At 39.4% G+C, this 64,032-nt stretch overlaps 2 protein-coding genes across 2 annotated transcripts; both read left to right on the top strand.

Moving 5' to 3' along the window:
- Positions 1-4,821: 4,821 nt before the first annotated feature.
- ARFGEF2 (ADP ribosylation factor guanine nucleotide exchange factor 2) lies at positions 4,822-34,962 on the top strand. Its single transcript, XM_026042019.1, has 39 exons — positions 4,822-4,960; positions 12,120-12,129; positions 12,393-12,516; positions 12,881-13,027; positions 13,720-13,899; positions 14,333-14,552; positions 15,011-15,082; positions 15,380-15,528; positions 15,905-16,035; positions 16,382-16,616; positions 16,902-17,001; positions 17,205-17,344; positions 17,645-17,753; positions 18,250-18,451; positions 18,892-19,003; positions 19,615-19,820; positions 20,825-20,909; positions 21,012-21,183; positions 22,251-22,402; positions 22,576-22,704; positions 23,067-23,225; positions 24,006-24,153; positions 24,592-24,691; positions 25,436-25,476; positions 25,559-25,728; positions 26,382-26,533; positions 26,660-26,832; positions 27,104-27,264; positions 27,867-27,997; positions 28,095-28,224; positions 28,726-28,861; positions 29,632-29,770; positions 29,853-29,907; positions 30,149-30,263; positions 30,522-30,652; positions 31,265-31,433; positions 31,832-31,970; positions 32,312-32,429; positions 33,341-34,962. The coding sequence occupies exons 1-39, from the start codon at positions 4,822-4,824 to the stop codon at positions 33,515-33,517; spliced, it is 5,358 nt and encodes a 1,785-aa protein (XP_025897804.1). The 3' UTR covers positions 33,518-34,962.
- A 4,568-nt stretch (positions 34,963-39,530) lies between these two features.
- CSE1L (chromosome segregation 1 like) lies at positions 39,531-60,361 on the top strand. Its single transcript, XM_026041917.1, has 25 exons — positions 39,531-39,541; positions 39,924-40,019; positions 40,553-40,695; positions 42,311-42,412; positions 42,817-42,962; positions 43,281-43,371; positions 43,652-43,759; positions 44,630-44,722; positions 45,233-45,400; positions 45,494-45,623; positions 46,344-46,409; positions 47,654-47,856; positions 48,644-48,728; positions 49,478-49,539; positions 50,292-50,428; positions 50,586-50,689; positions 51,298-51,395; positions 51,918-52,068; positions 52,633-52,841; positions 53,488-53,585; positions 53,785-53,870; positions 54,989-55,070; positions 55,553-55,699; positions 56,488-56,719; positions 57,293-60,361. Exons 1-25 carry the CDS (start codon positions 39,535-39,537, stop codon positions 57,380-57,382), a joined length of 2,934 nt encoding a protein of 977 aa, XP_025897702.1. The 5' UTR covers positions 39,531-39,534; the 3' UTR covers positions 57,383-60,361.
- The last annotated feature ends 3,671 nt before the right edge of the window (positions 60,362-64,032 follow it).

The following is a 64,032-nucleotide window of genomic DNA, read 5'->3' on the forward strand; positions in this document are numbered from 1 at the left end:
CACGGAGCTGCCGGGTATCTCCTGGCCCAAGGCTGACAGCAGCCTCTTCCCYGCTCTAGCAGACAACATCTTGTGTTGCACGGTGATGCGTGCGACTAAAAGCCATTATTTGCACTTTAGTGATCAGGCGATGTGATTCCTTTCTTGTGCTGCACCTCCAAGCAGCACTTCTTGCAAAGGCAGGAGGTGCATCTGCCTTTTGGAGCTAGGCTTTTGGCGCCCTCGAGTGGAAATATGTTTAAACAAGAGCTATTTGTAGCTGTTGTTTAGCTATTTGTACAGACTAGACAAATGAGCACATCCAAAATGAAATCAATATAACACACCTTCAACAATATCAATGTAACACTTTACTCAACAAGTTTGAGTAAAACTGTGCATGGACGGGAAAGTCTGATTGGGCTACAGCCCTGTGCATTTGCCCTGAGTGTAAATGAGACAAAAATGAAAAAAAAAGGTCTTTAGGAAGTGCCATGAGAATGAGCTTGCACTGGTGCATTTCTCAGCTGTGAATTTTCATAAAAATCAGTCTTAGGCAATGGAGCATCCCATCAGTTGTCAGGCAGTTAACTATTTTTCTGGGGAAAAAAAAAAAAGTTGGATATATTGCTATCAAATGTATAACATCATAGGACAGGCAGTTCCAATATGACTAAAAGTTTTCTTTACATTTGATAATTATAGCTGATTGTTTCAGTCAAGAGAAATCAATTGGTGTGATATGCTAAACCCCACTGCAGAAATTTGAACTCCAAGATATCAATTTAATGCTGCTGGCCTGGAAATAAACTGTCCTGACGTTCACTGCTTCTCACATTAACCTTTCCCTCCTTGCGTGAAGTCATGGCTGTCAGCACCATTTACTGCCAATTGATAGTCAAGAAATGGTATCTTTACACTTGGAGTGAGCTCAACATGCGGCAGCACCTCTGGTTATTGTAATCAAAGTATATTTTGAGTTTCTGATAAAAGCCTCTGACTAGTGGCATTAAACAGAGATGCTCTGAGCAAGTCCTCAAGCTCAGAGGACCAACCTACAAGCTAAAAGCTACCTGGCACAAGCCTTTCTTTAAGTTTTTATGGGCTTCTATACACATATTTTCCTTTATCATTCCCAAGGCCCCTCTGCATCTTAGAGTGACTCACAGAAAACATTGTAGTAGATTTTATTTTTCTAGTTTTTGGTGCTATGYTATAACACTATGTTTTGTTTTCTTTTGTGTTGATTTCCCCCAGGTATTACTTCCCGTGCCATCCTCTAAAATTTCTTGATTTGGGAATATTGGGATGTTGCTGAGTGGGCTGCACATGTGAGGAAGATCATGACTCTCTTCCAGCTCCTGCCTTGTGTAATAGGACGGATGCCATCAGCAAGGCATTCCACCCTCTTTTCCCCCTGGATTTGTATGTTGACTGGTGTCATCGCTGCCTGCTAACCTTACCTGGGCTCTAACCTGCCTCTCATCCTGACCAAAAGCTGCAGCACACAGTAAAATACACCACAAGAATGCACAAAGGTAAAGACCACCAGCATTTTGAGAGGGGAAACAAAGATTTGCTCTGTATTCCAGATCTCCTGGTAGTGGGGGCATAGATAATAGCAAGGAGACAGGTTAGCTTAACTGAATAGCTAAATATCTGTTTATAGCCTGGTTATACTGAAACCAACAGCAGGTGTTAAGCGTAATCAAGAGGAAAAAGTACATTTTTGTAAAAAGGAGCTAGCAATTAGAATCATCTGCCTCTGCATGGGACTCTCTGTTGATGAGGGAAGAGAGGAGGCTCTTCCATGGACAACTTCTTCAGGAGCTGGTGTTAGATCAGGGATGTGCCCACACTGCCCTGACACTGCATCTCGCATAATGCATTTCTCAGGGCGGGCTCAATGATCCTGTCTGAAACAACTCTGGGGTCAGCTGTGGCAATGTGCACATCTACCTCATCACTCTGAGCCAGGAGTCTGGTTTCCTTTGCCTCAAATCCCACAATAACAGGGGAAGGAGACGTGAGGCCCTCCAAGATGCTAGCAGAGTCTGCAAGGACTTGTCTACACATTATCTGCAGCAGTAAAGCATGCAGTTCTCTGGAAACTTCTGAGTACAAAGGGCCCCTTCTGTAAGAATGGAAACAAGCAGATCATTCCTTAGCTATAAATAAGAATTAATGCCGCCTTCCCATTTTCTGAATAAACATCCCTTACTACTTGACTGCTCTGCTCCTCTGTCTATACTAATAATCCCAAATTTTATCTTGTTGTGGCTGAATGAATAGCCTTTCAAGAGACAGGGCTTATTTGCCTTATCAATACCACTCAGAGCAAAAAATGAGTGACATTGTCCATCACATTCCCAGCTAGACCTTTCCACCCGAGTATGAGGAGGGGTGAACTTGCATCAGCCAGATCTTCCCTTCTGACTTGGCCCTAAGGCCGAGCCACCATGTTCTCCATGGCACATTCGTACYTATTCTGAGACTACAGATTTCAGCACGGAAAGGAACCGACTCTTGAGTCCAAGCACAGTCAGTTTTTTCTTTAACTTTTAGGCTCTCAATGATAGTACTCGACTCTGTGACAGGTGATTCTGTTCACTCCTTTTTGTGTGTTATTTCTCCATCTGTCCCTTCTTCATAGACAGAAATTGTTAGGGAGACATATTAGACCTTTTCTTTTTTTTTGGATGTGCTAAACTAGTGAAGAAAAAAAAGAAATTGTCCTTTTTTTTTTTTGTAAGTAATGAGGCTCTTAGGTTTATCCTGAATTTCTTGCTCCTCAGAATGGAGCACATTAAATTAGATGGAGCCTGGTCTGTGAGCTGTTGAGTGAGGGACCCTGTGGAGAGACTATGAAAGGCTGTGGTTCAGCAGAGCTGCAGCGGTGCTGCGGTAGGAATGAGAGGAGGCAGCTGAGTCATGAGATGCACAGCCAGCACCTTCCTAATTCCCTCCAGAGCCGCACTGAATCAGCACCAACTTGGGCAGCCTATTCCTCAGGCTTTGCCTTTTGGGAACAGTGTTTTGAAAAGCTCAGATAAACCCCATCCTATCGTCTTTATTTCAGTCTTTAATGCCAATGAATTCAACCATCTGGCATGCAAACTAGTTTGATACCAAATTGATCTACTTGAAAATCACCTATTTCAATGACTCTAKATGTACAAAGACGTACCACGAGGGTCTAAAATCGTGTTTACTAACCTGAAGCATATTATAAAATATCTCCTGGAACGGGATATCCCTTACAATATAACTGACCATGTAAAGAATTTGCAGCTAATATAAATAGCAAATATAGAAAATGATTAAATGGCTGTTTTTATTTGAAAATAGCAGCATGCTATTTTTAGTAGCAGGGAAGACACCAGGAAAAAAGAGTTTTTCAGCATTCCAAAATGAGTTTTTCTACATGGTTCAGAGCAGAAGCAGCAGCCTGTGTTAGGTGGTTTCAGGTACTGTGCAGTGAGTTACACCCTGATAAACTGTGATCTTATGATGAACTATGAGATCACACAGCACAACCATACTTGAACTGTTGACCTCCAAGGAAAATMGAAAGTCTTCAGACAGTAACAAACCTTTAAACATTTTTTATGGAGATATTTCCTCCACTCTTTATCCTTCCTTGTTAGTAATGTTTGATTTCCCCTTCTTGTAACTCGTATTTTTCATTGGAATTGGAGTCCTCAGCTCTCTGTGTGTCCGCATAACCTCCAGACAGCAGAGGTGATCACATAGCACTGCCTATTTTTCCGGTGAAATAACGCTAAACTAATGCTTTCACAGATGTCTGGACTCAGCGCTTTTTTAGTGCTTTTTTTTTTAAAGAAAAAATCTTGCAAATCTTGACAACATGGCATTCAAAATCCACTAATGTCATTTTAAAGGGTAAGAGCACAAGTCTTGCCGATTGAAAAAAAAAAAAAAAAAAGGAAATAAAGCGTCAATCCAGACAATCTAATGTGCCCCTGTCATCKCTGTCAGTTAGGCAGCGTTTTCCTGAGCTGGTTAAGCGCACTGTGGAGTGACCGAGTGTGGCGGGAATGGCTGCAGTGTGCTGGAGAAGGGAGTCCGGGGGAAGCCCAACCTCCAGGGCCACCTCCGTGCACCATGGCACCTAAGGGCAAAGAGTCCAGAACGTGTCCTGGGCGCAGACCTTCCTGCTGAGCAAAAGAAAGATAACGGGGAGGTGCAGCGACCGGGCGCGGGTTCAGAAGGACGCCTGGATTTCTCTGCAATTCCTGGTTCATCTCTGACACGCAACATCGATGACGTCCCTCAAGCGAACAGTTTCTCACTGACTCCCTGTCAGGCTCRTTCTGGGAAAGCTAGTAGCGACAGTGGAAGAGTTGAGACACAACAGAAGTGTTATAACAAGAAAATGATTTTATTAATGTGTCCTCCCCTGTGGTACTTTAATCAATGTAAATAATTGTAGTGGAAGAGTAATTCTTTCTTATGGATACAGACACCGCTACCCCAGCCCCGGCTGCCCCGTTTCCTCCTCAGGATTTTACATTACAGCGGGGCAGCGCCTCATTTGYCGGCGCGACACGGCCGGGCTGGCGGCTGTCGCGCCTGTCGCGCCTGTCGCGCAGCGGCCGCCTCAGCGGCACCCCACGTTGGCGCCTCCGCGGGGGTCAGAGGTCACGCGGCGCGGGCGGGCGGGGGAGGGGGAAATGCCCGTGTCACGTGACGGCGCCAACATGGCGGCGCCGTGTCGCGGGCGCCGCCGCTGAGGGAGCGGCGTCTCCTGCGCGTCACGGGGCCGCGGCGCGGGCCGGGCCTGTGAGCGGCGGCCCCGAGCGCGGCGCCCTCCCCGCCGCCATGCAGCCCCCGGCCCGCGAGCAGGACACGCGCACCAAGAGCATGTTCGTGTCGCGGGCGCTCGAGAAGATCCTGGCCGAGAAGGAGGCGAAGCGGCCGCCGCACGGGCAGCTGCGCAGGGCCTGCCAGGTGGCGCTGGGTGAGTGCGCGGGGCCCGCGAGCGCGGCGCCCTCCCTGTTCAGTCCTTGCWGGAGCTGGCGGCCCGGGCCGTGGCGTTGTACGGGTGCGCCAGGCAGTTCTGGCGCTTCCTTCTCCCCSTCTCGCCCCTTCTCCCCCTGCCTCGCCCCGAGGAAGAGGAGAAGCAGGAAACCTCCCCAGCGCTGACAGGAAAGGGAGCCTGTTTTCCTGCTCTGTGAAATCCCGAGGGTGAGAAGGGGAGCCTCTTGGAAGGCTACTAGTGCGCGTCTTCCCACTTAACTAACATAACATCTGGATTTGGGAGATCCTCGTACAATAACCCCCCATTGGCGCTTTTTGGGTCGTGCCTGTTTTATATCTATGTGTTTTAAGGCACAATAAACTTGTGATTCTTTGCTGATGGTAGAAATGATTTTATTTATTTTTTTTTAACTAAGCTTATTTGACAAAAATAACCGTGTTGTTTGCCGAACTAAAGCCGAGGTCAGCGCGAAGAGATAACCTATCATTGCCCAAGTGCCCCGCTCAGTTAGGGCCCWGGCTCCCGTGCCACAGGAGGTCGGTTAGATGTGGTGAAGGTGGTTGCATCATTTCGAGCAGTTGGCCTGAGCGCCCTCCCTTTTAGCTGCACTGTGACTTTCAAATCACCCTTATTTTGTGAAGGTCGAGATCTTTTCTGTGCAACTGAAGACAGTTTTGTTTAACTCAAGTTTACCTGAGTTAATACTATACTTTGGGTTAAGTAAGACTGAGACTTCCTGACCCATTAAAAACTAGCTAACAGTTTTTAATGAAATCAGGCCTCTGCTGTAGTAGATAGGGCAAGGAACATGGGAAGAACCGTTCTTGTGGTGTGAGCAATTCAGGCCAGATTTCATCTGCACACATTGGTGTGCAGGAAAGAGGCTTCGGAGTTTTTAGTAAATAATAAAGTCCAGTTAAGCTATTATAATGAACTGTGAGTAAAATTCGGTCACTTTGGGAGAAATGTAAAGTTAATTTTATGTACCTGGGGTTCGCTGTACTGATGTGTTTATGCAGTGGTCTCTGTAATGGAGCCTCGAGGCACTAACCTGTGCGTGGTGTGTCTGGCTATGTGGCGGAAGGCTGTGGTGTGCCCTTATTTTAAATACAGAGGAACTGGTGTATTTTACAGACAGCCAAGCCAAACAAACCTGCAGCTGTTTCTGTTTCCTGCAGTAGTATTACYGCAGCAGCGTTAATTACGCATACCTTAAAATTATTGTTTGGCTGCATTCTTTGCTTCATTTTGTGCCAAAGTATTCACCTGGAGTAATGACGACTCAGTGGTATCGGGAAAACTTTAGCTGTAGAAGTATTCAGTGATCAAAACTGAACTTATTTCCTGTGACACTGATGAATATATTTTTAATTGTGAGAACAGTGTTCTTGTTTTAAATAAGTAACACATGTTAAAGAAAATGTTAGTCAAACACTGAGACAACTTACATGAGTTACTGCTGAAAATTAATGTCATTCTCACTCAGGAGAGAATAAAGGTGGTATTTGATTCTCATATTAAATGATTCTTATGCTCTTCTGCTCCCTGCCTCAATAATATAGCTGTTACCACACCAGTAGTCTGCTCTTTTGGACTGCRAAATAGCTTTGTTACTTAGTAGAAATGAAGAGTATCATAGGCTCAGATAGGACTTGGAGGGGTGAAAGAAAAGCACCGGTTATTCATTCCCGGCACTGTGCAGGGCTTGTTAGCTCACACTGGTGGCCCAGAGCAATGTTAGGTATCTGTTGCTGGAGAGGGGTTTGGTAACAAAACCAGTTTCTGTGCGTTTCTGCTCTTCCCCCTCTCCTCCCTCCTTGGAAATATTCAGTGTTAATGTTGAGTAAGCAGAGCTTGAATGGATTCCTTCATTCAGTCTCTTGCTTCATCGGTAGGTGTAATAGTTGTATCCTGGATTCTCAGTACCAGTAAATCCCAGGAGAGACTGAGAGCAATGAGGTTTTTCAGCACAGAAGCTGTTCTGCCCTGTTATAGCAAACTGTGATTTTTTTTTTTTTTTTTTTTTTTTTAGGGAAGCCAATTTTCAACAGACAGACAACATATTGTGTATGAATAGATGATTAATAACCATTTATGTGAAGCTCTAGATGCATGTGGTTCTTATTAAATGCACTGATGCAGTCCCCACCATGAAGAGCACAGACAGTGTCTGCAGTTCATGTTGGTGTGATGCTAACCATGCACCTCGCTCTCACACAGACTGTTTGCTCTTCTCCTACTAGGAGTTTTTAATGACTTAGTGTGCAGCCAGCCTGGCTGTATCATCTCCTTCGCCTAGGGACCTCCAAGTATATCTATTTGTGAGCTTTGTAAACAATGTAATTTGTTTAGTTAACCTGTTAATTAACAAAAACATCTTTTAAGCCTTGCCTTCAGTCTGGGAATCTGTATGACCGCTTAAGAAACTTCTTCATATAAATGACACGTCTGGAAACACCTGTTTTTTTCTTGGGCTAGTTAAGCCTCTTAACTAGCATGTTTTGAGAATGCTGGTGCTAGCAGGACCTCCACTGTAGCAGCTCCTACTGAGGCTTTGTTTGGTTAGCTCAGTAGAATCAATAAATGGAAATGACTCTGTTGAGTACGGTTAAGGTGGCTGGGAATTAGGCAGTGTGGGGGGAGGCGCTCGTGCCACTTCCCGGGTGTTTGCACTGGCAGGGAGCTCCCTGCCCTGGGACGCTATGGACACACAGATGCTGCCGGTGTCCTTACACCGGCGCTGGGCTGCCTTCCGTGCCCGRACCGACCTGTGCCTGCTGACAGCGACCTGGCCCTTAACGTAGGATGCACCTAAGGCAGGCAGGCAATGTGTAGTCCTTTGTTTTAGTGCACAGTATCGTATATGAGAATATAGTGTTAAGTACAAGCAAACCCGACGGGTTCAGTTCATGCGCAGCAGCGTGTGCTTTGGGTGTGCAGAGCGTGCAGCCTGTGCTCACCTCCGAGGAACGAGGGGCCGTGSGGGGCTGTGCAGAGTGTGCAGCCCTCACAGCCTGTGCTCACCTCCGAGGAACGAGGGGCCGTGGGGGGCTGTGCAGAGTGTGCAGCCCTCACAGCCTGTGCTCACCTCCGAGGAACGAGGGGCCGTGGGGGGCTGTGCAGAGTGTGCAGCCCTCACAGCCTRTGCTCACCTCCGAGGAACGAGGGGCTGTGGGGGGCCAGGCAGAGTGAGCAGCCCTTGCAGCGCGCGCTCGCCTCTGAGGAACGAGGGGCCATGGGGGCCCGTGCAGAGCGTGCAGCCCGCGGCAGCCGATGCCGTCTCTGCCTGTGCCCGCTGTCCCTGGCAGCGGCAGTCGGGGCCGGCGCTGTGCGGGGTCCCCGGGGCCCACGTTGTGCTGGGGCCCCTGCAGCCCACCCACGTTCTCCAGCTGCGGAGGGGCCTTGGGCTGAGCCACCTTCCTTATTCCTGTGCCTGGAGCAGAGGAGTGACAGCGGCAGTAGGTTTGTTTCTGCTCCTGTCTGCTTGGGACATGGCAAGGGGGACTTACATTAGGCAACACCTGTTTCGTTTACTTTTGGTGGTCAGACTACCAAAAGAGCACTTCAGATGAGATTTCCAAACTGTTTTGATGCAATCAGTGGTAGAGGCATGCTCGTGACTTGGTTTTGTCCTGGTGTTCATTCCTTTCTGCCAATGTTATTTGCTAAAATACTACTGTGATGCAGAGCTTTTTATACTGCTTTGGAAAACGCTTCATATAATAAGTTATAGGGAATTTGGTCAGGCTTTTGTTGGATTTTATTTTTATTAAAATTTCAGAGCGCATCTGAGTGAAGTTTTTGCTGTTGTAATATAGAGATCTATTTTTTTTATGCAGTATCTACTGCAACTGTTGGAAGAGGTATCATTACAATAGGTGTGAACATGAGACAGGTCTGACTATGTCTGCTTATGGCTAAAATCTTCATCAAGTTTGCATCTAAAACTTTTTTTTTTCTTTTTTTTTAAACTACTCTGTTTTATTGCAAATGTCTTTGGATAACAGGGGCAYCAGACCAGTCGATACTAGACAAGTTTCAGTTTCTGTTGAGAGAGCATGAAAATTAGGTGCATCTGCAGCTCGGGACATGTGGTGGCTGGACAGGTGTGGGGGCAAACACTATTAGTACCTTTCTGTTTCCTGTGCTTTAGAAACACCCATGAGAATTCCAAAGGTCTGGCCTTGCTTGACCAAAGCAACGTCAAAACAGTTTTTTTTCTTCCAAACTACACAAATGATCTATTGCAAGGACAACCACCTGACTGTAACTTGGGCATAGTTGGTCTAGTGCAGAGGATGGTGCATTCCTGCAGTGATTTAAGGTGCTATAATGGCTGGTTCTGCAGGATGTCTGAAATATCAGCAATGAYTATATTATTGCTGAGCAGCCTGGCATCCTGCAGCTCTTGGAGTAGTGACTGTAGCTAAAAGATGACTTCATTTGCCCAGTCCCAGAGGCAACACTAAGCATTTTCAACTGTAAAAGAGTGTCCAGAAAGCTCCGTTTTAAACCAGGTCYCATATGCAATAGCAATGCCCCATTCTATTAACATTATAACACAGCAGAATAAATCAGATGCTTCAGTATTCATTGTATTCACTAGCTCTGTGGATCATAATGTGCTCTTGATGGTGGGAAAATTATTAAATAAAACAATTTGAATTAAAATTTTGCTTAACTGAACTTCTCAGCAGCACATTCATCAATTAAACCACCTGGCTGCAGGAATGAGGAAGACAATGATTCAAGATGTGGTTCTATGTTAAGATTTGCCCTATTTTGGCCCCCAAATTCCTGATTATTTCTTAACCAGCCATCAAAATCAGTCTGTGGCCTCTAGTCTGTTGAYTCTCCTGATCAGCTAAGCGCTAAAAAAGCAGCTTATCACAAAGCTAGGCTTGTACCTGAACCCAARCTGCTAAACTGACTGTAGCTCCGTGCTGCCAGCACAGGCTGTGGTTCTGTGCTGTTGCTCACTGCCTTGCAGCTGGCTTGTGTAAGACTGGGAAGTGAAAACGGCCTCATTTTGTAAACCTGTTATGTGAGGAACTGCTCCATGTAGTCGTTTTGAGACGTTAAGGAAATTCGGTTGTAATATTGGCCATCCTGCTGTTCTGGTTGGGTCGAGRGGGCCCCTGTGTCCTGCCCGAGGCCGTTGAGGGTTGCGTGCGAGGAGATGGAGCACTCAAGAATTTCCCTGCAGTGTTTCCCAAGTCCTGGCTGGCTTCTGTAGCACAGTGTTCTCCTCAGGGGTTTGGTTTCTCCTGGAAAAGCTGCTAATTCTGGGTGCTTAATTGGTGCACTTGGTGTTTATGCCCAACAGAAGTAAGTGGAAATGTGTGTTTGCACCTGGGCATCAGTCGGTCTTCTCTTGATGCAGAGTTTGGGTCTCCTGAGGTAGGAGATTGCCATGTGAAGCTGCTGTGTAGCTCAGGTTTCCCAGTACTGCTCCAACTCCTCTGTACATTTGATAAAGAAAATTTCTAAATGGTCCTTGCAAGAAATTAGTACACTGGTAGTTTCTCTGTTTGTTTGTTTTGGCTCTAGCTGGCCATGCAATATTGAAATCCAAAGAATCTGGATGTGAGCAGCACTGTAGTTGCTGGGCTGATGGGTCCTGCGCAGCCCGAGGCCTGGGGGGTTTGAGCCTCTGCTCCTCAGCACCAAGAYAGTTGCTGCTGCTGGTTGTATTTTCTGTGTAGTTTCTGCTGCAGATGCCATAAGGATGGGGAGCAGGGAGCACCCAGACRCACAGACTGGCATCTGTGCTGGGGTCAGTGCAGCTCGTGAGCTGGGAAGTGGCAAGGGACAGGCATGAAGGGGCTGACGTGTAGCTTTCTGTGACAGCAATAATGAAGAGGTTGTTTTGGGCTTGCTCTGTTCTTATGACTGAGTTGGAAACAGGGGGCTTTTGAACAGAGCCATGACGTGCTGCGGGTCTGTGGCGCTCTGAGTTTTGCTGCCGCTTTGGTTGCATGCGGAGCGATAGTGTTCCCTGGTGCTTGTCACACCGCTCAATGCCTAGGGGTGCCCTGTTGTCCGTCTTCCCGCCGCGGGGCRCGTTGCTCCGTGGGCGCATCCGCCGGCAGCCCTGCGAGGGTCTCTGCGTGTCGCTGTGTGCAATAGAAACCACCAACATGCAAGTTTATTGAATTCTGAAAACCTCTCCCAACGTGAAACTTTCAAAAGCAGTGGGAAGAGAAAAGCCCTCCTGGCAAGATGACGGTGCGCGTTTGAGATGCCAGATCGCMGAGTGGGAGTTTGTTTATTCAGCTGATGTCATGCTGTGGAGTTTACCCTGAGCAGGCTGCTGCAACAGCAGTACCTGGTGCTTTGAATTAGGTGGTTTGTGTACTTGCTTAAAGACTTCTTCAAACTAGACCTTCCTCTTGTGAACTTTCTCTTGAATGAAAGCTATATTTCTAAAGGTACCTTTTTGTTAAGAATATTYGGGAAAAAAATAGAACATGTAGAAGTTGATGGGCCTTTCAGCAAATAGGAGAGTTATGTTCAATCTCTGATTTAGGAAGTTAAAGATGTTCCAGGAAAATGGCACATATACAGTGCAAAGCTTTTGGTTAGAAACAGCTCTGCTTTGTTGTATTTTTCACGTTTGTGTTATGCTGGATGTCAATATCTTCAATTATTTTCTTTCTTCCAGATGAAATAAAAACTGAGCTGGAAAAGCAAAGGTAAGTTACTAATTGCTGTCAACTCTACCACACGATGGCAAGTTCACTAGTGTGCTAGTGGCAATGTGAGAGGGTGCAAGTTATGGCAGGGAGCCGGTGGGATACAGGGACACCTTCGCTGCCAAACCAAGGGACATGACCCATGTGTCTGAAGCACCCACTGCTTGTGGCTCTGGGCACCTGGGCCGTAGCTGCCACTGCATTTCCTTATGGAGGATCACAAAGCTCCTACAAGAGACTGACTTTCTACTTGTGCTGGGCTTTATTTAGCTGATATATCTGGAAATCATGAAGAGCAGCAAGTTTGTTAATACTCTTAACTACCTAGATCAAGAAGTCAAAAGATTATGTAAAAATCCACTTCTTTTAAGAAAACTTTGTAGCACTGTGTTATGATTTAGAGTCCCAGATTCTGTGTCTCTGTTTAATATTGTTCACACAAGGCTATTTTAGGTAAGCTTATCTTTAGGGTGCATAGGAGTTCTGTATTTCAGGCAGTGCGATGCTGGACTGTAGTGAGGGAAGAAAATATAGAGCAATATAGGAAAATGTAGAGCTGTTCTTGTATGATTTTGAAGGAAGAACAACTGTCTTTTAGAAGTATGCCTAAAAGGAGTTTGCATTAAATGTGTATGCTGCTACGTGTGTATTTTTATAATCTGAAAATGGAGACAGCTATGATTAGGAAAATAAATAACTCTTCTTGTCTGGCCTAGAGAAGGCACTGCTGCTCCACCCAAAGCAAACTTCATCGAGGCAGATAAGTATTTCCTTCCATTCGAGCTGGCCTGCCAGTCCAAGTCTCCACGCATTGTCAGTACTTCATTGGATTGCTTACAGGTAAGTGTTCTGCTGAAACCTGGACAGACTGAAATGAGTAAGGAGGCAGTTGCAAAAGTACTGTGTGATTTGGGCATTACTTGGGTAGAACCTCGCTGTGGTTAGGTGCAAAGACAGGTAATAAATAATTGTCTGTTTGCAGTAGTGAGAAATCATGTGGATGGCAAAAGTGTGTGCACCTCTTAAAATCCACTTTGTCTATATGTATGAGTAGTCCAAGGAAGTGCTAGCCAGATTATTGATGGTATTCAGTCTTTGTTTTAAATGGCCAAATAAAGTAGGCAATCTAAATCCCTCTTTTCATGCTGTACTTGCCTGCATTTTACCTAATATTATATGACTAACTAATATTCTTCCTACCTAGAAACTCATTGCATATGGACATATCACTGGCAATGCTCCAGATAGTGGAGCTCCTGGAAAACGGCTGATTGACCGAATAGTCGAAACAATTTGCAATTGCTTTCAGGGTCCTCAAACAGATGAAGGAGTACAATTGCAAATAATTAAGGTATTTTGGTGCATTTTAAGTGTGCATTGTTGTTGTGTGTTTTGTGAGTGACTCTGATTTTTGTAGCTGAAACAAATTTGAATGTGAAGTGCTACTTAGGCCCCAGTTTCTCCATCTCCTACAGTTAGATGTCTCATTGAATTTAGAGAGGCTTTCACACTGTGTGAATAGGTTTGTGGAGTGTATTTTCTCCTTCTGAAATGGAGCATGTATAGCTTATTAACTCTCATCCTTCAGTCTGGGCTGAGCCATGGCCAGGTAACATTATTTAGCAAAAACAGGACAACTTGATAGTAGTAGTGTTCATCTTGTAGATTAGTGATGTCTGTGTTCATGAGGCTGATGAGATGCTGTCAGCTGTGAGGCTAATATATAGTATTTCCACAAAACTTCAGCTGAAGGCACYGTTTGGAGGCTACCTCCCTCAAAGGAAAGTGTGTATTGTGTGATGTGAAGTATTCATTTTCCTTAACAGCTCATGAAAGAATACTACAAATCTATGAAATTTCTGTTATCTTCTGATTGGAATAGTGCTTTCAAAGAAGTATAAGTTTCTTGGTGTTTTTTTTTTTTTTTTTTAATAAATTTATATATATGTTCCCTAATAAAGTCACAGCTTATCGTGGAAGACCTATATGATAAATCTTGCTGCTTGCTTAATTTCAGTCTTACTGTTTTGTGTACTCTTTCAGGCTCTCCTTACTGCAGTAACATCTCCGTATATTGAGATTCATGAAGGAACAATTCTGCAGACTGTTAGAACCTGTTACAACATCTATCTGGCCAGTAAAAATCTCATTAATCAGACAACTGCCAAAGCTACCCTTACACAGATGCTAAATGTCATTTTTACACGAATGGAAAATCAAGCTGTATGTAGCTGTTATTTTGCTTATCTTAAATGTTTAAGCTTGAAAACTGAACAGAATATTTTTATGTATGTATCTCACTGTAGATGAGCACCTATTGATTTGTTTTTTAAAAGCATCTGCCACATCCTGCAGTGAAGCATATTGAACGCTATAGGCAGATTTAAAATAAAGTGTGAGACTTATGGCTGATAACAAGATTTGATGCTGTTGTCTCTGACAAGCAGCTACATATAAATAATGGGATACTTTTAAGATAAACTTGTTTCCACAGTAGCTAAATAAGAAGCAAATCTTTTTAATCAGACTGGCTAAGTGAATATATTCACACTTTCTTGTTAGCATTTGAATTCATAAAGGAACATCRGTCATCATAGACATTTATTCCTCTTTTGTTTTCTGCCCCAGGTTAACTTTATTTATTTATTTATTTAAGATACAAGAAGCCAGGGAAGTGGAAAAAACAAATAATCAGAAATCCCAATCTCCTGCAATTCAAATCGTGACAAGGTCTCCAAAGATTGGWCACTTAAAGCACAGTTATCAGGAGAGCAAACCCACTGCTCCTGTAAGCCTGGAGTTAACTAATGGTGAGCCTGAGCAGACAGAAAATGGAGAGGTGAAGTCAGAGCAACATCARCTTCCTTCAGTATCAGGTAAGAAAGAATATATTGTGCTTGTGGTCTTCACTTACAGTGTATCTACAGGAAATTATTCTTTAGTATTATTTAGAGAAGCGGTAGAGATTATTGGCCCAAATCACATTCACATCTACACGTTAGTTATGTGGAGTACACAGACTATCCTTAGATGTATCAGGCRTGCTTAGACATTACCTTTGAAGAAGGACTTTTTTTGTTTGCCCTAGAATTTTAATAAAAGCGTATATACAACACTATATATTTATATATATATATAAAAACTTGTWTATAGATTATATTGAAGTTTGAATTTTGTTAGATTGATAAAAGGGAAGGCAAGTAGAGAGATTAATCAAAGTATATTTGCAAGTGCTAAAATTGTTTTGGGATAACTGAAGTCCTTTTTTAATCCTTCTACCTCCTTAGCCTTTCCTTCTTCCTAAACAAAGCTATCTTTTTATGTGTTTCATCAGAGGAAACACCTGATGGAGGAAAAGAAATGGTTAAAGACATCTTGGAAGATGTTGTCAAATCAGCTGTGAAAGGTAGTGAAATCTTCTGAAATAAAATAGATGTGTTTGTAATGCCTGACACGTACTCCTGTGATGATAAAGCAAAGAACTCATTTTTCATTACTAAGCATCCTGTAAAGAATGCTTTCTAAGGCAGCAAGAAGAGACTTTTATGGCCTCACAGGAGTATTTCCTTTGATAGGTGAGAAATTCCCTCTGATTTACTAGTGCTGCCCGTCTGKCCCCACCAATGGTAAAGCTTAACAAATATCACACCTTTTTTTTTAAGGCAGCTCAACAGATTAATTTTATTTTCTTTTTCTCCCTCAGTGGCTGAAGAAAAACATGTAATAGGAACAGTCAAGGCTCAGCCTGTATTAGAGACTCCAGATATTGCTCTTTCTGGCTCTAGTAATGAAAATGTACAAACAAATGGGATTCCAGATGACAGACAATCAGTTTCCTCCACTGATAATTTGGTAAATAACTTCCCTGGATGTTTATGTATAGAGACTGAGAAATCTCTTATTATGCTAACTAATTTTATTGGAGGAAGGAAATGGAGGCTTTTAATATATAAGTCCTGCTCAGATTTGAAAGAAGCAGCAAATTCAGATCAAGTTCATGTTGAAAATAGCTGCTTTAAAGTATTCCACCACTTTGGGGTGGGAGGGGATTCAGTCAACACTGTGTAAAGATCGGGATTTCTTGTGTTCCTGTTTAGGTTGGTTTAAATTTTGGCAAGTGTATTGCTCTTTAACCTGTAGCTGATTCTCTGAGGAGTTGTGGAATCTTAGCAGTTGCTCTCTTCCTTTGCTGTACTGAGGTTTTAATATTGTGCTTCTTGTTTGCTAGGAAACAGATGTGTCTGGACACCAAGCTGCTGCCAAATTTTCCCATGTTCTTCAGAAGGATGCCTTCCTTGTGTTCAGGTCCCTGTGCAAACTCTCCATGAAACCACTTGGTGATGGACCACCAGATCCCAAGTAATAACTGGATTTATTGCTTATTGTCCCCATGTAGCCTTTAGAGTCAGAGGAGACACAGCTATGCAGCTGCTTGGGTTCTGGAATCCCCCGGTTCCAGTTAGACTSGTTATTCTAGTGCTCAGTAGTTGGTAGCATTTGTTATTCTCATCCAGGCTGATTATCTTCCTGCACGCCTCCAAATTGAGATGGTCCAGCATTACTTGCAGGCTGAGTGTCTATTTGAAATGGATAAAAATAGCAACTATTTTTTCTTAATATGGAAGAAATACTATAGTATTTAGCCTGAATGCAAGTATGTGTATTCACAAGTGCAATGGAAATCTTTATGTTGAATTTCTTCTAGATCCCATGAACTGCGTTCTAAGATAGTCTCTCTCCAGCTTCTTCTCTCAGTATTGCAAAATGCTGGTCCAGTTTTCAGGACACATGAAATGTTCATCAATGCAATCAAGCAATATCTTTGTGTAGCATTATCTAAAAATGGAGTCTCTTCTGTTCCTGATGTATTTGAGCTCTCTCTGGCCATCTTTCTCACACTGCTCTCAAATTTTAAGACTCACTTAAAAATGCAGATTGAGGTAAGAGGTTTTTATCTGTGATCCTTATGATTCTCTTCTTCCTAAACTGAAATACCGAAATGATAGATACAAAGGCAAATGTACCTTAGGACATAGCCACTTATGTTTGTTTGCGAAGTAAACGGTTGTACTCTGTCTTTAAATTTCAATATATGAGATAGAATTTCTTGAATACTATTCAAGAAATTGCTAAATAGAAATTATTCTGCGCAGTTAACATAATYCTAAAAGTTCTTAGGGAGCTTTAGACTTTACCTCAGATTCTTTACCTCATTTATTTTTCAGGTGTTCTTCAAAGAAATATTCCTAAATATTCTGGAGACATCTTCAAGTTCTTTCGAACACAAGTGGATGGTGATTCAGACTTTAACTAGAATTTGTGCAGGTATTTTCATGGTTGTAAAAGGTGACCTTTTTCTCTGAAAGCTGAAGAAAGTTCTTTGAGACATGTCATATTTAGTGTGTGTGTGTAAATATATTCTTGAATAAAATATCTAGATTCACCCCCACTGCTTGCTCCARCTGGGTATTTTCCTTTTATAAGACACTATTTCATTGAATTTTAATACTCTTTTTCTTATTTTCAAGATGCCCAGTGCGTGGTGGATATTTATGTTAACTATGACTGTGATTTAAATGCTGCTAATATATTTGAACGCCTTGTAAATGACTTGTCTAAAATCGCACAGGGACGAAGTGGACATGAGCTGGGAATGACACCTTTGCAAGTAAGAACAGCTTTGCAGATGATCTGTTTTTTTCATAAATAGCAGTGTGTCATTCAGACTTRTTCTGAGCTCTTTTTTGCTGTATTGCAAAAACAGAGGAAAATTAACTGAACCTTCCTTTGCCATAGTCAGATGACTTTCCTTCTGGGGCTTATGTCCCAGCAGTGTGTTCCTCTTGCATGTATTTTCTGCTTTTCTGTTTGCACTTTCCTGGTCCTTGGAGTAGCAGTAGAGCTTATTTTGTCACTGAATATTGTAATTTACCTGTATAATAAAGCAAAGGGCATTGTTTTTTTTTAGGAACTAAGCCTGAGGAAAAAAGGACTTGAATGTTTGGTTTCTATTTTAAAATGTATGGTAGAATGGAGCAAAGACCTTTACGTGAATCCCAATCATCAGACCACCTTAGGTAAGATTGCTTCTCTGTGCAGGACTCAATTTAGTAAGTTGGTCCGTGTATATATCGAGTCTTTAGAAGCTGTGCTGGATTTTTATGTGAAGGTTTGTTTATACAAATGAAATGTTTTTTGTAGTAGTTAATGTTATTGCAGTAACTGTCACTCCAAGGGTCTGGTTCACATATCTAGGTTTCATGTTTTCTAAAGATTTTATCCAGGCCATTATCAACATTGTAAAAWCTGGTTCATATAGGACAAATGTAACAATTGTTGAGATCAGTAGATTTAAGTGGAAGAATCTGTCTCTGTAGTTGCTGCTATTCTTTTCCTTTTAAAGAGTTTAGGTTATTTTAGAATTGCATCAGTATAACATTCACAGATTGTAGTCTGCTAAAATGTATACCTGATAGAATAGGAACATTGTCCCTTTAGAAACTTTTACCAAAAACTCTTTTGACTAAATTTGTTTGACTGAACAGGACAATATAAATCTGTGTTTAAAAACAGGTGCATATAAACCGTCTGAACAGGAAATGAGTGAAGGTAAATGCCTTGACAGTGGAGGRAGACGAAGTAGCGTAAGTTCCTTGGACTCCACCGTGTCATCAGGAGTTGGAAGTGTTGGTACCCAGACCACTGTCCCAGATGACCCAGAGCAGTTTGAAGTTATCAAGCAGCAAAAAGAAATAATTGAGCATGGGATAGAACTGTAAGTTTGATAGGACAAGAAAAAATCACTGGTAGAAACTGCAGCCATATTATTTCTTACAGTTCTTATGCAGCCTGTTTTTGGGGGATATTGTCATTAATCTTGCTCCCTAAGATGCTTGCTCTTGTCAAAAGCTGACATTGGAAATAAGTACAGTTAAAAGGAATTTAGTAAGATCTTTGACCTAAGTGAGGATGTTTCACACTTTCCTCTGTGTTGATTCAGCCACAGAGAAGAAAGTGTGTGTTCCTAGGCAGAAATTGATTTGATTAGTTAATGCAGTTATATCATGTTCCTTGACATTCTGACCTTCTTTTTTAAAAGTGGTATAGAACTATAGCATGGAATCTTTAGTTTTACAGAGACATGTAACCCAAATGGTGTTGGCAGTTATATCTTCACTTGCATGATTCACTTTGACCTATGTTTTGTCCGAGTAGGTTTAATAAAAAACCAAAGAGAGGAATACAGTACCTACAGGAGCAGGGTATGCTTGGCACTACCGCAGAGGACATTGCACAGTTTCTGCACCAGGAAGAACGCCTCTGTTCTGTAAGACTACGTGCAACAAAATAGCTAATGATATTCTCACAGAAATATTCCTGTCTCTCTCTTCTCTTCCCCTGTCCTTTGAAGTCTACCTATGTATTCTCTCTTAATTAATTTTTAATTAATAGATAACTAGTACTAATAGTGTGAGGCTTGCAATGAAGTTACTTCAACCCCCATTCTAATTTCTGCTTGCTTGCTGTCCCAGGCTTTTTGGTAAAATAGCTAAGTTTGCAAGAAAGTGCTGGAAGGATTCCCCATACATGGGAGAACTTTATGTATGTCTGTACTGGCAGTACCTTGCCACCAAGGGAGTGTTGTGAACTGTGGTGGCAAAGTSTTCCCCACCATAGATGAAATTTGGTGCACTGCTGCTTTCCTGAACTGTAGGATAATACATGCACTGCTTTGGCGAATGAGATAGGCAAGAATATACAGGCTAAAGCCACTTGTTTACTGACACTAGTGTGTTTCATTTTTTAGATATCATCCTGCTAACAGCTGCTTTGCCTTCTCAGTGAAGCACCTCAGTCTTACAAAACTAACTGCTGTGCAACTCTTGTGTGAAGCTGTCAGTTGGATTACATGCTCATAACTGTCTCTTGTGTTTTTAGACCCAAGTAGGGGAATTTCTTGGGGAAAGCAACAAGTTTAACAAGGAAGTGATGTATGCCTATGTAGATCAACTAGATTTCTGTGGGAAAGACTTTGTCTCCGCTCTGCGGATATTTCTGGAAGGTTTCCGGCTGCCCGGTGAAGCCCAGAAAATTGACAGATTAATGGAGAAGTTTGCTGCTAGATATATTGAATGCAACCAACGGTAACTCAGAACCTTTTTGCTCGAGTGCTTGAAGAGTGGTGTTTTTGTGTGTATGTGGCCCCGGGGTTAAAGCACAACTCCTGCTTATATCACAAAAGTTGGGCATCTCTATAGAATTCATGTGCGAACAGATCTTACTGCTTTGCCTGGCTGCTGAGGAGCTTCAGCACAGCTAAACAGTATTCTATCAGGACTTCCTGGAGGCAACTTTTAACTTCCATTTTTTTCTATCTAAAGCTTCACAATACCAATGCTGGCATTTCAATATATACCATATATTTGTTAGAAGAAATTTTTGAATGAGAGAAGCCCTGAACATGTTAAAATTCTGTAATATATATTTTTTTCTCTATTTATGATCAAATCTGGACTAGTCAAGTATAAACAACAGAGACTAGCTGTAGCTAGTGAAAATTAGTAGTGGTGAAAATTAAAAATAAATTGCTCAAGTAGCTAATAAGATGCTGTGCTTCTTGCCTCCATTAGCTAAATAGAAAAGGCAAATGCACGTATGTCACTTACATAAAGTAGACTGTTCATGTTATTTCTAATATRGTAAACAGGCTTGCATTAATGGGTAGCTAGGTATTCAGTCCTAATTGGTTCCCACTTAGTCCACTCGGTGTATCACTTGGTCTGATTTTGTGCAATTCCTTCTGAAACTGAATAGCCTGTTCTTTAGCTTTTTGTCAGAAGACTCAAAGGAGGATAATGTGTAATCTTTCTGCAATTTTGGAATTTGAAGATTCCAGTCCTCCCTAGCACTCAACCTTGTGAAAATGGTGCTTTTATATTTATCTTTTATTTGTATTGTAAAGCATTTTGGGCTTCATGCATTTCTAAAGCCTAATTTTAGGCCTTTAGTAATGACCTTATTGCAGTTCTTTGGTTGAATACATAGCACTCCTGGATATTTTTCTCCTRTATTTGGAAATAGAACTAATGGATTGAGGAATTAAGCCTCTAAAATATGTTTGGTTTTGGTTTTTGTTTTTTTCCCCCAGGCAAACACTATTTGCTAGTGCTGACACTGCCTATGTTCTGGCGTACTCTATTATAATGCTGACTACAGACTTGCATAGTCCACAGGTAGGAAAAAAAACCTCTCCAAAAACAAAGCAGCTATAGAAGTTCAAACTTCTCTAGAACTTTTATTCAAAGTCTGATACTAATTTCTATTCTCCTTTATAGGTAAAGAATAAAATGACAAAGGAGCAATACATTAAAATGAATCGAGGAATCAATGACAGTAAAGATCTGCCTGTAGAGTATTTATCCACCATCTATGAAGAAATAGAAGGAAAGAAAATTGCAATGAAGGAGACAAAAGAATATGCAATTGCAACCAAGTGTAGTAAGCCAAGTAAGGAGGAGCTAGAACCTGAAAGATCTGTGCTCTGAAAAGTTGTAGTAATTTTTCTTCAGCATGGCATAGATAGCTCAATCCTTTTTACAAATATCCATGTAATACAGAAATTACACTTAGAATGACTAATACAGATATCTAGAATGAAACTGGCTTAGCTGTTATTCAATATTGCTGTTTTTATAATGTAAACATAGCTGTGTTCCTCCATTGCCACTGCAGGGAGGCAAAGGGAACTGTAGATTCGTCTGAAATGGAAATGTGGGGGGGGATAGTTGGTACTTGATTTGTAGGTTAACTTCTTGTTTTTATGTACTAAGCAATGTATTTTGTGCCTGATTGTCAATAGCATGTCATAGTTCAGAGGCTGAGAACGTTTGAAGAAGGGAGAGATTGGAGAGTTTGTCATGACTTAGTCACCTTTCCTCACCTAGAACAATCGTGCACTTCTGTGTAGCACACAACAGAAACCAGCATCCTCAAATGTGCTTTGCATTTACTCAGAATCAAATCAATGCCCAGTATTTTAACTAGCGAATTCTGACCTTTAGTATGTTTGCTTCAGTGATTTGGATGCTGTTTGTAAAGTTTCTGGATCAGGAGCAAACTGATTTGCCTGAAAAGTAAGGTTGCAACCTTTAGTATGAGGTAACTAAGTCAATTAGGAAAAGAATCAGTAATTTGTGATGGCTAGTTTTCTTTTGGKAACTTCAGCCTAAGAACACAGAGCATTTCATGCCGACTTGGACAGAAGGGATGATTTACAGTCTACCTCCAACTTTCTGTTATTTCAGCTCTTAGCACCTGGCATGTAAATGAAGGGCTGAGTTAGTTATGTTTAGAATAAGGTCTTTAGTTGGGATATGAATTTTAGTGCTGGAATTCCTTGTCTGCATCCTGTGACAACCTCTGACTTGTAATGCTTATAGAAGATTTTAGCAGTGGGTGTCATTTTTTACAGCTTCATTTAACATTTGTAATACTCAGAGCTAAATCATGGAATCTGCTTTTTTTTAAAAAAAAAAAAGAAACGCTAATGGAACCGTATGGTTGTTCCCCTTTAGATGTAGCCAACGAGAAGCAGCGGAGGTTGTTGTACAACTTGGAGATGGAGCAAATGGCTAAAACAGCCAAAGCCCTCATGGAGGCAGTAAGCCACGCAAAGGCCCCTTTCACTAGTGCCACTCATCTGGATCATGTCAGGCCCATGTTTAAAGTGAGTGTGTGAAATTCTTTTTCTGTCATCACTGTTAAGACAGTCTTAATTTGAAAAAATGTGGGAAATGATGCTCTAGAGTTAGATAATATGACAGTTTTTGGGGGGGGGATGGCATTTAGTCTGCCTAATGCTTTAGCAGACTTCTAACCATGGTTTCTTCCTTTCTTTAGCTTGTATGGACTCCATTGCTGGCAGCTTACAGCGTTGGCTTGCAGAACTGTGATGACACAGAAGTTGCATCTCTTTGTTTGGAAGGAATACGATGTGCAATTAGGATAGCTTGTATCTTTGGGATGCAGGTTTGTATAATATTTTGCAAGGACCTCATTAGGGGCAGTTTAGACTCTAGGAGGAAAAAGAAGAAATGTGAATGAGCAATCTTATTGAAACAGCCAAGTAGAAATAACTGGTTTTCCTCATCATTTCTTTAGTTTGTTTTGAGATCTTTATATCCTCAAGCTTTTCATAATTGATTCCCTTGCATTGCTGAGCCTTTACTAAGTGCATTTACGAGCTTACCTCCTGTTCTCTTTCAAATGGAGAGTGCTCAAAATGTAATTGCCAACTAGGCATGGGAACAAGTCACGCAGGCATGCTGGGGAAGTGGTTTTCTCCAGCTCTGGAGGAACTTAATTACATGGCTTGTTTCTCTGCTTTGTAGCTTGAACGAGATGCTTATGTACAGGCACTTGCTCGTTTCTCCTTGTTGACCGCCAGTTCCAGCATTACCGAAATGAAACAGAAAAACATAGACACCATTAAGACRCTTATTACAGTTGCTCACACGGACGGCAACTATCTTGGGAACTCTTGGCATGAGGTAAAAACTTGTATAGTTGAAATAGTACAGCCACAATATCCTTTGAAAACTGCAGGTTCTTTTATTCTAGCTAGTTTATTAGTTTCAGTCTTTGGTAACTGTGTTTAGCTCCCTGCGTTTGTCAGAACCCTGTTTGAAACTTGAATTCAAATACATTAATTGGTAGTTTTTTTAAAAATCGTCTCTTGCCTTTTTYGGGCAGACAGCCTATTGAATTGTTGATCATACAAACCAGAGAACTGCAACTGACAAATTCAAACTTTGTCCAGTGTTTGGTAACCTTTACAGTAAAATCACATGAGAAAGTAGGCCCAAAGGAACTTGTTGAGGAATGGATAAAGATAGGCTATTGGTCTCATACTTAATTTTTGTGAGGTCTTTAATCTGACCTTAATCTGTGTTACTGCTAAAAGGGGAATTTSTTCTGCCTTATCTTTGACACTAGTCCTTGGCTGCATGATAGTATGAGCCAAAAGGTAGTTTAGCTGACAAGTTGTTCAGACTGGACTTACAGCACCTCTCTCATGACGCCATGCAAAGTGATACAAAGGTTTCCTTTCRGAGATCCACGTTAAACTTTTTGGGTACTCTTGGGTTTTGTTATTGTTATCCTTGCATTGTGCAGTGATTCATGGCAGTTGGTGCATTTCCAGTTACATTAGTAATGGTGTTTCAGCTACATCAAAATTGGTGTCTAAAGGGGGGAGAATCTGTAGAGTGATAGGAATACAAATAAGGTCATATCCTGAAACAAAATGTTTAAATGTCATTTTTTTTCAGATCTTGAAATGTATTAGTCAGCTTGAACTAGCACAACTTATAGGAACTGGAGTGAAAACTCGATATTTATCTGGCTCTGGGCGTGAAAGAGAAGGAAGTATTAAGAGCTATTCATCTGGAGGGGAAGAATTTATGGGTTTGGGATTGGGTAAGATTATTGAACTTTACAAAGCTGCATTTATAAGGCAGATATGATGGATCAGCTCTATGATGCAAGATACAAAAACTTATTTTTCTGTCTTGATTTGAGATTAATGAAACTAAATAAATCTGAATCTRTTACTTCAGCTATTTCAGTTCATATCAATCCATACAAGACATACAATAAAGATCTCTCTCTGTGAAATTAGAAAAAAAAAAAATCCTGAAGGTCAAAACATAACACCCAAAGAAAAAATAATCTTTTTATTGGATGTTCAATTTTGTAGTAATTTGGCACAGTTTGGGTAAAGCACTGATCCATATAAATCACTAGCTAATTGTCTCTCTTTTCTGCTTGTTTGTGGGTGCTTACTTTTTGTTGGTAAAAGCCACTATTTCATGATGCTAAATACTGGTGTTGAGCTTTATTTTATTTTTCTTGCAGGTAACCTGGTTGGGAGTGGAGCTGATAAGAGGCACATGGCAAGCATTCAGGAGTCAGTGGGAGAGACCAGCTCACAGAGTGTGGTGGTAGCAGTAGACAGGTATTGAATGTGGTTTTTATGGGGAAAATGCGCCTTGAAGTTACTGGTCACCCTCACTTCATCTGCAGGTTCTGTCATATCAGACACTTTGGTTCTTGAAAGATTTTTTTTTTTTCTTTTAATCTATTTTCAGAAAGAGGCTACTGATGAGCTATGCTGTTATTTAACATAAAATGTGTTGGAAGAGGACTTTTTTATAATTACAATTCTACAGGGTCACCTAATAGTTTCTGTATGTTCAGCCTTCCAGTGTCTCCTGTGAAGCTGTTGAGACTCTGAACTCTTTTAGGCAAGGAAGGAGTGGCTGCATATCCATAGTCTTCCTGATACATTTCAACAGTCACAGCTTAAGCTACTCTTGAACTACATAAAAATGAAGAAGACAGCAGCTGGTATCCAGTAAAGTCTTGCAAGAAGCTTTCTTAATTCCTCTTCCTTCTCCCTGTTACCCAAATGGGTCTTCTGGCAGTGCGTGCAGAGRAGGAAAAATAGGAGCCTGTGGTTGTTCCCACAGTACAGGAGAGCACAGCAGATTCCAAGTTGCAGCAGGGAAGTGAATGTTCAAAACTGCAAGAAGAGGGACATGAACTTCTGCCAAGTAATAAAAATAGAAGAGGTGCAGGGTTCATGGCATGGAGGGTTACATGGTACTTTGAGGAGATGTAATGATGTTTACTTACAGTTCTAAGATGTGATTGACTCTTTGCTGTGTGCAGCTAAAATTGCAACTCATTTCATCTACAGGATATTTACAGGATCAACGAGGCTTGATGGAAATGCAATAGGTAAGTATGCTGTCCACAGGGTGGTTTACAGGGACTCTTGCAGTTTAACATCCTGAACTTAGAGATGTGTTTTAATGTTCAGTTGACTTTGTCCGATGGCTGTGTGCTGTTTCCATGGACGAGCTGGCTTCCCCACACCATCCTCGCATGTTCAGCCTGCAGAAGATAGTGGAGATATCATATTACAATATGAATCGCATTAGGCTACAGTGGTCAAGGATATGGCAAGTGATTGGAGATCATTTCAATAAGGTAATCTAAAAATTAAAGTTACAGCATGTAAATGAATGAGGCAGGACTTGTTTGATCATTTTCCATTGTGTTCTTGAGCAGTGTATGTGGTGTTGTGACAATGTCAGGATCCATTAAAGACATAAAATCTACAGCATTTGAGCTGGAAAAATCTAAGCAATGTTAGAATCTGGTATCTAATTAAAAGGGAACAGATATTTAAAAACTGAAAGGATAAGAATAGAATTAATGAAAATAATCTTAACTGCCTTGTTATATGGCTTTGTATTTGTACTTCTCCCTCAGCCGTTGTCTTATCCTTCTAATTAAATGTAAGGATTGTTTCAGTCTTCTAAAATATCTAGAGATGATCCTGAAATAGCAAAGGTATTTTGTTGAGGAACTAGGGACATGCTGTCCTTCTAAACTAAGCTCTGTGTGTCTGGTGGTTGTTCTGCACTTGCATGCAGGATCTGTGGGGCATCATACACAGACAAAATGATTGAGACAGATCTCTTCCAAAAGTAACCCCTTATTTTCTAGATCCCTTCCAAAAGTAACCCCTTATTTTCTGTATATCAACTAGAAATGTGCCAAAGATCGAACTTGTATGATGAATCATTGCAAGTTTTAGTGTTAGCTGGGAAGTGACTGAAGACCTGCTTTTCTTCTAGGTTGGATGTAACCCTAATGAAGATGTTGCCATCTTTGCAGTAGATTCATTAAGGCAGCTGTCAATGAAGTTTCTTGAGAAGGGAGAGTTGGCCAACTTCCGTTTCCAGAAAGACTTCTTGAGGCCTTTTGAGCATATTATGAAAAAAAACAGGTGTGCATGCACTGGAATCTCTGTGTTAGCTGCTTGAGGCCTTTTTAAAGATGTGCTCTGATGYGGCCTGGATTCCCTTGCAGGTGGAAGTGGCTTTTGACATTGTGTTAATTTCTGCTTTTTCAGATCCCCAACTATTCGGGACATGGTCATACGCTGCATTGCCCAGATGGTGAACTCCCAAGCTGGTAATATTCGYTCTGGCTGGAAGAATATCTTTGCAGTTTTTCACCAAGCTGCTTCTGACCACGATGGGAATATTGTGGAGTTGGCCTTTCAAACTACAGCACATATCGTTAGTAAGTAATACTTGACAGATACAACTACATAAATTAAAACTGCTGTGATTCTGCATAARAAGGTTATCAGAATAAGACTGTTGTATTAATAGATAAATAGAAGACCTAAATGTGGTGTTTAAATAGCTTGCTTGTAAGATTTTTGCATCAGGTCTGCTGATTTCCTATAGAGGGGGGGAAAAATAGCAACAGTAGCTTACTATAGATGGTTACTATTAGTAAAATTCAGTATTAGTAAATTTTGAAAAGTATTTTCATTTGTTTTCCACAGCAAATATTTTTCAACAGCACTTTCCGGCAGCAATTGATTCATTCCAGGATGCGGTAAAATGCCTTTCAGAATTTGCCTGTAACGTAGCGTTTCCAGACACGAGCATGGAAGCTATTAGACTTATTCGTTATTGTGCAAAATATGTTTCAGAAAGACCACAGGTATTTTCTTACACATTTACCCTTGTGTATTACTGCAGCATTTTCTTGTTAATCTGAGGATGTTTATTGCAGCCAAGAAATAGCTGTCAAGTTCAGTCTCCAAGGAAGACTGTATTAAAAATACAGTCTTTTGTATTAAAAATTTATTCAGAATTAGGAATCACGTTGGTGTTAGGCTAGCAATAAACTAGGAGTAGTTAAAACACTCCATTTAGAATGGAAATAACTGATTTAAATAGGCCTTTTACTGCAATGTTASCATAATATCGAAAACAACTCCATGTTTTGTCTCACTATTTATATCCAGTTAAACTGGCTTCAGACCAGATAGATATCTGTATCTATAACTTTTCTGTCACTGTTAAACTTGTTTGTTAATGCTAAAGTCTGTGACCTTGTAGAAAACTACAGCAGGTCTAAAATAAAACTGATTTGATGTAAATGCTTATTCTCATATATTTTTACAGCTATCTAAAAAAGTAGGTATCTCTTTTTTCTTTTTGAAAGAATGAGTGTAACAGTATAAATTGAGCTAACTTTCCAAGTCTGTTTAATACTAGAAGTATCTAAAATACAACAGGATTCTATTTTTTCTAYTAAAGGTATTAAGAGAATACACAAGTGATGACATGAATGTTGCTCCTGGGGACAGAGTATGGGTCAGAGGATGGTTCCCTATATTATTTGAACTTTCTTGCATCATCAATCGTTGTAAGTTAGACGTTCGAACAAGGTAATAAGGCTCTTCTGCTTTCTGTTTGCATATGGCTAGGGAAAGAATCACAAGCAGCCATTTTAACATTTTTTTCCTATGATTGTTTTGTTTATAGAGGCTTGACAGTGATGTTTGAAATAATGAAGAGTTATGGCCATACTTTTGAAAAGCACTGGTGGCAAGATCTGTTCAGAATTGTGTTTCGTATTTTTGACAATATGAAATTGCCTGAACAACAAACAGAGGTAAAAAAAAAAAAGCGCAAAAAAAAAAAAAAAAGTTGTATTTTTGAGAGAATGAAGGGATTGCTTAAAATCTGGAAAATGAAAAAAATGGAACCAATAGAATTAGTCCTCTAAAACTCAACATCAAGGCAGTTTTTGGTGTTTGCCTTCTCCCTGGGCTTCACCCCTGCTGGCATTTTGTCATCATGATACTACAGAGTATTCAGAACACTATGTAACTACCAAAGTTGATATTTTGAGATGAAAACCTATTACAGATATCCAGTGACCTGTCTGCCTGCTCCCAGGGAGGATGTTCCCTTGTGAAAATGTATTTCACAATGATCAGATGGTGCTTCTGGCAACAGACATGTGTAGTAGTGGCTTTTTTTTTTTTTTTTAAATTTTTTTGTCTAAATAGTTGTTCTTACAGGTTGATTCCTTTTTCAAATAACTGCTTGTAAACCAAGTAGTATCATAATAGAACCCCCATAAAAACAAAGGCTTCTCATTTCCTAACAGAAATCTGAGTGGATGACAACTACATGCAACCATGCACTTTATGCAATCTGTGATGTATTTACCCAATTTTATGAAGCTTTAAATGAGATCCTTCTTCCTGACATATTTGCACAGTTACACTGGTGTGTAAAACAAGGTAGCTTATTTACTTTTATCTTTTGATGAATGTATTTTTAGATTGCTCATTTTTCAAGGGAATGAGTTAACCAAATTCGGGAAGAATATAAACTACCTTTAGAACAAAGTATTAGGTAATAGATGTGTGCTGTGTCTTAAATATTTAAAAGTCTCTCTGTTTAATCAGTTAGCTCTTTTTTCAATGTACTTGTCATGCTATTGTAATACAGCAAAGCAGCTTGAGGAGTTCTGTTAATTTTTTTACCACCATTTTTCTCCATTTGCTGCTTAGATAAAATATGTGATTTATTAATACATATATGTGTGTGTGTGTGTGTGTATATATATGTATGTATGCCTAGAGATCTTCTCTGCCTCCCAATACTTCTGGAATGGCTTTCTAAAAAGTAGCGTATTTTGTGTTTTGACTTGTGTCTTGCAGTTTGCTAGCACAGAACTTGAGGGCCTAGCTAGAAAGAAGCTGTAAGAACCTTCAGCTCCTGATTACCTTCTTTCATCCCACTATAACCTTCCTTCATGCTTCTTTCCTTTGTCTTCTCTGATTGATTTTCAGTGCCATGGTGTCTCTTAAACAGTACTTTGTGTTCAGTAGGACCCCAAAATTTCTCTTACTTCATATACATTACTTCATATGTTTTGAGCTACTTCTAGGCACTTTGTGCAAGCAGTGTGTATCTCTGAACAAAAGTCTTAATGAAGCTGTATAAAGAATAATTAATTTTCATTGTTATTATGCAAGTTGATAAACAAGGAACGTATCATTCACAGATAATGAACAGCTGGCTCGATCGGGTACAAACTGTCTAGAAAACCTGGTAATACTAAATGGACAGAAATTCAGCCCTGAAGTCTGGGGCCAAACATGCACTTGTATGCTAGAAATCTTCAAAACTACCATTCCTCATGTGTAAGTATGTGAAGTGTGTTTTGAAAACTAAGAGCTATTTCAGAGCAACAGTATTTATACAGTTTTTCTTTTCCCTGGGAAGCTTGCTTACGTGGAGGCCTGCAGGCATGGAGGAGGATTCAGCTGAAAAACACTTGGTAAGAATTATTCAGTGCAAACTAAGCTGAAAGCTAATGTGTTAGRTTAGCTTTAAAAATACTGTATTTCAGTAAATACATGTGACAGCGAGCTCTGGAATTAACATTAGCTTGTATCTGATAGCATTGTGAAGTAAGATAAAGATGGGACCTAATCGAAGAATAGTTAAGTTGTCTAAAAACTGATAGTTGGATGACAGATTTTTTTGGATTATCAGAATTTTTCTACATTCTATTTTAGGATTTGGACTTAGATCACCAGTCTCTAAGCAGCATGGATAAAAATGCTTCAGAAAGAGGACAGAGTCAATTTTCAAATCCTACAGATGAGAGCTGGAAAGGTGGTGCTTATACAAGTAAGGAAAATGTGCAAATTTAATCAAATTTTCATGGCCGCTCTCAGTCCATCTGTGTAGTCTTTGGGGTGGGTTTAGGCCACTTGGTGATTTCAAATCTTAGTTGTGACGACTTGATATAACCTCTTAGTTTTAAAGAGAGTTTCTCTTTATAAGATGATTCACAGCATCACAAAACTTGAAAATGTTGTAATTTTGCTAACCTGTTTTAAGGGTATTGTCATTACTTCTAAAAACTGTTTTGTTCCATTTTATTAGACCAGAAACTATTTGCTGGCCTCCTTATAAAGTGCGTAGTACAGCTGGAATTGATACAGACCATTGATAATATAGTATTTTATCCAGCAACAAGCAAGAAGGAAGATGCTGAGCACATGGCTGCAGCTCAGGTACAATCAGATTTATTTATACCTGTGGCAGTAAAGTGCAAAGACGGTACTTGCAAAGTGTATTTACAGAATGGAATACATGGAGTCTCCTGCTTTCCCTAACTTTAAAAAATACCCCGAGTGTATTGTTTCTCTTACCTAGTGATTCCTTGACAGGTTGCCTRTTTGTACATGTTTTATAATAAATGTGTATTCCTTAAGTATATATTTCATTTGGGAGGGACCTTTATGTTTTTTACCAAGAGCTGAAGTTGTTCAGTGTCTCGGWTTACACAAGAGGAGATGCAGAAGCTGAGCTTCTGCTGAAGGTTARCAATCAAGATTTAATTTGTTACCATCCTTGGAGAGGCCCTTGCCCCTGAAAATGGAACTATCATGATTTCTAGGGAATACTGGCAGGTTGCTCCTTAATGTTAATACAGCCATAGGTTAGAAATTCAGGCTAGTGCATTAATGTTTGAGGGGCTGGTACTCTAAGATTGCTAATGAACTGCACTTGTACCTAAAAATGGAATCTTGCTTGAATTAGTGTATGGTCTCCGAAGTATCAGAGAAAGTCTTTTAAGACTCTATAATAAGGTTAAATTATTGATGCTATTCTGTTTTCTTTAGAGAGATGCCCTGGATGCAGATATCCATATAGACACAGAAGACCAAGGAATGTATAAATATATGTCTTCACATCACCTCTTTAAGTTACTAGATTGCTTGCAAGAGTCCCATTCATTTTCAAAAGCCTTTAATTCAAATTATGAACAACGAACAGTGTTGTGGAGAGCAGGTGAGGCTTTTACTTTTAGCTTGGTGGAAAATACTGAACTCCATTTATGGTTGTAAATATATCTTGAAATAGAAAAGAGTATTGCTACAGTAATCTCTACAGCTTACATGCCACTGTTGCATGCTCTTATTGATTCCTAGTGATTTAAGAATAACTTTTCTATTTATTCATTAAAATAAGGCTGCAAGATTTTCACTGCTGTAGTTAAATGTCTTTATAGAAATACATTAGGTGTCCTTCAAAAATATGAAGGAAAGAATAGGCTATCAACACAAGAAATCAGATTCATACTGCTGTCCAAAAATTGATGAACTCTATTGCTTGGCTGGTAACTACTGTGGATATTCCCTCATCCATCCACCTCCCCTCAACCTCTCTCATGTGTAACTGTTTTCTAGGATTCAAGGGTAAATCAAAACCCAATCTCTTGAAACAAGAGACGAGCAGCTTGGCTTGTTGCTTGAGGATACTCTTTCGAATGTACATCGACGAAAACCGCCGCGACTCGTGGGATGCCATCCAGCAGCGGCTGCTCAGGTAAACGCACCCGCGTAGCAGGGCCTGCGTTTTGGGGTGCACTGTTTGCTACCAGCTCGCTACTCGTGTTCTTCTTTAAGCTGAGCAGAGTATGCAAAATATATGAAGATAAAGGGCTGCTCTTTAAAAGTGAATTCAGCAATAAGGAAGCGATCCATTCGACGTAAASAAAGTACCTTCTTGTCTGACTTATTGCTACTTCTGCGAAGAAATGTTTGTACAAATATTTTTCATACCTGTTGAGTACAGAATGATATTCAGAGGTATAACGGATACAGTTACTCGAACAATGTAGCATAAGGTGCAGAATGCATGCGATGTAATTTAACTCTGTTCTCCAGTGTGTGCAGTGAAGCCTTGGCCTATTTTATTACGGTGAACTCGGAAAGCCACAGAGAGGCATGGACCAATCTACTGCTGTTGCTTTTAACAAAAACACTAAAAATTAGTGATGAAAAGGTAAGAATGGGCTGGAAGCAACAACTTTTTGCATTCAAGTATTTTTTTTCCTCAACATCTCTGCTGCTGAATTCAGTCTTTGCTCTCCAAAGATGTGTTTCAAGATGGCTAATTCACTTATTCGCATAGGATGCATTCTCCTTGAAGTACAGGAATCATTACATCTCCATGTGCCAGCTTTCTGTGTAGTAGAAAGTATCTTCAGGGTTTCAGTCCTTTTGAGGAGCATTCATGCAAATGTTCATTAGTTTAGCACATGCAGAGAAAGCCCTAGAAGTTGTTCCAACTTTTTTTAAAGTAGACTTTCTGCAATACTGTTGCCTTTTTTGCTCCACTGCACAGGGTGTAATTCCACTTCAGTCTTGCACAGTTTAGTGCTATTTATCTGCAATTTGTCAGAGTTAAAAATATATATATATTTTTTTATGTGTCATATATATATGAAATGATTGGTAGGGGGGGGATATAGTTCCTAGAGGAATTAATGTAGGTTTGGGGTCTTTCTCACTTATCTCTTATACAGAAAAGAATGAATTGAGAATCTGGTGGATGTGGAATTTTGCTGATAATATTTTCAGGGCTTCAGGAGCAACCAAACAAGTTCATATGGCTTTTTCCTAATGCATAGACTGTCATGTCACCCCTTCCTCAGCAAATCTAAGCCACAAATTGGAGTTTGACTGTATTCTGGGAAAATATTCCTATCTGCTTGCTGTCTGTGTGTTTTTTTTCTGTAAGCATCTGCTGAGACTGATGTAGAAAACAGACATAGGGCTTGATGGGTCTTTGGTGTCATCTAGTGAGGTCTTTTCTAATGCATGCATATAGATGTGAATGTGTGTGTGGGAGGTGGAGAAATCCTGTAGTAACAGAGAATAACTGTGTCTTTTTTACATATCTTCTTTTCATAGTTCAGGGCACATGCTTCAACGTATTATCCATACCTGTGTGAAATCATGCAGTTTGACCTGATTCCTGAGCTTCGAGCTGTGCTACGGAAGTTCTTCCTGCGCATAGGGGTTGTGTTCAAAATCTGCATAACAGAGGAGCAGATACGGACAGCTGGCACAAAACTACCCTCGTGGTAGCCCGACATAGAGTTAGTTACTGCTGCTTGTACATAAAGCTACGTTCCACAGATGGATTCAAGTGGATAGCGGCAGGGGGAAATGGGACCCTGGTAAATCATCAGAGTAGCAAGTTACTCCCACCATAGTGACAGTTTTTGGATGAGGAAAATAATCTATTCTGCCCGTCCTACAAAATTATCAGTTTTTTATTTAATTTAAATTGTTGCTTACAGAGTTAATACAGTAGAAGTAAAGTCTGTTTCAATGCTAGTCATACTTAATGATCAAGTCTGTCTAATCTAATTGTTCAGTCTTGCATCCCAGCTAAATCTTAAATCAGCTGGAAATTATTCCTCAATGGAAATGATGCCCCTTGGAAATAATGAACATAGCTGTATAGCCTTGTGATGTTAGCACATGTGTTCTAAATAAACTATGCTGCAGTGCTAATCACCACCTAAGATCATTCTGGGTTTTTCTTTGTATGCACCTGACTAGACCACGCAGAGCAGTTTTTAGTTGGGTTGTTGTGGGCACCTGTAGGATATTCCAGTTTGGGGAAAGGGTTTTTCCTGCTGTTTAGCAGTTCATTTTACAAGACTCTTTTTGTTTAATAGCAGTGTTTCATATTCTGAAATGTTCTTCTGTTCTTATGAAAGGTTTTATATCAGGAGTGAATACTCCTGAGTAATATTTACTCTAGCTTGTTAGTCTTGCATTAATTTAAAGCATTAAAATGAAACACTTTCAAACTTTCAGTTGACTTTCCTACGCTGCTGGATCATGGACCAAGTATCTAAAGTGATATGATAAATGAGGTTTTGAATAAATAAGTCTTTACCCTGACCATAATATATTTAGTCATAATTCTGTTTAACAAGAAGTGACCTATCCTTAATACATATCAGCATTGTGGTTCTTTATTGCAGATCCGAAAGTGCTGATTGTTCATATGCCTTTTTTTGTTTGTTTTTCAGTGTCTCACTTGTAGTTCCTTATTGTGATTTGGAAAGATTTAAAAAAAAATGGAACTGGGATGCTTTAAGCAAATTGGAACTTTAAGCTTATATGTGTACCACAACAGTTTGCAAAATACTTCTGTGCTTGGAAGTATCTATAAAACAAACATGTGACCTGACACTATGTAGTGTTTTCCCTGTGAATTTTTTTTTTTCTTAGCAAGACTTCAGCTAATTGATATTATACCATGGAAATAGGTGTCACAGAGAACTGAAGTACTGCAGGGTTGAAAAATCTGTCCTTTGAACTGATTTTAATTGCAAATTGAGCTTTCTCTAAGCAAAGCTTAGCAGGGTAGTAGGGTAGGTGCCACCTCACCTAATATGAAACGTGTTAATGTATTCAGCACTGTGCTATCTATATTGGGAACCCTGAAATATTACAGTATTTTAAAAAATGGAATGGTATTAAATACTAGACTTTTCATTGTGAGGTGAGCTTTCTGATAGGGCAGCCATAGGTGAAGTAGTATTGGGGTATTTCCCTTTCAGAGCTGTTGGAATCTTTGTTTTGAGCTTTCTCCAAAGGTTCATGTGGTGCTCCTTCAGTAAGTCAGTTTACTTGAGCAGTGTTTGGGAGTGTTTTTAACAGTCATTAGTACTGGTAAGGTTTTCACTTTTTTTTAACCAAAGAAAAGTAAATGGTGGTTGTAGCTTTTTAATATTTAAATGCCTGTTAAATATATACATTAACATTTAGTTAAAAAAGGAATACGTGGCTATATTTTACCATAAGGAAAGACTGAAAAATAAGTAATGTCTATAACTTACTGCATTTGAAATGTTCTTTTGTGTTGCATTTAGTGTAGCTGGTCATTCCCTGGTAGTGTCACTTCAGTAATTACAGTAAAAATGAAGTATTTATTTTGATACTATTTAAATATTTAAATTGATCTTTTTTCTTGTCCTAGATAGTCCTAAAAAAAAAGTATTTGAAACTTTATTTTTTCAGATTTTGAATGTCACAGCCTCATTGAATGTACACCCTTAGTTCCTGTCAAAAAACAATTTTAAGTTGCATGCTTTCTCTGTATCTTTCAGTTCTGAAAGCCTTACAACTTGTGTCTTGAAAAATAGTCTCTTCAGATCTAAAATTATTTTACAGATGCACCATAGGCATTCTTAAGCAAAGCTTTTATTGTATTTATACCATCTATAAGCTGCTGGACTGAGGTACATGACATCAGAACCACTCTAGATTTATGCTGTGGTGCATGAAGGCGATGAGGACTGGAATGCAATGGGATTTTAACAGCCTTAATCTGGTCATAGTTTTGTGGAATTGACTGTACACAAAGCAATAAGTTAAGTGTAATATCTGAAATATTTGTGTTTACAACTGTTCAGTTGCCCTTCAACACTCAAAGATCATAACCCATTAACATTTTAATGAAGCTACTAACGCTGAGCCAAAACTCCTGAAGCAATCGCTGCTGCTTCTGATCTTGTCCTGGATTTTGCTGACACCGACTCCAGCCGCCTCGGGCAGTTTTACCAGCTTGGGGGGAAACCCTATGATTGAGAACAAGGTTCTTTGTCAGCATATCCTGGAAGAGATCCAGCCTCTATGTGCAATACATGGAGAAACTAATAAAGTTAGCTCTTAGATATTTTAAATGGTGTTATGCAACAGATTATAGCTAAACCAGTTTTTAATTTAATGGTATAAATAGAGAGACTCTGCATGGTATTTTACTACTTCTTACTGTGCAACCCTCCGAGATGAGTAGGCAGGATATTTATTAGGAAAACCCTTCAACTTCCTTTTGCAAGGAAGAATAATTTTTTGGAAAGTCTTGCAACCTCCGTGTTCTCTCTTGCTCTGAAAGCAGTTCCAGTTGTTAACAGTACTAAAACCCCCATCCCTTGCTGTTCAGCTTAGTCTATCACTTGAAGTACCTTTAGTCTGGAGTAAAAACAAAGCTTCTAACCCAGCAACAGTGCAGCCCCCTGTAWTATGTAAATTGTTTGTTCTGCACCTTTTATTTTTGTGCAAAATGTATGTTTTTACCTATTTTAAATGCCTTTTTTTGGAGCGTTCCAGATGAAGTGCATTTAATATCAATAACTTAAAGAGCAGTCTTTGCCCAATGGATGTATACATTTTTGAGAGGATAGCGACTTATATGAAAAAGCTATGTAAAGTTTTCTACATTAAAGAAAAAACTATGTATAATACTGTTACAATATTCCATGCTTTAATCAAGTGGTAAATCAATAAAGTTTTGAAAAGTGTGGCTTGGTTTTGATGTAGTTTTTAGAAGAACGTCATGAGGAAGAGGCCCGGCCCATTTCTTCTTCCAGACGATTTCAGCGTCGCCCTCGCTCTTCCTCTCCCCGCACAGTTTGGGAGGGATCGGGACTCCTTGGGGAGGSAGGTGCCGCCGGAGCAGCCCCTTTTTAGCCCTTTTTTAACCCATAACGGGACTGAGGCACCTCCCTTCGCCTCAACCCGCCGGGAAGGGGCGGGGCTCCCGGAGCCGCCCCGTGGCCTTCTGGGAAGAGCGCCGCCATTGGKCGCCCGCATTGGGCGCCAGCGCGGCAGGGATTGGCTGAGCTGGGAGCGCGTAGGGCAAGGCGGGGCCGCTGATTGGCCCGGCGGGCGGGCGCTGGCGCCGCCCTGCGTGATGCGGTCACGGTGCGGCCGCCGCGCCCTCTCGCCGCGGTTTGAATGTGAAGCGCAGCCGGAGCGCTCCGAGCCGCCGCTGCCGCCGCCGGGGGAACGCGCCAGGTGAGGCCGCCCGGCGCTGCGGGCGGGGAGGCGGGCGGGCGGTGCGGCCTTGCGGCGCTGCTCGCTGCCCGCGCCCGGCCGGGCCGCCGTTCCGCGCGGAGCTCCGCGCTGGGCCCGCGGTGCCGCGGAGAGGCGCAGCTCGCCGTGCTGGGGCTGCCTCGGCCCGCCTCCCGCCGCTCGCCATTGGTCCGCGGCGCTTCGGGACGGCACAGCGCGCTGCTCTCATTGGTGCGCGCAGTTGCCTGTCCGGCGGCCGCGGGAGGGGGGAGGGGAGCGCGCGCGGCGGTGCCGTTCGGGCTCCCGCGCCGCCCGCCGCCTCCGCGGAGCCCCGCGACGCGCGTGGGGGCCGCGGCGGCGCCGGCCCCGCGGGGGAGCGCATGGGGAAGCGGAGCCGCGACGCGGCTTCGTGTCCCCGCGCGCCGCGGGAGCCCTGAGGCGGCCGAGCAGCAGGATGGTGGCGGCCGCGGAAGCCGCAGCGCGCGTAGCTCGGAGCCGCGGCGGCGCGCGGAGCGGTCTCCTCCTCCTCCTCTTCCTCCTCATGCGGCCGCCGTGAGCTTGACTGGAAGCGCCAGCGCGCCGAGGGCGCCTGTGCGGGCCTCCCTCCCGCAGAGCGTGCCTGCGGGCCGCCCCGCCGCAGCCTCGCGGGCGCTGGGCTCGGCTCGGAGCTGAGGGGCATCGCGCCGCCCGGGCCGCGGCCCTGGCATGCTGCAGACAGACCCCTCAGACCAGCGGACGGGGGTTGCAGCAGAGCTGTAACGAACCCACTGTTGGACCAAAAAAAAAAAAAGGAAGACAGGCTCTGCAATGCCCTTTTCTTGAAAGGGCACCATCTCTTAACTTTTCTATTTTCTGTAACACTACCATGAAGAAAGGCTGATTCCTTCTTGTGTAGAACAGATGGGATAACTGGTAGTCCTAGGRGACCAGACACTGTCACATCTGTCAGATGCCAAGGCCTGTGAGCTGTTGCTTAACGGTGGTTCTGGCACGTGGTGGGTGAAGTTGAATGTAGGATGAAAAAGTAAGTGTGGAAATAAAACGCTAACTTAGTTGTATCTGTGTTTGTGTGTGAAGCTAAAATATTTCCTAAATGTAGTGTGGAAAAAAAATAGATGAAGAGAAGGCTGTAAGATTAAACAGGTAGCAAGTGAAAAAATAATAAATTTGCAAGTAGTTTTTGTAAATATCCTCTATATAAGGAAGTCCTGGGTTCAGTCTTGGTGCTTGCCCTGCAAAGTAAGCTCACAGATTGAAATGTATGAGTGTGCTCTCTTATAGGGACCCCTATACTATATAACTACCTGAGGTATTTTTGAAGTCCCTTCAGTATTGTGAGTGTTGTGTTTCTGTTTGGTTTCCTAGCTGAGTAAAGCTTAGTCTTCATAAAGGGTTTCTACATAGGCTTGCGTGCCAGCCTTACWAATTTTCCTCATGTAATTAGATGACTTTTTCTTTTAATAATGAAAGGCATAAATGTGGGTTTCAACATCATAATACTGATGTATGAGGTTACTCTGTAGCAGAACAGAAGAACCAGGTTTTATTGGTGATAACTGATAATCCTGCCCTTTATTAGGATTTTGGTGATTAGTGGAATTGCCAAATTACCACCTTGTTAGGYGAATGAGGCTGCAGACAAAGAAACCAGAAGTGAGAGGTTAAATATGGTGGTAGAACTTTTGTTATCTTCCTCTTCCTTACCCTCCTGTTCTGTATTGAGATTTCAGTTACTCCTTAACTTTGATTTAAGTCAAGATACAGTTAATATACAGTTACTCTCYCTTTTTTACTCTCTCTTTACTCTCTCTTTTAGTGATATAAATGCTGTTGGTTGAAATTTCAATCATTAAAACTTGCTACCTTTGCAAATATGGTTAAATGGCAAATTTATTTATTGTACTGGTCACAGACAAATTTCCGTCTTTGTGATTAAACTCCAGGGAAGAAAAGAGCCCCACGTGGCTCCTGCAGTGGATGAGCTGTGCTGCAGGTGGAGGGAGAGATGGGCAGAACGGGTCGTGGGATCCAAAGCAAAATGTGCATTAAAATGTTACTGTAATCTGTATGGTTCTAATAAAAGCTGTGAAGATAACTGTAGTATGTAAGAGAACGTGAGTAGGAGGATGTCTGGAGAGGAGTAATCTAGCCTTATTTACACATCGTTCTTCTGTTGTAACTATTGCAGTTTAATTTCATGCCTGTCCTCGCGTAATTCTACAGCATGGACAAACCCTTTGGGTTTGTATTTTTTTCATCTTTCAAAAAGTGTGTTTTCTACAGACAACATGACAAGTAGGTGTTCTAAAACAAAAATTGACTCTAATACACTAGGTAATCTTTTATAACTTCCTATGTCATGGCTATTCAGCTCTTTGCAATCAGGGCAGGTTTCTGAGGGTAATACTTGTTCTCAGAAGCAAAAATGAACTCATRTTGTCAAGTTGGGGAAGAAATGATCTTCTATTTGTGTCTTACTCATGGAGTGTGTTCTCTCTGTGCCTAGCTGCACTCTTAACTCTTGTTTTATTGCATTAGACATGTAATATAGGGCCGTAGTCTGAGAGGTATACTCCAAAAAAGCAGATTGCATCTTCTGTGTCATCTATTTCTGCATATGTATCACTTACRTATTTCTTGATCTGTATTTTTTAACAAAATTACTTTCTGATTTCAGGTGCTGCCAAAATGGAGCTTAGTGATGCCAATTTACAGACTTTAACGGAATATTTGAAGAAAACACTAGATCCAGATCCTGCTATAAGGCGTCCTGGTAAGTGCTACACATGACTGAAGAGCTTGGTGTTTGTTTGTTTCCTCTAATTGCCTATAACACACTTATTGAGAAGTTCGAAATGACTCCTTTACAAAAGTTCTCAGTCTCCTAAAAAAGTGTGTGGAGGGTGTATGTATATGCGTTTTTTCCCCTTGTTTACTTTTTTCCTAATTTTCCTGTTTTCATACTGTTTTTAATTAAAAAGTGATGCTGCTGCTACATGTGCTGCTAACAATAAACTAGGATTTGCTGCTGTCATGTTAATGGCTTGTAAAAATGGTGAGGAGGCAAAATTGCTACAGCCTGCTCTTTATTCAGAGCTTTTGTTTGTAGCAGAAGCATTAAAATGTCTAGTAGAAACGAAGCTACAGTRTGTTCTGACCCATTTGTTCTGTTTATATTTCTGTTCTTATTAATCTTTAGAGAAGTGGTAATCAGTTGTTCATTCTAAAAAGACATTTGAGAAATGCTAGTGCTCTAACTAGAAAAAATAGTTCAGTTTTGTCTAATCTTAGCATATTCTCTTACAGCGGAAAAGTTTCTGGAGTCTGTTGAAGGAAGCCAGAATTATCCATTGTTACTCTTAACACTGCTGGAGAAATCACAGGAAAATGTCATCAAAGTTTGTGCATCTGTAACATTCAAGAACTATATTAAAAGAAACTGGAGAATTGTAGGTATTTTGCTGGGTAGTTGTGCTGAGATTTTGTAATCTTTTTGAAGCAGAAAAAGATTTTCTATCTCTTAACTTTACAGAAGTGCATGTGCGTTTCTAGAGAATAAACACAGAACACTGATTTATATGGAACTTTTTAAAACCTGGAGTGCTGAGTCCTCTTTTTTTAAGAGCTGACTAATAAAAATGCTGAAGAAGGAATTCTTTGCAATACTTGAATGTATATATCTGTACAATATTTGAATCCCATTTAATCAATTCTAGTTTTATTTAATGTAGAATGATTGTAAAGTGCCTGTTCCCAGGAGCTGGACAATTTTGCTGGTGTATATTGTCATAGTATAATGTTTCAAGGCAGCACTGCAGCTGAAAGAGGTCATTCTAGTTCATCTCCTTCATATAAATGCTTATGAGGCATGGAAGGATTTGGACAATGCCAGGTCATGATCCTTAAAGGTATTTGTAGAAGTAAATTTAAAAAATACTGCCATTTAATCCCATTTTATATTTTGTTTTGAAGAATGGAAATATTTTAATTCAGAGCTTTCAGCAATCATCATATTCAATTTATAGTGGAAATCACATTTGAGAACTCAACTCTTACAGTAGGAAGGAGACTTTCATGCTGCCTTTTGTATAGTATTTCATGGAAAGTGCTGTTTCTGTGAAGAAGTATAAAATGTACGATCTTGGATTCCAAGAAGAGTATTTGGTGTTTTTTAGCTTACTGCTTATCTGTCACCTATTAAAATTYTGCAGGTATTGTGGTCTCTTAATCTTAGTATTAAACTGTTTATGTTAGTTAAGTTTAGCACGTTTAATCTGGGACAAAATATCTAGATTTTTATGCCTGTAAAACTACGTTTTCAGTCATTTCTCCCAAATAGCATCTTTATCCATGATGTGTTATAAGGAGAAAAAAACATTCTGTTATGGAAAGCTTGCAAGCTACTGATTTGATTCAGGATGAATTTTGTGTTGGAGTAGTTGCAGATGCTGTATTAAGTACAGCCAGAGGACCATTACAATTGCTGCGTGATTTCAGGCACATTCCTTTGTCCAAAATTGCTGCCCTCGAAATGAAAGCTTCATATGAGAACAAAATATTGCCCTAAGACTAACTGATCTAGRTCACGTGGTTGAAGTTAGTGACCTTGAACTTGGCAGATACAAAACTCAGAGGGAGGAAAATGATTTTGTCTCCCCAAGTGCTTTGATGAAGGGGCCTGGAGGGCCAGCAAACAGGTAATKCTGGAGACAGGGAAGTGCTTTGGGGGGAATTCGTTTATTTTCTCTGAAGTAACTGGAAAGTACTGCCTTTAATGTCTTGTAAGAATGTCCCACTTCCAAAAATTTCATAAATAAGCTCATTGTAGTATTTGTTGTTGTTGATCTCACCACCATTTCAACCTTCCTGACCCATCTAAAAGGAGCACAGCAGAGCTGCAAGTCCTGCCTCTCTTTGGAGCTTGTCTGGTACAGTTGTTGTTGCCTTTTGCATCAAATAACCTGTAATGCTCAGATTTTGAAGATCTTGTTTTCTCTTGATAGGGGTATTCCCTCAATGCCTAGAGTATCTTGATACACCTGTGACTTACTGCTTTAATTTTAGATTGAAGATGAACCGAACAAAATATGTGAATCAGATCGGATAGCCATTAAAGCCAACATAGTGCCCTTGATGCTCAGCAGCCCAGAACAAATTCAAAAGCAGGTAATATGGCAGTTTCTGGTCGTGTCCATGAGACTTTTAGAAAATTTTACGTGTCTGGAAGCTCTGGTTATTGGTACAGCAATGCTCAACACCCTTTTCAGGAATGTTATTCCAATCTAAATATCTTGGAGTAGGCTTAGGAACTTTTGCTCACTTATTGCAATTATTTTACTGGTAAATATTCTTAAATACAGTACTTCCATAAAGTCGGACTGCATGTGCACATGGGATTTAAAATGAGATTTATTAATTTGTCATGAAAACTAGTTGATCTTTAACTGAATGATTTTGAATCTGACAAGAATAATAAGGATTTTTCTGAGATATTTGTAATTTTCAGCATGACTAATGCATTATTTTTTGAGTAGAACTTATATCACATAATAGTTATTTTTCCTTTCCAGTTGAGTGATGCAATTAGTATTATTGGCCGGGAAGACTTTCCTCAGAAATGGCCAGACTTGCTGACAGAAATGGTGAATCGCTTTCAAAGTGGAGATTTCCATGTCATTAATGGGGTCCTTCGCACTGCTCACTCTTTGTTTAAAAGGTACCAGGAATATAGGAGTCTGAGTATGGATTGTGAAATTTCTGCTTAGCTCTTTAAACTTTGACCATTAGGATTCGTTGTGTGTGTTTAGAAAGTCTGCTGTTGCGCCTTCTAATTATGCCTGTTGACTCTAATATGACCTCATTTAAGAGATTACCAAATTTTGCACCTTGCATGATCTACTTTGTGCTATTTAGGTTTTGAGTTTACTTGATAGGATTTACCTCAAATTTCAGCATGAAAATCAGTTGTATGCAAGTTAATTTAGGACTAAGTGTTAAGAGTCTATTTTATGTTTTCTTATCTTTCACGTGTCAGGTACCGCCATGAATTTAAGTCAAATGAATTATGGACAGAGATCAAACTTGTCCTTGATGCCTTTGCATTGCCCTTGACAAATCTCTTTAAGGTATTCATTGTTGAATCATTCCTTAAACAAATTTAGCATTCTAGATTGCTTGTTGTGAGTGCCTACAAAATCAAAACTAAAGAAGAATTACTTTGAAACTGATAATGAGATTCACACTGGAATCAGGAGACAAGACATGGCATAACCATAAAGAGGAGAAAAGTATGTTTTCTATTTAAAAAAAAAAAAAGTTAAATCCATTATTACATGCCACTTTTCAATAGCCGTTGTAGTTAAGAGTTGTGTGTGTTACTTGACTGAATCTTTTGTCTTTTTCTAGGCCACAATTGAACTTTGCAGCACACATGCAAATGATGCTAGTGCTTTGAAGGTTCTATTTTCCTCTCTCATTCTAATTGCGAAGCTGTTCTACAGTTTAAATTTTCAGGTGAATCTCCTTGTTTTTCTAATTATTGCTTTTGCTTTAATCTCACAAAGCTATTATGCTCTTATTTATAGGATCCATTTGAGGCAGCCTTTAAGGCCATGATTTATGGCCAAAATAAAAGTTGACAGTCTGCATCAACGCTGGAGTAAAGGCACAGTAAGGAGGGGGTTAATTAATGCATTAGCCTGGCCCTATCTATATAGAAGATGGAGAAGAGAGTCAAACCCCTTGTTATAGCAAGTAGTTGTGGAGATAGTTCTCTGACCGTGTGCTGTAAAAGCCAGAAGTCAAACCTAAGTCTGTAATGACATGAGCTCAGTTTTGTTAAGTGAAAGTCAATTAGTTTAAAACTAGTAGCTCTTTAGCACTACAATAGTTAGTAATCCTGGTAGTACTGATGCCTTTTTGAAACGAGACCTAATTTTCTAATACTGAGTAAATGTCTTCTATGGAGAAGAAAAACAGTAAAACTAGACTCTGCTGTGGTCCTTTGTACTCTGACACAAGCAAAAGCGGTGTGATGATATTGCCTTCATTGTTCAGGTTGCTCTTTCAAAGTTGCGCAAAAGAGCAGGTTGCAGCTGGAAGTGGGAGCTTTTGCTTTTTTTCTCAAACAGTAAGACTCTTTCTGCAGAAAACTAGGCTATCTAGGGTGTAGCAGCTAATAGATTGGAAAATGTTTTCTGAAGTCTCTGTTTTGAGGAGGATGGTTATTTTGTTTTYAATATTTTCTCTTGAGGAATGTTGTTCATACTTCAGCTTGTATCATTAGGTTGCAATACGAATCGTATGTCCTTTATCGGATAGGATGATTATATAAAAACTTTCCAGTCAGAAATTAAAAGGTGGGTTTGTGCTTTTCCTTCACAGGACCTTCCTGAGTTTTTTGAAGATAACATGGAAACGTGGATGACAAATTTTCACACCCTTTTAACTTTAGATAATAAACTGCTGCAGACTGATGTAAGTATTGCATAACACTACCTGTTTTGCATCTGTGATTGTGCTGAAAATATTCTGTGCATTTGTCTGTTAAATGCTATTTTAAAAGCTAATGTCTTCTGGATATGGTACGATACAGCTTGCCACGTGATGGAGCCAAAGCACTATATAAGTTTCTTGATAGTGTCTAGAAAGATGTATTAAATAGTGTATTTTGTGCTGTCATTTCATGGTCACTTTTGGCTGTCTTTTGCTTCCTGTTTTGCGGCTCTTCAGTGTCCGTGTGTCATTCACCAGCACAGACATGTATGGCTGTGGGTTGAACCCCCTATCRGGGGTCTAAAGGTAGTTAAAACTGAACAGTGGGCTTTGTTTTTTCTGTTCCTCTCTTTTTAAATATTTTTAAAGATATTTTAGATTTTTAGAACATGATGAAATAATACTATATAAACTTCAAATGTGTTGGTAACTTTAATATTAAAAGTGGTATTGGTGTTTGGATACTTATTTATTTTATTTTTTTTATGTGAGGATGAAGAGGAAGCTGGATTACTAGAGCTCTTAAAATCCCAAATCTGTGATAATGCTGCTTTGTATGCTCAAAAGTATGATGAAGAATTCCAACCCTACCTGCCACGTTTTGTAACAGCAATCTGGAATCTGTTAGTTACAACAGGCCAGGAAGTTAAATATGACTTGGTAAGTTTTTATAAACTGATCTTGTAAAGTTTAATGAATTGCAGTTTGGTCAGCGATGCTAAMATTTTGTGTTTTTTGTATGTGTTACTCTAGTTGGTTAGTAATGCAATCCAGTTTCTGGCCTCCGTTTGTGAGAGACCACATTATAAGCATCTGTTTGAAGACCAGAATACATTGACAAGCATCTGTGAAAAGGTTATTGTTCCCAATATGGAATTTAGAGGTATTTTTTAATTATTTTTATTAAGCTTACAAATATAACTATTTATATTGATATGTTACATTACCAGAGGATTAGCTCTTGTGCGTTTTAGTACTAGATTAAGAACTAAATTTCTACAACAGATTGCTGTATTGTGGGCTTTATAGAATTGTTGTATGAATATATTTAATGGCTTTGCTCTCTTGCTGTGGTGTGCATGAAAAGTGCAGGTCATGTGCTGAGTGCCACCAGTAACTTTTCATGCTTTGCCTGATTGCCAGAAAGTCTAGGCATGGGTATCTCGTCTGCTGAATTGTAATGCTTATTGCTTCTTGTTTTGAAAGCTTCATTCTGATTCTGGTGCCAAAAATACAGTGCTGGTGTCAGTGATGATTTGCAGAGATAAAAAGCTTCTAAGTTTGACTCAAACTTCCCACTTTAAATGTATTTAGTATTGAATATGTTGTGGATTTTGTTTGGTTGGTTTTTTTTGTTTGTTTCTTTTTGGCTTTGTTTTTTTCCTCTTCCCTTTACTGAAATACGTAAGATCTTGAATGTAAAAACAAATGTAATTTGTGATGCAACATGTTAAATATGCTACTCTGGGCAGTTCTGGTTTATTTCTATTAATGTTACAGAAGACTGTTAGGAGAAAGTACCAAATTGGTAAAGATGAGACTGCTTTTTACCATCAAAAAAGAGATGTTGGTATTTAATCACTTACATATTTTATACTTTCAGCGGCTGATGAAGAAGCATTTGAAGATAATTCAGAAGAATATATAAGAAGAGATTTGGAAGGATCTGGTAATTCACAGATTTTTATTAAGGATACTTGGTCTTTAAATACAGCTCTAAAGAACTAACGCATTCTTCTGAGGCTCTTAATTTATTTTTGAAATTGGGAACATGGTTTTCTCTCAAGAGATTTTATTCAAATTTTGATTAAATTTCCTGTCATGATCTGCCCCTTCTGACAGCTTTTTGTTTTGAACAGTGTTTCTGTAGCTTCTTATCGTACTCAAATCGTTCTGTCTTCTGTACTGCACTATCATTTAGGCAATTGTAGCCTTCATGTCGCTGCTGAGTAATGGCCGTAGTTCTGTGTTTCTAATTCTAAATAATATAGATACACTCATATCTGAATTTAGCATCCTATGGTGTTTTAATTTAAACTTTGCCAAATTTGCATAAAGTTCTATGGTCAAGACAGATGGACACCAGCCAACCTCTGTGTGTGCTGGCACTGTGTTCAAACCAATATAGAAACCTTCCTGAAACCATAGAGCTGTTTAACCRAGCTGCTTCATTTGAGATTGTAGTTGTCTAGTTTTCAGACAAATTGGAGCATAAATGAACCAGATATAAATCTGTGTGGCATTCTATATACACTGTTCTGCCACAAAGTGGATTCCTGACACTTCATAATAGCTTTGAGAAATATAAGCTTGTGCAGTAGAGGACAAAATTGGAGGAAAATGTTTTCACACTTCTTCAAKCAAATATTTTACGATATTCATCCATTTCAGGTGTATGTGAGGCTTTTATTTGTCAGCTATTTCTGTTTTTAAGATGATTTAATCAAGAAGTATTCTTTTGTGTATTTCTGAGACTACTCCGGCCAAGTAATCTATTGCAAAGTGATCTATTACTGACCTGCTTCACTATTCTGTGTCCCTTCTGTTTGAGTATCGTATTCAAGACCAGATTGCTTTTTTTTYCTCTTGTAACAGGGAATTTTTACAAGTCCTATGAAAATTAACTCTTTTGCATGCACGCTTATTGAGAGAAGATAGTAGAATGTGTCCCTCTGCATGCTTACTGACGCTTTCTTTGCAGGGCAAACCTGTCTATGCAGAGGCAGTACTGGGAGATGTCCATTCCTCATGTAGAAAAGAGTGAATAAAATACACTATTTTCAATTATGATAGTAAATACAATGCTGTGCTTATACATCAACATAGAGAACTGCAGTCATTAGTAGAAGATGGAGATGTAGCTTAGGAGTTGCTTATATTCTTGTATCTAAAGAAACTTTGATTCTTGTGCAGACATTGACACGAGGCGCAGAGCAGCTTGTGATCTAGTCAGAGGCCTGTGCAAGTTTTTTGAAGGACCCGTGACAGGAATCTTCTCTGGCTATGTTAACTCCATGCTGCAAGAATATGCAAAGAACCCATCCGTTAACTGGAAGCACAAAGATGCAGCTATTTACCTTGTTACATCTTTGGCATCCAAAGCCCAGACTCAGAAGGTATGTCTACATTTTGTTTATTTTACATATGCTTTCACGTATTAGAGTGTGTAGGAGGATTGAAATAAATGATTTTGTGCTGCTTCAGAATGAGAATAATTGTATTTGTAGTTTTTTAATATTTATGAGATTAAATGCTGTGCCTGTACTATGGTCATGGTTTAATATGTCATCAAATCATCTTTAACTGTGAATGAGTTATCTGATCTTCACATATATTGGGCAAGTGTGACTATGTGGCAGGGCTTGTTAATGTGAATGCGGCAGCCCTATAAAGAAACAGAATTGACTCGGATCTAGAACCTTGGTGCTTTATGTTGTACKGAGACAGAACTGTAAGCCCTGGAGGGCCAAGTTTAGCTGCCCAGGCCATCAGAAATGTTGAGAAGCCGAGAACAGAAGGAATTGCAACAACTTTCTCAATTCTTCACATTATATTCCTCAACACTTACAGTCCCTAAATGCAAATGCTTATATCTTGAAATAGCATATGAACCTAAAAGGGCTGTCACAATAAAAGTCTTAGTAAGTTAATAAGATTCTTATGTTTTCTGTCTAATATTTTGATTCATTATTATAAGTGATTCATGTTATTCTTAACTCTGGGCCAGTAACTCTGAATGTTCATACTGTTCCAACTGAGAAGTGGATGTTAAAAACACAGGAAAAAAATCATTAGAGGATTTTCTGCTTGAAATGATTGAAATAGTACCTTTGCAATGCGCTTGTATGTTGTAGGTTCCTTTTTTTACCTGCCCTTTTTAAAATTTTTTTTTCCTTCTTCTAGCATGGAATAACACAAGCCAATGAACTTGTTAATCTGACAGAATTCTTTGTCAATCACATTCAACCTGATTTAAAGTCTGCTAGTGGTAAGTTTAAAGTTAATTTTCATAATAGCAAATTGTGTAACGTGCTAAAACTTTGACCCTGGCCATTGTGTCTTAAGGCACAGATATAAACTGAAATGATTTTGTGTCAGCCTTATCTGTGAGGCAGAAGAGTATTAACACATGGCATGTGGGAAGTAATTTGAGTTAGTTTGGTTTGCAGTGAATGAGCTTTTAAACAAAGGTGAATTACCTCATTCAGTCTTCAAAATAAGAGCATGTACTTAGGTGATTGCTATCAGCTGACATGCTTAAATTAGTTGAATTCAAGTAATGTGATTTCTGTATTTGTGTATGGCAGACTTCTATGCTAGATGAAACTCAGAAATTAAAATACTGGAAGGTAGGCTGTAGTCCATATCAGCCCCTGCTGATGAGATTACAGATTTATAGATGAAAGCCACAGACTGGTTATTTTGTGCTTTAGCAACTGTGATATTTGGAGAGTAGTGGGTGGTCTTGGAATACATAATTGGAGGCTGTTAGAGCTAAAAGAGGGAACTTTACATGAAAGAGTTGGACTGTTCATTTAATGGTRCCAGTGTGTGATTTGCCTGTAAAACTGATATTCCACCTAAAAGTCACTGTGCAATAATAATACACAAACCAACAAGTGTGGGAATACACTATGTGCATTTCAGGAGGGAAAATCACAACTTGATACAATACCGCATACAGACACAACATCAGTTATCAAAAATACCAAGACTTGCATTTTTTTTCTTCCACAGTGAATGAATTCCCTGTTCTAAAAGCTGATGGTATCAAGTATATCATGATTTTTAGAAACCAGGTATGTTTTTTCCCTTTATTCTTGTGGGGAAAAAAACCCTTGTACTTTATCACTTTATACTTGCTAAGCCTGCTTAACTGATTTAACATATTCCGTGACACTCAAAAGATGTTTGGAAGCCCTGTATAGCATTTGGTAGCCCTATATAACATAGGTGCTGAATTTGTAGTTTTGAAAGTAAACAATACTGGAATAAGTAGCTAATTAATATCTGATCTATATCCTGTGTGTATCCTGTTGGGGCACTGAACTTAACATACTTCTGTTATACTGAGATTTTTCAAATGGGTTTTAGTCTAGACACAGCTGATTGCTTGTAGCACGATAGCAGTTGTTAGGGAGAGTACAGCAAATTGTCCTCTCCAATTGTGAAATGTGGCCAGTGGATTTATTATTATTGTTGTTGTTGTTATTATTATTGCTTTACATTAATTCAGCTCTAAAATATGTTTTTTCTTTAAAAAAAAAAAAGAAAGCTTTGATAGCATGTAATTGCATCTTAAGACAGTGGAAAAATAACTATCCTTTAGAAATATATGCACTTAACTATCATATGCAACAGTCAGGGTAATATATAGGAGGTGACAGAAATCGATACCTCTTGCTTGTATGTGATTTAGCATCTGGAGAAGACTTGTGRGATTTCATCCTTTACCAAACTTTCAATTTGTAACTGAACTCAGGGCTGATAGGTGTTGAACCATCTGTATTTTTATGTAACGTTTATGTCATTTGTTGCTGTATTTTTGTAGGTACCTAAAGAACAACTGTTGGTATCTATTCCTCTTTTAATCAATCATCTTCAAGCAGAAAGTATTGTGGTCCATACTTATGCAGCCCATGCCCTTGAAAGACTATTTACCATGAGGGGAACTAGTAATACTACCCTGTAAGTTTTCAAGCAGAAATAAATTCATTGCTAAATGGTGTTTGTCCATTAAGGATGATATACCTGTAAGGTTCTTATTTCTTTATGTTACRGTATTTTGAAGTGCTTGAAAGTTGTGAAAATGTTTCATCATTAAAGAGCTGTGTTTTACTTTCAGCATTACAGCTGCAGAAATGATGCCATTTGTGGAAGTGCTGTTAACAAACCTTTTTAAAGCACTGACGCTTCCTGGCTCATCTGAAAATGAATACATTATGAAAGGTGAATGCTCCTGATCTCCCTGTAAATGTAACTTGGCTAACTTGAGATAAAAGCTTAACTTCTTGTTGCTTATATGGCTTATGTATGATAGTTTTATTTTTAGTTACTTAGAGGCTACTGAAATTTTGATATGAAAAAAATGATTTATGCAGACCTGTTAAACTGGTAAAACTGCAGTTATTCACCAGACTTTCTTAAATCATCTTTGACTAAATTTGTGAACCTAAGAAAAACACCGAACAGAGTAGGTTTGTGTGTGATAAATCAGTCCTCAAATGGTAGTCTTTGTAGTTGGAGCAGCCACCTCAGTGGTATAAGCTGCAGATCTGAATGGCGTGTTGCTAACAGCCTGCCCGTATCTGAGACTTTGCAAAGACCCTCTTTTACTGTGGCCAAGTTGCTTAATCTGTCTGTGGTCCATCTGTAGAAGAAAGGTAGCAAGGCCTTTTTTATGCTTTGGTGTAGCTGTAGATSTGCATCTTGCAACAGATGCTCTTTCTTACTTCTTAATTCTGTGGTCTGATTCAATAGTAAAAGGGTAAGGATTTAGGCATATGACAGAAGTGGGTGGTTTTCTCCAGAAGATAATATTTTCAATTTATTTGCAGCTATCATGAGGAGTTTTTCTCTGCTACAGGAAGCCATAATTCCATATATCCCTTCTGTCATCACACAACTTACACAGAAACTACTGGCTGTTAGTAAGGTAAAGAAAAGTTTATACGAGCAAAAGGTTCATGCTTACTTTTTATCAGAGTAGTCTTTCAAATACTTAAATATCGTATATTTTCTTGTTGAAATATTGCTAGTTGTTCAGTACTTCTCAGTTAAAATAAGCAAAAACAAGCTTCTAGTGAGATACTGTCTTCAAGATGTACTTCCAAACCATTCTTTGCTTTCACTTGAAAGTTCAGAATGGCATCTTAAGTCTTTTTATAATAATGGCTTTATCTGGTATAAATATTCTTCTGTGCAGGAGGTAGCATTACAATAATTTAAATTTCTCAAAGTTCCTTCATTCTTTGACAGGGAAGCTTCTTGATCTGTTTGTCAAACTTAAACTATGAAATGTGGAGTTAATTTGAATAAATTGCCTAACATCAATAAAGCAGTATCCTTATTGCTAGTTGCTCCTTTATATTTTGGTTGAAATAAAAATTATGTTATACTAAATAAGTGACATAACTACAAGCTGAGGATGATTTATTTGTTCATAACTTATTTTTAGAATCCAAGCAAACCTCACTTTAACCATTACATGTTTGAATCAATATGCTTGTCGATACGGATAACATGCAAAGCAAACCCTGATGCAGTTGGAAGCTTTGAAGAGGCCTTGTTTATGGTCTTCACTGAGATACTACAAAATGATGTACAAGGTAAATTAAAAGTAGCAAGTTCTTGTGTGCGCTTTCTTCTATAACTGATTGACTTGATTAACCTCCTGGCAGTTTGTTTTGTTTTGTTTTCTTCAGTAAGACAGGAAACCCAAGTCAGCACAGAAAAGTCTTTGAAGTCCAGATTAATTAAAGAAGCAGGTGTGCCCTGTGGCACAYGAAAAATCACAAACCAAATCAAGATGCTTCCTAAAAACAGTTTATTTTTTAAACCGAACTATATTTTGAAAGTATTTTAACTGTTACTTCCCCAGATCTTCATATGTACTTCTCAATTGGACTGCCCTGTTTGCAATGCCTTGTCCATGTTGTATTATGAAACATGCACAAATAGAAGAAATGAAAGCACAGCATACATCCAGCTTCTATTATCTATTCAGTGATTCAATTTGAGGTGCGCTGTACTTATTTCCACAGTTTTATATGCTGGAATCTGTGTTATTGTATTGTATTTGTGGGTTCAGTTCAAAGATCTGTGGCTCTGAACAAGAACGGTCCCTCACAGTTCTTCCTCTTCCCTCCCTGTGTTTTGTCACTATCTTCTAGAGTTCATTCCATATGTGTTTCAAGTGATGTCTCTACTTCTGGAAATGCATAAAAACGAAATCCCGTCATCCTATATGGCGTTGTTTCCTCATCTACTTCAGCCAGTGTTATGGGAAAGGACAGGAAACATTCCTCCTTTAGTCCGACTCCTGCAGGCTTATTTAGAGCGAGGTGCCAATACAATAGCAAGAGCTGCCGCTGATAAAATAGTAAGTTGGATTGATTTAGTAGGATTGTATGTCTCTAGACATGTTAATTTCAGTGGATAGCTGGATTTGAGCAGAATTTCTGCTTGCACTTCATTCTTATATAGGCTTTCTGGATGCTTTTTCATTATGTCAGTCTGGGGTTTGTTTTTTCCATGTACTTCTGTCAATTAAGATGCAAAATTCCATGTTTGGTTCCTGTGGCCTTTTGCAAACAGATAAATTTCCAGAGTTTTCCAGTTTTATTTGCCCTACTTCAAACATGAGAAAGTGGGAAAACTCAGAGGTTCYATTCAGAACAGTGAGGAGGAACAAAGATATTGGAAGATTTGAGAGTTAGTAAATTCAGTGGGAGACTTGTTCTGCGTTCTTGAAGTTCTGTCACTTCTGCTGCATGCTCTGCTGTAGTTAGAGTTGATTAGACATGCAGGTATTGATTTAATCAAGATTAATCTTAATGCTTAAAGGGGATATCACTTCTCTCTTGTTGCCCTTAACTGCAGAAATTAAACTTGTATTAGGTTATGAAAGTTTTCACATCGGTATGTGTTTTAGGTCATAGGGGCAAGTTTCTTGTAGGTCATATGTAAAGAAGGATGGTGTACAATTTTATATGTGGTGKTKTTTTTTTTTTTTTTTTTAATTACAGCCTGGATTGCTAGGTGTGTTCCAGAAGCTGATTGCCTCTAAAGCTAATGACCATCAAGGATTCTATCTTCTAAATAGTATTATAGAGCATATGCCTCCGTGAGTATGAACTGAAACTACAATTAAAATTAATTTCTTTAATTATCAGTAGTTAGTTTGTGCACTTCATATTAAATATTAATTTTCTTAAAAAAAGAAATTTGTCAGTAAAATAAGCTTGAACCATTCTATACATGTTTTCTGTAAAATACCATTAGTAAAATGCTGCTTTGGCTTCATTGTTGTTTTAAATTTYTAGTGAATCAGTTGACCAGTACAGGAAACAGATCTTCATTCTACTATTCCAAAGACTTCAAAATTCCAAAACAACAAAATTTATTAAAAGTAAGTGCCTTCCCTTATGAAAAACGTTGTATGCTGGTGATGCTGTTTAGAATATGCAACAGTCCTGAATAAGTATTATGTAGGGTCCTGTGACTATGCAGATAAAGAGGAAATAGTAAGTTTTTGACATTGGTGAGTTGCTTCAAATTATTTCTATTATAAAAGATTGCATGTAGGACAATTGTAACAACACACATTTGATACTTAGTTCACCAGAACATAAAGACTGTAACTAGGGGGAAAATTTATTTATTCCTTTCCCTTTCATGCCCTGAAAGACTTCCCTAATTATCTGAAAGTGCCTCCATTTCATCTTTAATACCAGCAAACTTTCTCATTCAAACATTCTCAGACAAATTGATAGTGACCTTATGTGCCCTTGTTATATATAGTTGTAGTCTTCCGTTCATACATCACATTCTTGATTCTGTCTTAAACAAAAATATGTGACATATTACTCAACTACATTTTCTTGTTATTACTTCTGTGGCATGGACATTATCATATTGATTAAATTATTTAGATAGTTACTATTGCCCAAATTGTACAACATCCTTTTTTAATCCTGTAAAACCCACTTGTAGCCTTCTACTGATAACAAGAATACGATTGCTTATAATGCTCATCTTCAGACTGAAACTAAGTAGCACTCTGAATGCATCAAGCCCATTTTTCAGTACAATGATCACGTAAAGCAGTTGATAACTAACTGAAAAGCTGCATTGTATTAAGAGTTTTCAGTTAAAACATGCGAAAGGACCTTCATGATCCAGGAAGTYTGACAGGGGTTTTCCTAATGATTGTTTTATGATTTCTCTAAGAGAATCCTTTGTGATTGCTCTAATGGAAAATAATTGAGTCTCATTTTAGTGGATCTATAGCTGTTTTTTTAAAGTTTTTCTAATAAATGCAATACACAAAAAGATCAGCAATTATTTTGAACTTCAAAAAGTCTAGGTAACAAGTTAATGTAGTTAACATGCTTAATTAATACTTGACCCTTATTTAGAATGCCATTGCTAGTCTGGTAAAGAACTTCGTAATGTATTTTGCTGCTAACTTTAGAGCTAGTGTTTTGATTGCCTGATGATTTTAATTTGACTTTTTTTTTGTTACAGGTTTCYTAGTCTTCATTAACTTGTACTGCATAAAGTATGGAGCATTAGCTCTTCAAGAAATATTTGACAGCATACAGCCAAAGTTAGTACGATGTATATTCAAGACTGTTATGTAATCTTTATTTTTAAAGCTTGGAAATGGTCTTTTAACTGTGATAGAAAAGGATATTTGTTGCTACTTTGACTAGTAGCCAGTTTGACTAGACAAATTGGTTTCATCTACTGTGGAGATGGATTGATTTCTCTTTGGAGCACTTCTTCTATTTTGTTGCTCACAGTTCTTCTGTGATAATTCAAAATATTCACCTGATAATTCAAAATAGTCACCTGAGCAGATTATAAAAAGGGACAAGTCATGGATTTTATCTTCTTTTGTGAAAAATTTGTGCTGTCAGATTTCTAGTGGGTAAATGCTGTGACAGGCAGCCTCACTAGTTGCCAGGCTTTCTGGGGTTTTTGCTTGTTTGTTTTTTCTCGTGACTCATGTAACATGTTGCAGTTATTTTTGTTACTGTAAGGCTGATGCACTCCATCTTAATACTTTTTCCTTTAATATCATAATAGGATGTTTGGAATGGTTTTGGAGAAAATAATAATTCCTGAAATACAGAAAGTGTCTGGACAAGTTGAAAAGAAAATCTGTGCTGTTGGTATTACAAAAATATTGACAGAATGCCCTCCTATGATGGACACAGAATATACAAAGCTGTGGTATGTAGAACACTTCTGAAAATGTGAGCTACTCTTCAAAAACAGCTCTTTATAAATCACTGTTTTGATTTCTTCAGACCTGCTTATTATGAAGCAAATTTTGAGGCTTTTCCTACTACTTTCTCTTCAGCAAATAAATACAGATTTTTTTTTTTTCAAAGCATATGCCAAGCTGGCCTGAGAATATGGACATAGAGCACTGACCTAGCATAAGTGGACCCATGTTTAAGAAAAAAGTATTACTTTCTTCTTTCTTGTATTACTTTTGAAAAGTTAGGCCAAATTTTGACTTAAAACTATTCTGCTGGTCAGAAGAGCCAAGCACCGGCATTAATAACCAAGGGAGACATTTTAAGAACTAAGCTTGATGGTACAATTTTCGGAAAAGCTATCTGGGAAGATTATGGACCATTCCATCTGTAATGAAGATAAACGAGRGGAAACTAGGGAGGAAATAAAAGTGCAATTAAAGCCAAGGAATAGTCTAGAAGAGAACTATCTTCATTATGTATTTTAAGAGAATTCAGCCTAAACGAAAATATTTTTTTATGCTTTTGATTATAGCATGTCCCTTAAGCCTATAAAATATACAGATCCATTATCAATATACAAAACCCCACRCCTCCTCAAACCCAACACAGATTAGGTGCTGCAAACCCTCAGCAGCTGTGCTGGTACTCGCAAGGGCTAAATTGTAAAGGGCTCTGAGTAACTTARACATTCTTAAAATATACTCCCTTTCTGACACATTACACAGTGTGACTTTATCCTCACCCTTWTACATATAGGACTCCTTTGCTGCAGGCCCTAATTGGCCTTTTTGAACTGCCYGAAGATGACACTATCCCTGATGAAGAACACTTCATTGACATAGAAGATACTGCAGGATATCAGACTGCATTCTCTCAGCTAGCCTTTGCTGGGAAAAAAGAACATGATCCTGTAGGTCAAATGGTGAACAATCCTAGAATCCATCTGGCACAGTCTCTTCACAAACTGTCTACTGCGTGCCCAGGCAGGGTAAGTGGCTTTTATACTTGGTATACTAATCTCAGATTCTACAGAGAAAAAGTTTCCATGTTATTTCACGTGCTATTAATCTTAAATACACAGTTTTTTAAACTAAAATTTACAGTTTGGGAGATGCGTAATTTGGATTTGTTTTCATTTCAGTTTTATTTATCAGGGAATTTCAGGTAACTCATGKTAATAAAACAAATTTACAGTTAATTATTTTAATACGTAGCATATTTGTTTTCAAGTTTTTGGTAAGTAAACATTGATTGAAAGATGTAACACTTGCATCCAAACACCTGCCTTAATAGCTGAAGACTTGCTATACTCCTTCACATTTGACGCAGGTTAGAAGCAAGTAAAATTGCTCTGAGTATTTCAGCTGCAAGATGCAGCATGGGATAAACCTTCTAGGCTTACAGCATGGGGAACTGTAATTCCAGCAGCTGCTTTCACAATAAAAACTGCTGCTGGTAGGCTGTAGTTTGATTTAGTACCTTATGTTGGCACAGTGATTAACAGCATATAGTGGTACCTTAATGTATATGCACATTGACACTCCTGCTCTCTCATTTTAAGGTTCCATCCATGCTGAGCACTAGTCTGAATGCAGAAGCRTTGCAGTATCTCCAAGGATACCTCCAAGCTGCAAGTGTGACACTGCTATGAGTTGCATGTGTTATTTCACAAGCAAGATCAAAAGTTGTTTTGCTATACAGACAGTTGACACTGACTTTTTTTATAGCAGAGCTCAGACAAAATGAAAAATGCTACTTGAAAATGTATTGCAGAATCCATCTTGTAAAAGATAAATGTTGCTTTAAGCAGAAGCTGAAAGAATTAGGTGGTTCATGTAATCATAGATAAAAGGTGGCTAACTTCCATTCCCAGTTTAATTTCAAAGGGAATAGTCATAGCAGTTTATTACAGGATTTATTTGAATTCTGTGCCTGCAGTGTTTGGATAACATTTTGAAATGTATGGAGAGCACTGGCTGTAGAAACTCACTTTTGGTCACTAAAATTCCTTTTCATTTTGATGTTGTCCTTTGTATTTCTTTTGTCCTTCTTTAAACTTTATCTAAATTGTGAATAAATAAGAAGTACTTGTTTAAAATGCCTGTCACTGTGCTCTTACTGTTGGCTTGGAAAAAAAAATATATAATGTTTTAAGACAGAATATACAGTACTGGGACTGTGCGGATTTTTCTTCAAATACTAGTTTAAATACACTGTAGCATCCTACAGAGCAAATGTAAAACTTTGGCAGAAGGTCCAAAGCAATTATCACCCTTCTGATATTCATCAGCAGGTGGCAGTAGCTGCTGAAAGCACCCTTCTCTTTGGACAATGCATGTCAGTACGATGTGCCAAAAGCAAATAAAATACCCTCTAAGAGTGAGTATCAGTTTCCAAGTGGGTTTTTAGTGATGTGTTAAAACTGAAGCAATAGTTTTCTCTGTTTAACCTTTTTTTTTTTTTCCTCCCTGTTTGCTGAGGTAGCTTTTACCTTGCAATTACGGCTGCTTGACAGTAACAGGTTGAAGGCCACAGCTTTATTGTGTTCCAATGGCGTGGGCACAAAACTGCTAGAGTTCAGACTTTTAGAGCACTATACAAATAATCTGCAGCTACGGAATGAAAATTGAGTAGATTAAAGAGTCAGGCCTATGTGATACTATCCTGAGCGTGTACAGAGATTCTACAGATGACTTATGTGTTTCCCTTCCACACGGTATAGAGATTTCCTAGCTACAGTGTCTGAAGCTGAGCCTTGTATCAAGAAAGTCAGTGATTTCACTGAGGGTAAACAGTAGGGCAGAAGCAGCTGTTTTCAGTTCTTCCTTTGTTTCTTTGGCTGTAATGTGGGAATGCATGTTGGTCATCTCCTAAGACAGAGCTGCTTTCTAGACAAGGGATCTAAATAATTTTAAGTAAATGAAAATATATTGAATGAATCAGCATCAACATGTTTTCTTGAATCTGGTCTGTAACTCGGTGTTAGACCCGCTTAGTGCACAAGTGTTGTAGTGACAACAAGTCTCCTGGTGTGAAGTAATACAGTGAAAAGCATTTGTTTTAGTGCTGGTGAGAGAGACGCTACTGAGTTGTTGCCAGCTTGCAGAAGAACCCTAAAGGATAAATTTCAATATAGATAGGCTGAAACCCCTTGAGATGTGTGACATTTGCAGGGAACTGAAAAACACTTCCATGAAATATCACTGTTAGTTGAGCTATGGTCACTAAGTCAAAAGGATACTTAAAATCTGCTGTGTCACTTCTTATTTGAAATGGAGGTTTTTGCATCGTGCAATGTTAAGGATCTTGTGTTAGAAGATCTTAGTTCTGCATCTCTCGGTAAGGCTTCTTTAGGGAATAGGTAGTTGAGATATGTAAGAAACATCCRTTCACTTAGTTATCTTACCGGTATCAACCATAGATGTAGCTAGACAGGATTTAACAGCAACAGGCCAGAACCTTTTTGAGGGGCAGCCAAAGCAGCTGAATCTTTTGAATGAGAAATAGTCATTGGATCTTAATCTTCACTGTCTTGCGTGTCTTGCCAAGTGTGATTTTTGCATTGTGGGCAGACATTGTGTGTGCCTGGGTGCCCAGGTAAATATCAGGAAGAGCTCAACTCAACTGAGAGTGGCATAACTGTCCTTTGGGCCACGGGAGTTGAATGTCTTAGACTAAGCAGACATGGCTGTGGCTCTGTTAGTGGTATGTAATTTGTTCCTAATGTATACTCTAGATTTCTCAGGGCATAGAAATGTTTAGGTAGAGCAGTTACTCTTTCAGGGAAATGGGCTTTTCAAGCATAGTGCAGGCAAGACGCAGCTGTGCTTCAGAGGGCAAGTGTTTGTGGTTGTGTCCTCACCCTGTGCTTAAGTGGAGACTTTATCAGTACTTTTGACACTTCCCATCCCCCAGATCCATGAGGAAATGCAGTATTCCCACTAGGTATATGTGTTAATTTGAATGGAAACTGGTGAAAGCATCTTGGTAACAGTTTTTCTCAAGATTGTTGAACTTCTGTATGTCCCTGTTAAGGTGAACTTTGTGACTACTTGCTCAGATAGGCAAATACTTCTTCCATTACAAAGCTAAGGGCCAAATAGCGGGCTAAAAATCTTTTGAGGAGCTGAGTTTCTAATCCAATATCAGACAATTAAATCATGTTTATCCTGAGAGGCCCTTTTCTGAAACACTTCTGCAGACAAGTCACCTCTCCCTTGTAATTGGTAGTGGCAGAAGAAGACTCAGATTCAGGGGGTAAAGATGACTTGTTCCTTTTTAAATACAAAGTAGGTGGTTGAAAGTTGGTATCTCCTTGGGATCTTTTGAAATACCTGAACGGTATGAAATAACAGAACTCTCTTTCAAATTCACAAGCCTTCTTTAGAKCCTATTGAGCTATTTGTGGTTTTCAAGTTCCAAGTAATTTTCTGAGGTATTTGCAGTGGAAAAGAATAACTGACTGTTGACGTAAGCACCTCAAGACAAGTATGTGTTCTTGTTTGCTCGGGTTGTGAATAGACCATGGTATCAGTATTCCTGCAATGGTAGCAGCACATATGAAAGTGAAGTCCTTTGTTTCTTCTTCCAGAGTATATGGTAAAATGAGACTCATTGGCCTAGTGAACTAGATGCTTCCCTCTGAAAGTCTCTATGAGGATCAGAGTGCATTCCTTTTCTCAACCGACTCTTTCAAAAAAAAATAGTTTTCCTCAGGCTCTCAGTAGCTTACTTGAAGATTCTTTTCTTCTGGGTGTGCTTCTCTGCTTCTTCCATGTGCTTTACTGTTCATTCTATGACCTTTAAGCAAAAAGTAGTCTTTCTGAGAGCCAAAATACTGTCAAGAAGGATAGGCTAGATTAAAGCTGTTAAAGCAGGTCTTAGGCTGTCTTTCACTGGTATGAGATAACCACGAGGCACTCTGTGAGGATTCAGCTCAATATCTTGACAATCCATTTGTCTACAATTCCTCACTTTTCCCCGAACTTCACTGTCTTTATACAGAAAAGGTTTATCCATTTCTGATCTTTCCTTGTCCAAAGGCCATGTGATTCAAAGGCACTGTTAAAAGTGCTGTTAAAATGTTGAAAAGTTTAAAAAAAAAAAAAAAAAAATATTTTGAGGAAACTTTTGAAGAACGGAGATGTGTTTCCTGCAGAATGGTATGTGTATGCTGACACGGGTTTGGCTACTAGGAGTCTAGTTGTAGCAAATCCTTTTGTTTTGGGTGGAGTAGGTTCTTTAACCTGACTCTGGCTGCCTCTGCCAGGCTGCTTCCAGTAGCTCATGGAAAGCTAGTTCAGATACAGCTATACACTGTGCTGCAAAATGGCTTGTCTGTTCCCTTGTCCCAAAACTCTGGATGTCTGAATTGTTATAACAGCTCTATCCTTCATAGAAATAATAGTATCCTGTTTAAAACCTGTGATCTTCTTCACTGATTCTTTCAACAGCTACAAAAAAAAAAAAAAAAAGGGAGAAGAGTTACCATATTTTTCAGCCCTGAGCAGAAGTATTGCAAGGATGTTTTCCCATAACCATGTTTCAGGTATTTACTTTTAAAACTGAGAAGGTTATTTGAAATAAAGATGTAGTCTAGAAATGACTGCTCTATGAAAATTTAGGTGTGTATATAAAGGCAGGATAAATAATTTTTTTCCCCTTAGCTTTCTACCTTTAATTATCAGATGAAGTCATTATTGACAATCTAATTTAGAAGAAATTTGAGATGTTCCTGGGCTATACTAGCTAAAATAGTCAGTACCAGCTGGTACATAAAAAGCTCTGTGACTTGGGTTGACAGCTGTTTGCAGAGTGATTAAAGGTCTAATTTTTTTTCCTCAAAATGATGATCTTCTAATTCATATGAGGTCAGAGCTGGTGCTAGACTATTCAATATGAGATCATATAATGTAGAAGTAAATACTTTATTAAATAATAGTTTCTAAAAATAGAAGGCGATAGAGATGATATTTTGTTACAAAAGAGTAACATGTCAGAAAAGCAGAATAAAAGGAGTTTGAACAAAGCTAGTTCATATTTTTAGCTTCCTGGTTAAAAAAAGAAAAAGGTTTTGTGCCTGATATAAGGGATATTTTGAAATATTTAAAAATATTCTTTACAAGTAATCAGATTTCTACATGAACATCTGAAAAGATTGTAGTTAAGATATTGTTTCCTTAAATTTTTCATATAAGAAAATGAAACTGTCAAATATTTTGCAGATTACTAGGTAGAACTAGATCTCTTTCTCTCTGTGTCTCCCTATCCCTGTCTAAAACTCTGCTTAAGCTGCTGCATAAAGAAGTATGAAAAGTCTTTTGTAACATTTTTAAAAAGTAAAAATTATATGCACACTAGAGGGGTAAAGATCTTCTCCTTCAAAATACAGGACAAATGTCTTGGATATTTGAGATGTTCTGCCAAGTGTTCTTCAGACTTTTGATTTACATATGGATTTGCTTTAAGTTTTGTTGAGCTTTATAATCTGGCTGCGAATACCTTTTTGGCCCAATTATAAGGGTTTTATACATATCCAGATGATTACAGTTTTTGGAAACAAACAAACAAAGTTCARTATATTTCAATCTGAAAGAAAATGTGGATTTGTATCTCTTTATGTCMACCTAACAATCTACAAAATGCACAAATGTTGTTTCTTTTATAGACCATGTTAAGTCTTGCAGTAATGATGACACAACAGTTGAAATTTCATTTCTTTCTGAAATATATCTGTTGCTCACTTGGCATAATAAAGCATCTAACAGTACGTATTATGCAACAGACCACAAGAACATATGAATAGGTGTTTAAATGTGATATGAGTTATATCTATGTGCTTTATACTGGAGAATGTCTCTTAAATGCTATATTGTCAATTATTTTAAGTGTACGATGTATTTTCTTTATGGTGTCTTTGGTATCCATACTAGCATTAAAGACAGAAATGGATATGGAACTTTAGGTATAATGTTTGTTATTTCTAATTTTGTTATTGCTAAACGGTTTGTACCTCTTATGTTCCCCACTACGTATGGTGGTTTTTCTATTTACGATAGATTTAAGCTACGTATCTTTGGTTAATAGATAAGATGGGCTGGATGCCATATTTTATTCACTGAACAGAAACAGAAATTCCTGATCTGTAGTTTCATGATGCCATGGGCTTTAAATGCAACCTTGTAAGTTAAAATGTATTTTTACTTATTAAGAAAGATAAATTATTTCTAAAGCAAAAAGGTCCTACAGTATCTTTTTCTGACAGAGTGGACTGCCTTCTTTTAACACAACTGGAGACTATTTGATACTGTACTGCATTTTTGCTGGCCTTTTTCATAGTACAGTCTTGTTGTAAAAAGAGAAAACATGCTAATTTAAGAATCACATAGGTTATGAAAATGTTGTTAAAATATTAAAGCTTGATAATAACATGTTTAAATCTTGTAGGGCATTTTGATTGACTCAGGAAGGGGAACCCAAGGGCCTGAGGTTGGCTGRTGAGCCCGGTGCTGAAGGAGTTCTCCTCCTTTCACTAAACAGCAATGGATGGTACCTGAAGTAACATAGCATTTAATGGCTCTATTTACATGGCAAATCTGAAATGAGCAGAAAATCCAGGCTTCAACAGCAGCATGTTGGATTTTTTGCTTTCCTAATGCAAAACAAATGCATTTCGGTCTTCCTTGTAACTGAAACTACCCAAGTAGTGATGTTGAGAGAGAGGAGGGAACAATCCCGAAGCAGCCAGGTTTCAGTTCGCCACAGTGGATTATCGGCAGCACTGGGGACAGAGCTGCGAAGGGCTCAGTGACCGTTAGGACGGGTTAAAGCTGTGCCTAAGAACTGAAGCCCCGAGAACTAAGAACTCAGGCACGGAGCCCCGGCCCCGCTCCCTCCCTCAGGCGCCTCCATCTTGGCCGGCGCCGAGGCCGGCGGGGCACGCCGGGATCTGTAGTCTCCCCAGCCGCCGCGGGGCACGCCGGGAGCTGTAGTCCTCGCCGAAGAGGCGGAGCTCCGAGGCATTCCCCGCGCCTATTGGCTGGGAGCGCCGCACGGGGCGTGGCCCACGGGGGCTCGCCCGCTAACGATTGGCTGTAGGCACGCCCCCTGCCCCCGCCCCYTGTCCCCGCCCCCAGGCGGCAGCGCGGTGGCGTCACTTCCTCCCCGGCTGGAGCTGGCCCCGCTCATTCTCTTTAGTGTTTGCCCTGTGCCCGCCGCCTCCCTGCGCCGCCGCGACGCGCCCCGGCCCCCCGCCCGGCCCATGGACTGAGCCGCCCGCCGCCCCGCACCGCCCGCCGGCCC

This window comes from Nothoprocta perdicaria, unplaced genomic scaffold (genome assembly GCF_003342845.1).
Source record: "Nothoprocta perdicaria isolate Ctin4 unplaced genomic scaffold, notPer1 scaffold_3, whole genome shotgun sequence".
Lineage (NCBI taxonomy): Eukaryota > Metazoa > Chordata > Aves > Tinamiformes > Tinamidae > Nothoprocta > Nothoprocta perdicaria.